General features: G+C 39.5%; 2 protein-coding genes and 1 long non-coding RNA gene across 3 annotated transcripts in view; 2 read left to right on the top strand and 1 right to left on the bottom strand.

Moving 5' to 3' along the window:
• Nucleotides 1–28,322, top strand: part of npr3 (natriuretic peptide receptor 3) — a 36,248-nt gene extending 7,926 nt beyond the window's left edge. Inside the window, exons 2-8 of the mRNA XM_044196682.1 lie at nt 15,755–15,877; nt 16,800–16,975; nt 21,019–21,154; nt 24,931–25,025; nt 25,156–25,273; nt 25,386–25,470; nt 26,246–28,322. Coding sequence (XP_044052617.1) covers nt 15,755–15,877; nt 16,800–16,975; nt 21,019–21,154; nt 24,931–25,025; nt 25,156–25,273; nt 25,386–25,470; nt 26,246–26,357 — 845 coding nt within the window. The 3' untranslated portion in view covers nt 26,358–28,322. The remainder of the gene's footprint in view (nt 1–15,754; nt 15,878–16,799; nt 16,976–21,018; nt 21,155–24,930; nt 25,026–25,155; nt 25,274–25,385; nt 25,471–26,245) is intronic.
• A 13,693-nt stretch (nt 28,323–42,015) lies between these two features.
• On the top strand, nt 42,016–45,572 carry LOC122876313. Its single transcript, XR_006378052.1, has 4 exons — nt 42,016–43,268; nt 43,634–43,832; nt 44,227–44,283; nt 44,500–45,572. It is a non-coding gene; the product is annotated as an uncharacterized LOC122876313 (long non-coding RNA).
• A 22,163-nt stretch (nt 45,573–67,735) lies between these two features.
• On the bottom strand, nt 67,736–70,137 carry LOC122876220. The gene is made up of 3 exons (XM_044196261.1): nt 70,106–70,137; nt 69,952–70,011; nt 67,736–69,337 (listed from the first exon to the last, which is right to left on the bottom strand). The coding sequence occupies exons 1-3, from the start codon at nt 70,135–70,137 to the stop codon at nt 68,638–68,640; spliced, it is 792 nt and encodes a 263-aa protein (XP_044052196.1). The 3' UTR covers nt 67,736–68,637.
• Between the last annotated feature and the right edge of the window lie 1,952 nt (nt 70,138–72,089).

Here is a 72,089-nt window from a genome sequence, read left to right as displayed (position 1 = left end):
GAGCAGAAAAATCTGTAAAACATTTGTTTTGTTGAGAGGTGCCAACTCAAATCCACATTGTTCACTGCAAATTTAAGTGAAAACATTTTAAATATTCTTTTGCTTTAAGCTAATCTAGCTGCCAATGCATTCAGTGATTTTCATATAAGATTTAAGTAAATTAAAATAACTCAGGATGTCCATTACAAGTACTGAAGCTGGGGGCGCACGTGCCCATGGATGAGAACTGGATACAGCGTCAGAGGCCGGGTCCCGTTCATTCATATGAAAGTGGTGCATGAACAAGCCCCCGGGAAGTGTGCCGGGGTTTGAAGCCAATTTGACATAGTGGCCAAACCGTGGAATTACAACTTCCGAGTCCATCACATGATGCACACTGGCCCAAAAATACTTTTCCCCATAGACTTACATTGTGAAAGAAGTGGCTGTAAAACAGTGGATCATTTTTTTAAGCGTCACAACCCCCGCGAAATGACTTGTTTGACTATCAGAATTTGATCCATTCGTTCCGATTGCTGGATGAAATTGGTTCGCAACAGCAGGTACACGCACATGCAGCACTCTGTTGTGCATCAGTGCTGGAGGAGATGTAGCCTACAGCTTAAGGGTGTGTTGCTGAAGTGGTTAATAGAGGCATCAATCCCCTTTTCAAATGTATGAAAATGAAATGTAAGAAATACATTGCACTTTCGGTGTGGTCACAGGTTATATGGCTAGTGGTGATGATGGATCTTTCAAGGAAGCTGAGCAGTTGGAAAATGGGTTACTACTGCTCAGTCTGAGATTTTATTGCCAATGGAGCATCTGTACTCATGCTGCTTCCTATGTATTGTGTTTGAAAATACAGCTATTACCATGTTGGCAGGTTCCTTTCATCTGCGGCTTTATTATTTATGTTCTTTAAATTGATTTGCATTGTGGATTTTTATGTGAATTTATGCCCCTTAAAATTTTTTGGTGAAGCAGACAAGATTTAGCTGTGGCAGCAGTGTAAAGGTTAATGAATAACTGAGTGCCATTTCCAATAACCATAGCAGCACAAATAATTGACATGAAAATCTCTAAATAAATATATAGTATTTACCTTAATATAAAGTGGGAGATGACTGAGCTACAAAAACTGATATAGTGAAGTTTTAAAATGATCCCCGAAAGGCTTTGACTATATATGCCATATTGCAGAAAATTGCGTCATTATTTTCCTATTTTTTTTCTGGGGAAGGGCCTCCTTGCCCCCCCGCTCGAATTGTGCCCCCCCAGAATTCCAGTCCAGCTACCAGACGTCTTAAAATAAAATAACAGGCTGAATTCAGGAATTCTTGTTTAGTGTAGTTAATTCAGTTACAAACAAAGTAATACTCAATACTAAGGGATTAAAGTAAGATTAGTGTAATTTTTGTTTCTAGATAACAATACTTCATACGGGCAAGACCTAAATACTATCTGGCCACCACGCCAACTGACACCCGGTGAGTTGGCGTGGCAATGTCAGTCGGTGGGTCCACCACTTTGGTCCAGATTAAAATATCTCATCTCAACTATTGAATGAACTGCGACAGATTTTGGTACAGATATAGTCATGGGCCCCAGAGGATGAAGCTCCATGACTTCCCTGACGTCTCCTCTAGCACCATCATCAAGTCAAAATGTCTCTTTGTTGTAAACTAAGATGGTGAACATACATCAGACCAGCATCACGTCATCAAGCATGGATAGCTTTAGCTTGAGTGGGAGGCTGCTGGAGTACAGTCATGGCTACAGTATAGCAGCAGCAGTAAACATGACTGTCTCCAACTAAATATCAGCCCATATCATACAGTTGGTTATTAACAGGTTGGTTATTTACAAACAACACTTAGCCTAATGCTACCTGGTAATCAATTGTACCACGGTGTCTATGGCAAAATTAACTGAATTCGTTGTGCATGCGCGAACCCATTGTAATTAAAGTGAATGGTGTGCCGCGACTAAACATACAACAAAACATAACAAGCACCTCAAACATCACTGTAGAAACAAATGCAGCAGGTATATAAGAAATAAGCAATCAGGGATGTGAGATGACGACGCTTCAGCTAGGCACAAGCATATTTTGACATGCTGTAATAGTTTTGGAAATATATCCAGACATATATAGTGGTTGCACTTGCAGATTTGCATATCATAGAAGACTGGACTATTGGCCTTGGCGGAGGTCTGTGCTCTCAGAGTACCCTTCTAGTTATCAATGGAATGCGACATGCAGGGCTGGACTGGGAATGAAAAATGGCCCTGGACTTTTTGACTCAGACCAGCCCACCGAATCCCACCACCCACACAACCTAAGCCACGCTTAAACAAGATTACTGAACAATATCTATAACAATATAACTATATAATATTTAGTAAAATGTTAATGTAATACTTTAATGTTAGTATAGTATGAATACATTAATTATATGTTAGTATATTCATATAATTTCATGTAATAGTATACTATATACCACTAGTATAATATTAATTCCAATTGGACAATACAGCAGTTTAATTTTTGTAGATTTTGTTTCTTCATTAAATCCTTGCGCAAGAAAAAAGGTCTACATTGGTGGTCTCTAATTTGTTAATGTTAAGTACAAACTTGTCAATAATCATAACCATTCATGCATAACAATGAGTTCAATATTTGAAAGTTTGCTGTAGCATGTCAAACTATTTTTAATGTCCAGGCTGTGAGGTTCGCGAAAAGACAGCTCCATGTCCAGAGAGGTGACACTCAGCTCTCACTTACTCTCACTCAGCTGACACTCTGTAACGGATACATGTTGACTGTGTACCCCCACTGACCAAGTGTCAGGGGGTGTGGGGGGTGTGGTCACACCTGGGCTGGGGCTAGCAGTTATGAACAGTACAAAAATGCACAACAATGCAATAAAAATATGGATGACATCATTATGAGTTATGGTTGTGGTTAGCATTATTGTACCTCGGCATAGTTCAAAAAAAGGTTGCATCTACCGTAATCACTGATTTAATACACCACCTGGCGAGCACGCTAAGTGACCCACATCAAACACACCCACGATGTTGCGTCCTTGCGTTGGTCCTTCCTTAATGCTGAAATGCTCTAGCTGTGATTTCAGCATTCACTGAGGAACCTTTACCTTCAGTGAGGCTTTTCTGCTGTTTTTGATTATCCCTGTCATGTTGTGACTGCAGAGTGTCTTTCAGCTGAAAATGTTTTTAAACTCTGAGGAGCGCAGTGGAACACAGAGGTTGAGTGGACTGATTATATTATGCTTTGAGAATGAACGAGCAGAGAAGTTGAACCGAGAGCAGACCGAGGAGCTCTTTGTAGTGCACACAGCTCAAGCAGAGATGAGGAGCGGGCTACAGAGGTCTGGTAAGATCACTCCACACCCCCAGATTTTTTTCATTTTCAAACTTGTAGTCTTCTTCACAGAGCTCCTTCTGGAGTTAAGGCTTTATACAACTTTTCCCCATATGCAGTAGTACTCTCTAAGTACCTGTAAACAGACTTTCATTTATTTAATCATTGGAGTTCCGGCACATGACGTCACAAGGACCCAGATGCCTAGAAAAAAGCAAGACAGTTATAGAAAAGATTTGATTGGCTTCTGTCAGAGTGTACCCACTCAGTGTTTTATCCACACCCTTGACCTTGTAATGGCATATGGCATTGAAACTGAACATTTAATAGTCTTTTTAGAATCCTTTTTTTATCGGACCATTATAATAACTTTTGAACTCCTTTTACTGGACTACACGCCATTAGGCAAAAACTCCTACACTAGATGAATATCTGATAGTGCTGTAGCTAAATTTAAGGAAGTGATTCCATCTGCATTTAATCTAATGTCATGTCTCAATATAACAGGACTCCAATGCTAATTTAAGTCCCTCCCAAATTGATCATCTTGTTGATAGCGCTGCAGGCTCACTGCGAACGGCACTCAACTCTATCGCCCCTCTAAAAAAGAAGATAATAAAACAAAGAAGATTATCTCCATGGTATGAACCCCAAACCCACAAATTAAAGCAAACATTGCGAAAACTTGTCATCTGGCAATTCCCTCTGTAATCCCAGACCAGCCTACTACTCATCATTAATAGAGGACAATAAGAACAATCCCAGGTTTCTTTTCAGCATTGTAGCCAGGCTGACAGAGGGTCACAGCTCTATTAAGCCATGTATTCCTATAGCCCTCAGTAGTAACGACTTTATGAGCTTCTTTAATGATAAAATTTTAATTATTAGAGACAAATTCATCACGGAATATTTAATTGGCATTAAAGGAACTGCACTAAGCTGCTTTCAATCCTATCTATCAGATCGATCTCAGTTTGTACATGTTAACAATGAATCCTCCATGCTAGTCACGGAATTCCGCAATGTTCTGTGCTTGGACCGATTCTCTTCCCTATATATGTATGTATGTGTGTGTGTGTATATATATATATATTTATATATATATATAGGGCCCAAACACCTCCGAAACTCATTATCTAAAGATTTAGGTACTCTAGATGGCATTGCCCTGGCCTCCAGCACCACCGCAAGGAATCTCAGAGTTATTTTTGATCAGGATATGTCCTTTAACTCCCACATAAAAAACCTTGCCTTTATTCACCTACGTAACATTGCAAAAATCAGACACATCCTGTCTCAAAATGACTCAGAAAAACTAGTCCATGCATTTGTTACTTCTAGGCTGGTTTATTGCAATTTCTTATTATCAGGCTGTCCGAATAAGTCCCTTAAGACTCTCTAGTTGATCCAGAATGCTGCGGCACGTGTACCGACAGAATGCAGGGTTAGTTGTGGTTCTTAGTCTCCAAAAGTAGAATGGGAGCCAGAGCCTTAAGCTATTAAGCTCCTCTCCTGTGGAATCAGGTCCTAGTTTGGGTTCGAGAGGCAGACACCATCTCCACATTTAAGAGTAGGCTTAAGACTTTCCTCTTTGATAAAGCTTATAGTTAGGGCTGGCTCAGGTGATTCGTGAACCAGCCCTTAGTTATGCTGCTATAGGCCTAGACTGCCAGGAGACTTCCCATGATGCACCTCTCTCCTCCTCTCCCTATCCATCTGTACGCATTCTTAACCCATTAATGCATCTTACTAACTCGACATCTTCTCTCCCCCGTTTTGTGCTTTTTCGTCTCTCTCGTCTCTCATTCTGTCGCTTTCAGCAGGTATTTCTGCCTCCGGAGCTGTAGAGTCTGGATCTATGATTGCGGGTGACCTACTGCCCCCATGTTCCTGCTCAACACCCGCTATTACAATTATTATTATTAGTGTTATCATTATTAACAATATTATTCCTATCATTATTATTACTATTATTTTATTAATATTACCACTACCATTACATTATTAATATTATAAAATTCTATGTGGAATTTGCATTTTTCTACTGTATTTTCTCTCTCTCTCTCTCTCTCTCTCTCTCTCTCTCTCTCTCTCTCTCTCTCTCTCTCTCTCTCTCTCTCTCTCTCTCTCTCTCTCAACCAGCAGCAGTAGATGGCCACCCACCCTGTCCGGTTCTGCTTGAGGTTTCTGCCTCTTAAAAGGAAGTTTTTCCTTGCCACTTTCGCCAAATGCTCTTGGTGGTAATTGTTGGGTCTCTATAAGTAATATTATAAAGAGTATGGTCTAGACCTGCTCTGTAGGAAAATTGCAATCAATTGTCGCTATATAATAAAATTTAATTGAATTGAAATTGAATTGAATTACCACAGTGATTGCAATTCCCACACTGCTCTGGTGGTTAACCAAGTTTTATGTTGTACAGGGGGGAGATGACTCTTCGCAAGTTTGTCATTAAAGGTTGGGGCTCTTCTGAAACTAACGGTAGGGGCATCTGGAAGAGAACTGTCACTTTAGCTGTAGCCTACTGACTCTTACACCTTTTTTTTTCACGAACTACTTGATTTTAATTGGATGGCCCTGATTCACAACTATTAACTTGATTAGCTTCTACTGATTATATTGATTATCATTATTGAAAAGTGTCAAGGAATAGTTCAACATTTTGGGAAATGTTCTTAGATGATAGAGTTAGATGAGAAGATCATACGGCACATAACCACCCATACATGGACATGCACTGACATTTTTTTAAAAGGGGCACCCCCACACCCACTGTATTGTCCCCATGCCTCCTCTTGATGTTGGCACACTATATATGGAAAATCGTATGCCCAAACACACAAATACACACAGACTCACTTGTGTGCATGAGAATGAAATACTGATTTGATGATACACACAGAATAACAATGCCCACTTCAATTGTTATGTTAAAGATGCACCTCTTGTCCATAAATCCATAACTACTTCCAACAAAATATATGGAGACAAGCATATTTTAATGGAGATAAAGTAGACAAGAACTGGATGTTAGATATTTCAGTAATGATTCACATGTTGGCAGGCTGCTGCTTTGAAACCAGGTTTCCAAATAACTACTTCCCTTTGTTGCCTCCTTTAGCCCTTTCTCCCTCTGTCACTTCTTTGAAGAGTATAATGTGAAACACTCAATATGAACATCATTTAAAAAACTGCCAACTTACTTTCAGGTAAATATCAAATAACATAGCTAGCCCACACTGGAAAGATCTCCACATTAGAAGGAGAACAGTAACAAGAACAGTAAGAAACTAGAAATATTAAATGCATGTTATTGCTGCATCTGCTGCTTCTGCTGTTGCTGCTGCTCACCAGCCCAGCTTCTGAAAAATTCCCAGCAAGAAGTGTTTTGTGATTCACCTCGAGGACAGCAAGTGTCATTACGTATGTGCCTGAGTAGCAGGTGGAATTTGCAATCCACCTGCCAATTTTTGACCAAAACACAACAGTGAAAATGTTGGTGAGACAATTCTGGGAAAAAAAATCATGTATCATCCTGCTGGTTTCAGGTGTATTGACGAATATTTTGGTGATCCAATATTGAGCAAAACCGAGAAAATGTTGCATACAGTACAAATTACAATTCGTATCAGGCTGGGACTCTTGTGAAATTTGGGGCAGATCTGATGATGTGGAGTCGAGGTACAGTTACTTAATTCTGTCTAATGTAATAAAAAAAAAAAAAAAAAATCACACATCATTCTGCTGGTTTCAGGTGTATCCATAAATATTTTGGTGCCGATTTATCCAACACTGAGCAAAACAGAAAATGTGCATACAGTAAAAATTACAGCAAGATATTGAATATCACTCACCGTTTGACTGATCTGAACACAATTTGAAACACTCGATGTCTACCATATAGTGAATGTCTGTGTCAATTTTGGTAGCATTTCAATGAAGACTTGTGGAGATATAGACTATTAACTTTGCTATTGGCTTTGGGAAACAATTGGAGTTTACTGTAGAAATCCAGAAAACTCTCTCTCTCTCCACACACATTGGCGTACGTTCTCCAGTAGTCTTTGACAGCAACAGGCAGAAACACTGTTTGGATGCTCAGTCACCTGATATTATTGTCTTTCCAATGGCATTTTATTTCAGACATGCAAACTCTAGAGTAGAAAAAAAGGTGACAAGATACAAAACTAAAATGAGATTGGAGCGTTTTGAGATTAGAAACGAGAAAACAATGTCTTGGTTTGATAAACAAATAAGTTTGTATTGCATTTAGATTATTTTAATCACAATGTCTAACAACAGGCAAGAAGGGACACAGGATAAGCAGGGACACTGGTGGACAAACACACAGGGAGGAGAGAGAGCACAGAGGCCCAGAAGCAGAGGCAGTCAATCAATCTCACAGCAAACTCTCGCATGCCATGGACAATCATTGTCGTGTAAATTTACTTTAGCCTGAGCAAATAAAGTGCCGCACTGTAGCCTCCAAACATGACAAGAGTAACAATGCATGTTAATGTTTGCTACGAAAATAAAACCTCAAGTTTTGATAGACACATTCGCCAAGGTAGAGGGTGTCTTCAAGCGGATGTTATGTAGCAGATAAGATCAAAGTTCCGACTGGGCCATAGAAATGCGGCAGAAATGGAATACTACACTATTGATCGGACAGTCCAATAAGGTTGATGCTAGCCTGGATTGGCGGGAAGGACGATCTCATAGCAATCTCTTAGCAAAGTGCATAATCACGGCCATTTTCTCCTCACTCACTCAGCAGCCCCCCATTTTTAAAAACTCTTCAGATCTACATGTAGTCTACACGTGAATGACCTGCTTGACACAAAAAAGTTGGCAGGTATGTTATTTTGTGTAATAGCGATAATTTGGTGAAATAAAAGTCAGAATAAGGGTGGCAGCAGCAGCAGCAACAACAATTGTTGTATTATTAATAATTACTATAATCTGATAATATATGTATTAATTTAGTTCAAAGGGTCTCTTCAGCCAATGAGGGCACAGGGCCAGCGACCAAGCCACTTTAGCCACTATGTGTGCACATTGACGTTTTTGTGTTTTCACACAAACAAGAAATAATATGATAATTAGTGAGCTTCAGAATTGCTTTTTTCTTTAATTAGGAGATTCTGACTCCTGAAATTGACGTGATGCAGCTAGAGACAACTTGGTCTTGTTGCACTATAAAAATGTCTTCTTTTGACTGTAGAGTGATGTTAGCTTCCTTTATCTCACAAATGATCTTTTACCGAGTATAGATGCTGGCTTGCAGAGAGCACATTAACCAATAACTTATGGCATTAATGTTAATTATCTGCCACCAGTGATGTCTGTCTCTTAAAAAGGTGAAAGTGATGTTCATTGCTGGCTAAAAGTGAGAGTCCTGAGTATTTTACACATTGCTATATAAAAGACAGTACAGACAAAAGATTAAATAAGAAATTTGTAAGCCTCAGAGTTGAACAAATCCCAATATTTTATAAACCTAGAATTGGATCCAAAACAGAACCAACTATTGCATATTACATAGCCCTAGACAGGCCCTTGTGTTTTTCTAATCACTGAGTGTGTATTTCAGTTCATTACTCCTCTGCACAGTTAAGATAAAATGTCCTTTTTTTCTGTTTAAGCCAACAAGGCAAATGGTAAAATTATTACCCAAACTGTCATCCATGTTGTAAACATCCATCACGGTTTACAGACCCACTTCCTGCTTCAACTTTGATTTACCTTTGTACTTACTGTAGTTGTGTGCACACAGTTTCTGTTTTATAACAAACATTTCAGGTGTGCTAACTTTAAGTTTGACCTCCAAATAAAATGATTTAGATAATCCTGATAAACAGGTTTTTCTGATCGTCCGCTCGTGTTTCTTGACCCATCAGATTTTTGTCACTGCGTTCCCAGATGATCTCAGTAATTAACTTGGGCAATAAAAGGTTATCATAACCTCTAGGAATGATGGTGAAAACTACAAAATAAGACCCAAGTTGTAATATAGCAGAATTATCATTTAAGGCTGAACATCTCTCCTTTCTTTGCAGCAATAAACATCCTCAGCACCGTCTGTTCCTCTCTATGCATCCTCGACCGAAAACACAGGTTGAAAACAGGTTACTGAAGGAGGCTGTTAGTTCATCATCAGCTTCTGTCCAACAGGTCTGGCAAAAGTAGTGCCTGAGGCTGTGCATTTATAATTGCATTACAAGTAGACCTGTGGCTGAGATGAACAACATGATGTAATAGAGAGAATCAGTTTCAGTTAAACTGGACAGTGGTGGGAGAGGAGACAATTATTTGTTATTGAAAAATGCAATTTTTGTGGACAGTCATGTAAATAATGACATTGTTTTTGCCCGTGGAGAGACCAAACCTAATTAATGACTATGGTTGCATTTATTAATGTAACGCAATCACTAAAAACTAAATTAAGACTACCTTAGCTAGACCACATACTGTAAGTAAAACTGTGCATCATTATCAAGTTTTCAGTATGGTAAGAATTCAGCATAAAAATGCTGCTCTATATTCATATTACCACAGGTATCAGTGTGTCATAATGGGGAACGCACTGCTTTAGAGGGAATAGAGGATTTGATGTGAATGACCATAGTTTATTGCAGTCCCTAGCACAGCCACCTTTATCCACTTTATACAAGCAATAATGCACACGGTGATATATAAAATTAGTAGATAAGAAAGAGGTGAAGGATACCTCAGGGTGGATTATCACACTCACACTATCGACACCACAGGCAAAAGTTAATTTATATATATACACACACACACATATGTGTATATATACATATATGTCTGTGTATATATGTGTATATATGTATATATGTACATGTGTGTATTTATGCATATATACATATGTCTGTGTGTATATATATGTATATATGTATGTATATGTATATATGTACTTATATATACATATATACACATATATACACACATATATACACAAATACATATATAAGTACATATATGTATATATGTGTATATGTATGTATAGTATGTATATACATATATGTATGTATATATATGTATTTATATGTATGTATATATGTATAAATGTGTGTGTGTATATATGTATGTATATATATATATATATATATATATGTATATATGTATGTATATATATATATATATATATGTATATATGTATGTATATATATATATATATGTATATATATATATATATATGATGAGGCAGACACTGTAATAATCGTAAGGATGGTAAGCTATATTGATGAATATCATTCATCTTCATATCATTATTGTGTTCTAATTATACAAACCTTCCCTCATCGTTTTCATGCTTTTGTATAATATTGTGCAGTGATGTACGGCTGAGAAGATATTTGAAGTGACACATTTTGAAGCGAAAGCATTACACATTACCTGCCTGTTCCTTCACATTTTAGAATGACACAAACTAACATTTTCAGCTGACACTTCACATAATTTTTACTTGTATCCACTTCTCTTTCAGTCATTTTACCAGTGCCTCGTTCTTTGTTTGTAAAAATCCCCTCCTCAAATTGCTACAGATTTTTGTACTTAACTGCACAATATTACAACATGTAACAACCACTTAGGAGGAAAAATGAAGCACCTCTCCCGTGATTGGTCCATTTCTGATGCTAATCCTCCTGAGACATGCACTCCCATCCTGAGTCTGTATGAAGTCTTTGTGTTTGGAGAGAACTCCCCTTGGACTCCTGCATAGTTGTAAGGCAATGACTTGCTTTTACTGTATGACCACAAATGTCTTTAGTTTCATCCTTAAGGGTCAAAGACAGCAATATGTAATTAAAGACAATACCGTTAATAACAACAAACAGGGAAATCATCAGTCAGCTTATCCAGCAGTCATTAAGTCAGTTTGGTAATCAACAGTATCCCTGTATGTCATGGTTTGGCTCCATCCAACTGAGACAGATTCATTTTAAAAGGAGCTTGCTCCACCGTCTTTTCTTTATCCTGTTCACCTCTCTGACAGACGGATCCAACAACATAAATCCTTGTTTTTGGAGTAATGGCATTACCAATTTGTACAACAGTCTCCTATTTGCATATGCTCTAGCTTTACAAGTTCACGGCCAACACAGGGTACTTGAAATACACTGTCGGCACTCAGTAAGTGCACCATGTGCTGCCCCATTCCTGAGTTAATTTGTAACCAACATCAGTGCCCTAGCAAAAAGGAAATCCAGAAGTTTTGAAATATTGCTGGCTGCAAGCACTGCCCCGTGGAAGGGCTTGCAGAGCCTACACAGGGCCAGTAGTGTGTGTAGAGCCCAGTGTAATTAAAGGGTGCTATAGTGCTGGCAGGACTGAGGTGAAGTTTGTCCCACTGACTCAAGGGATATTTCAGGAGGTGTGTTTAAATGACAGAGTTGTGAGGAATGTTCCAGCAAGACTGAATCTTCCTTATTAACAGGGACGCTGGGGTTACTGTGTTTTCACTTGCAACCCTTGTTTGTGTAGCTACTTGTTGGTTTATTTTTAATCACTGGAACACCAAAAGAAAAAGTTAATATCAGCCCAGTGAAAGAAATGTTTTTGATATTTCCTGGCAACCACTTTGCTCACTACATTACTTTCAATGATTAAATGTTTAAAACAAATATAGCTCCAAATGAGAATAGCTTCTGCACTACTGGATCACTGATAACACAGTTGGCGGTGTATCACTGTTCTGCACACTCTGCCTGAGACCTTTTTGGAAGCACAGAGCTAGATAAAGAGAATGTTCTAACTATGGAGGTATTAGTGCTGTAACTCCTCTTCACTGACTCGCTTCAGTGTTCTTGTCTGCAAAACCCATGAATGTGAGCAGTAGATACTTCAGTAGATTCATTGAACCCTCTAGCCTGTCTAGTTTGTAAATTGTATGTAATCAGAGATGGATTTGGATTAACTCATCTTGCAGACAGATAGCAGCCAGGTTGCATTAAAATGAAATGGAATTGTGTGGAAATTATACACATTGACCCTCTACATAGTTCAGTTTTCAATTCAATTCCATTCAATTCAATTTTATTTATATAGCGCCAGTTCATAACATAAGTTATCTCATTGCACTTTTCCTATAGAGCAGGTCTAGACCTTACTCTTTATAATATTTACAGAGACCTAACAAATCCCACCATGAGCAAGCACTTGGTGACAGTGGCAAGGAAAAACTTCCTTTAAGAGGCAGAAACCTTGGACAGAACCAGACTCAATGGTGCTGCCGTGTTAGGTTTCAACAGGTCATTATGGATAGTGGCCGATTTTCACAAGTCTGTTATAGATCATGTTCTTTTTGGGTGGGGGGGATTTGTCCCCATAACAATTTGCTGTCATCAACTAATTTTGATTGGTATTTGACAGGTGCATGGCGCAAAGTGCAGCTCTGAGTCACCAAAGTGGCAATTTTCTGAGGTGCACTGACACTGTGTCTACACAGGCTGTGTAGTGAGCACATCAGCAGCATCAGCTTCAGTTCTTTATCACGAAGATGCAATCAGGTTGTGGAGTGAAACACGAGCTGTTACACAGCCTGTGTAGACGGCTGTATTGATTAAGTTAAAAGTGTATTTGTTCCATCAGACTTGTGTGAGATGGATGACTGAAAAACATGACTGAAACGCCTCCTGTGTAGACACTGTGTCAGGTTCTTTCCTCACCTGTGCCAGCTGATATGTTGTTGACTTGCCATGCGCCCCCAGTGGGAGGAGAGGCGCAGTAGAGAGTGTAAGATGATGAGTCTGGCCAAAGTGTTGCCTGGAGTGCTGAATTTATATTTACAATACAAGTAGACATGTTTGTCATGACCAACCTGATGTGATAGAGTAACATTCATTGTGGTGTTCTGGGAAATAAGAAATTGTTATTACAAAAAATCCAAATATATTTGGGGATTGTGAACATTATGGTATAATTGTCAGTCTATGCAGAAAATACTGGCGATTATTTTATTTACAATTTGTTAGTAGTTACTGCTGCATGTAAAGCAGCCAACTCTAACAAGATTAAACCTTAAAAAAAAAAAAAAGGTAAATTCAACCTGCAAGCCACTTTTAAATTTTTTCTTTTATTTTATTTATGGAACTTCATTTGTATTTAAATGCAGATGGTTATTGTATAACTCACTGACAGCCAAATAAAATCGCACACTATTAGGCACAGAAAACATGGTGACTGTCGGAAATTCAACATGTCCAGAAACGAATGTAACTTTACTAAGACTTCAATGGCAGTACATTTGAGCTGCTATATGTTCATATGTAAATGTCCTAGATGAAAATATATGTTAAGAAAACCCTCCACTTGGTTCCAAAGCTGTCAGTGCATCATGGCAGTTTGAGCTCTGGATTTAAAGACAATGAAAGTTGCAAATATTATTGGCCATGATTGTCACAGCCTTGTACACCCACCTGATAATGTAGTATTTCCTCTGATCCCACCCAATATCCAAGTGCACCAAATGCCTCTGTAAATGCATATTTTTAAAGGAAATAAATGTAATACTTATTTTTGTCAGTTTTATTTAAATAAGCATTCTAAATTTTCCATATGAACAAATTATGACTTCCTTTGTTTAAGTATGCCTTGTTAAAGGTATAGGAATATGAAATATTTAAGAATATGAATAGGTGTTCAGGTACTGGAAGAACATGATGGTGGTCATAGTACTAACATTTTGCAAACTGTGATTCATTTTCATTCATGTGGAGGCCAATTTTATGAAAGAAGTGAACTGAAGCAAATCTGAAAACAGTGTCTAAAGCCCTTTTCGGACAGAATTAACATTACATGGGGGAATTAAATATTATTGTGCTCCTCTGTAATTTAACTCATCGTTCCAGAAGGCATTTTAACCATTGGGAAGTTACAGCATAAGGTCTGTAATAGGCACGGACATTCAGCAGGACAAAGCCAAAAGAGAAAGACAAAAGCCTCCCCAGGGGGGTGCCGGAGAGTAGCAGGGGAGGCAAAAGTAAGTCAAATGTGAACACACAGACATGAAACACAAATTGATATCATTCAGTGTGGCTTACACTTCCAGAGGAGATCGTTATCTCTGATGTCATAAATCCACTTAGAAATCAGAGAAGAAAGACGCTTCAGAGCTTTAATTAATATTCCTGTTTACTCATTTCAAAATGTGTCCTAAACACACTCAATATTTCTTTAATTAATGACAAAATGAAAACGAAATAAAAAATATATCAAACTATTTCGTAATAAATTACTGACACTGATCCCCAGATGTCAGTACTGAACTGATGAAAATTATGAAAATTATAATAATAACTTTATTTATTGTAGCACCTTTCAAAAACAAAATTGCAAAGTGATTTACAATAAAAACATATAATAAAAGCAAATAAGATCCTGAACTTAAGATATAAACATGATAAAATAATTTAAATAATTGCAACAAATACCACCAGATTAAGAAAAAGCCATACGATAAAAGTGAGTTTTAAGAAGAGATTTAAAGGAGGATTCTGTGTTTGCCTGCCTGAGAGCGCCAGGCAGGGAGTTCCACAGCTGAGGGTCCCGGAGAACAGGGTCCCTTTAGTGACAATTCCAGATTTTGGAACCATAAGTAGGGCCCTGCAGGAGGATCAAGCAGCGATCAGGCTCATTGGGACTTAGCAAATCACAGATAGAGCCTGACTATTCAAGGCTTTAAAAACAAGCAGTAAAATCTTAAAATCAATTCTCAGACGTAACCAGTGAGGAGCAGTAAGGATCGGTGTGATGTGGTTACTTCTCGTAGTATGTGTTAAAAGCTTGGCAGCAGCGTTTTGTATCGAATAGTCTGCAGAGGAAAGGAATGACCTGATCTTGGTTAGCTGTCTCAGTTGTGCAAAGCAGGACTGCACCACTTTAGTCACCTGAGCATCAAAGGACAATTCTGAATCAAAAATGACACCTAGGTTGCATAATTGCATTTTTGGACATCCGATTTATAATCTCGGCGAGGCAGGACATAATACAGGATGCATACGTGGTACCAGGCTTTATCGGGACATACAGTTGGGTATCATCCGCGTAGCCATGGAAATCAATGTCATGACTACGCATGATTTGGCCCGGGGTAGCATGTATGTATATGGTAAACAGGAGGGGACCCACAATAGATCCTTGGGGGACCCCACAAAATAGAGGTGCACAAAAGGTGGAGGCATCTCCAAGCATTACAGAGAAGGACCTGTTCGACAGATAGGAAATTAACCAATCCAGAGCCACATCACTGATGCCAACATAGTTCTTAGGTCATAGATCTGTTCCCTCAATGATCTAATGAACACTGCTACTAAGATCTGGCTAATGATTATAACTGCATTTGTCTCTGTCATTTTCCTGCAGTGGTGATCATGTGCATGGGAGCAGACAAAATACGAGAGATCATGCTGGCTGCACACAGACAACGGTTGACCAACAGCAATTATATGTTCTTTAATGTTGAACTCTTCAATGCCTCTTCTTATGGTAAAGTGAATGTCATTACTTTTAAATTTGTGTGTTTTACAAACTAATGCGATAATGAAAACCCAACTGCATTATTTTACATTTTATGCAGTCTCAGTGTATGAATATGCTTTCTAGTAATCTATAGTGCACTCCTATATATTTGGACAGTGCCACATTTTCTGTTGTTTTGGCTTTGTACTCTGTGAGAATGTGAAAATGACAACCTGTGACTGTGACATCTGGGACATTAGATTTTAAATGAAATAATGACTGTTGAGTGTGAAGTGCTGACTTTCAGCTTTAATTTGAGGGTGTTTACACACGCATATGGGGTAAAACGAATGTTGGAATTGTAGCCCTGTTGTTGTGCTGCTTCTCTGTTAAAAGATATTTTAGAGTTGGTGGAGATTAAACCAGAGCTAAAAGTAGCTCAAACAAGACTCTAAATGACTGATAATGTTGCTCTTCATCTGCTAGATGTGGAAATAAGCAACTGTTTGCTAACATGTCCTGTATTACAATCCAGCGTGAAAGTCAGACATGCTACATATACCCATTGACCTCCCTGACCCACACGTTTACTTTTGGCCTCTTTACATAAATGGCACACTACTTGATGCAATAGGAAACTGGGCAGGGTTCAGAGTTTTTTCTCTTTTAAAACAGCTGCCTCTGGTTTTGTGAAATGTTTTGTTTTCTGTTTTGCCATTTTGTTTATTACTTTTGTTCTTTATTCTTTCCTAAAATATTGTGTTTTTCTCCTGAAGGTAAGGACTACACTGTAGCCAGCTACTTAGATCAGTGATGCCTTACTGTAGATGCACGCAGTTTAGCTTTAGGGATCAGTATTTTAAAAATTTATTTTGATCAAACAATAATGTTTTTAACAATAATGTGTGGAAAATGTACCTTTTTCTGTCCCTCTTAAATTTAATTCTAGGCAATGGCTCGTGGAAGAGAGGAGATAAATATGACAATGATGCGAGGCAAGCCTATGCTTCTCTGAAAACTGTGACACTGCTCAGGACAGTCAAGCCAGAGTTTGAAAACTTCTCCATGGAAATGAACAAGTCCATCAAAAAAGCTGGGTTTCATGACTGCAAAGACTGCGGAAGTGTACGTATGTCTGTCTATCTCACACTCAATTATTTTCTCAGCCTTGAACACATCTTATGGAATCTCTGAAATATTACTGACTGATGTATGATGAATTTGCAGACAGATTTGAGTGTACACTGTCCAATCTGCCCCAAATTTCACATGTTTGATAAGAGTCCTGCCTGGAGACATCTACATGCCAATATTCAGTCATAGTCATAGCACCACCTACTGGCAACAGGAAATGACACGTTTTATACTTTGGCGTACTCCTCTTAGCAGGTTGGCCAGATCCACCTCAAATTTGTCCAGAAAAACTTTAAGATCTTGACGATGCTATATTGTGAAGCTTGTGTGTTTTCTTTGAACGGCGTGTCCATGGTGTGGTATTGAATTTCGATGTATCACCATGACACGTTGTAAGTTGTTGTAACTTGAGTGTACACAGTCAAATCTGTCCCAAACTTCACATGTTTGATAAGAGTCCCAGCCTGACATCTACAGGTCAATGATGAATATTAGTCATTGTGTCACCCACTGGCAACAGGAAGTTAGCCTTCAACGAAGCAGCCCTCGTGGTACGTTTCATCTAGATGTAAGAAATTAGGGTGGTACATGTATTATCCCAAGACATACAAAAAAGCCTCTTGGAGCCATATCCTAATCCCAACAGGAAGTCAGCCATTTTGAATTGAATGTGCAATTTTAGGGCATTTTTCGGCATTTACAGGCTCCGTACTTTAACAAACTCCTCCAAGAGTATTAATTGGATCGAAATTTCAGCAGTGCAATCTTAAGACCTTTGGGACCGAAAGTTTGGTATGTAGCTGTGGTGTGGTGTCAAATTTCCATGTTTTGCCATGAAACAGGAAGTAGTTTGTAACTGGACTGTACATGGTCAAATCTGTCCTAAGCTTCACATGTTGGCCTGACGACATCTACAGACCAATATAGTCATAGTCACAGCGCCAGCTACTGGCAACAGGAAATTACAGTTTCTATACTTTGATGTACACCTCCTAGCAGGTTGGCCAGATTCATCTCAACTTTGGGCAGAAAAGCCTTAAGACCTTGATAATGTGATATTATGAAGCTTGTGAGTTTTTGTCCGTGGCGACGTGGCGTATTTCGATGTTTCAACATGAAAAAAGAAACTGTTAACTCTACTCCACATCGACTAGATTTCACATGCTTGATTAGAGTCCCAGCCCTGAAGACATCCACAGGCCAATATTCAGTCATAGTCATAGCACTACCCACCTGCAGCAGGACATGACACGTTTTATACTTTGATGTACTCCTCCTAGGAGATTAAGCAGATCTGCTTCAGATTTGGGCAGAAAGGCCTTAAGACATTGATGATACTCAGCAGTGAAGATTGTGAGTTTTCATCATTCACCGTTTTTATTCGCCATGAAAAACAAAGCTGTTTTTGAGGAACCAAGGATGCTTGAAATCTCACGAAACTTGGCACATGCGTCAGACACAGTGTATTTTGTTGTTTGATACGGGTCCCTGGCTTGGATGTGGTAAAATGGCTCGATAGCGCCCCCTACAAAATTTCAATGAATTAGCCCTCACGCTACGTTTCACCTACATGTACAAAAATTGGGAGGCAGATGTATCATCTCTAGACTTAAAAAAAAGCCTCTTGGAGCCATATTCTAAACCCAAAAGGAAGTCAGCCATTTTCATTAGGGGGTTGGGGTTCATATAGCATTTTATTGAATCTGCTCATCAAATCTGGTACCAAATCTTTTTAGGTTCAGCTTTCAACATTTGTTACTACATTTATAAATAACTAAAACTCAAAAATCAGTGATCACCTATTGGATGTCTGAGAAGGCAGAAACAGTTTTGAGTATCAGTTATGTTCACAATCTGAAGCTCTAACCTAAAAATGAGATGAGCAGCAGAAGATATAAAATGTTGATTAATGTACCTGATACATCGAAACAACAGCTGTTAAAGATAATTATTTTTCAACAGCTACTTGATCCAAAGGCTGGACGTTCTGAAGAAGAACTAAGTATTAATCTGATTAAGAATTAAGTTGATCATCTTAAAATGCTGATATGATATGCAAAAATAAAAATATAAAATGTAACTGGGAGATTCCAACTCCTAAAATTGACACAATCAACTAGATCGTTTTAATCGAGATGGCTCATCACTGACAACATCACTGTTGGTCTTGTTGGACTACAAAAACACAGTCCACTCACGGCCATAGAGTGCTGCAACAGAGATGCATGATGTTTCTTTTATCTCACTAAGGTTTTTTGTGTTTTGTTGAGTACAGTCACCAGCAGCTAGCAAAAAGCAAGTTTCATTTTGGCCTGTCATCAAATTGTGGAATTAACGTTAATTATCGACAGCTGATATAATCTGCTGCCAGTGATGTTTTTCATTTCAACCAGAGAAAAAAGGCAGCTGCAGCTAAAAACAGGGGTGATCTCATTTTCATCCTGGGAGTTAAACAGTACAAAGTGGCCCACCTAAATTGGGAAAAGGTTGCTGGGAGGGCAATAAAACCCTTAATCTAGAAGCTCCCAACCAACAAAAACACATGACACAATGAAAAAAATCAACTAAAACATTCTAGTTCCTGAAAAAATAACTTTAAATGCTACAAGGACTCTTAACTCACATGGTCTGCAACCTAAAAAAAAATAATCTTGCTAAATATACTTTTATCTGTCTTCGTCCCGGCCTCATCTTATCATCACTCTGCTCTGTGGCTGCAAAAAATAACATTCAAAATATTTAGAAACAGAAATAAAATTAAAGCTTGCAAACTTGACAGTGCATTACAAAAGCACATTGTCGTCTTGTTACGGCGCTATGTGCGTAAGCTCCATGGCTACAGCATAGGCTTCATTGAAGCTGACCTGCCCCTCCTCAAAGATGTAACTACACACTGGGGCTATGGCTGCTACAGCTCCCCTGTGGGGACAGCAAAAACTGTTATTGGTCATGGTGGGCTGCTTGTGTTTTCTCATAGTATTTTTTAAATGTCAGTGGTGATTGTTGATAGTTCCATAGTTTTGCAGGTATTTGTTCATAAACTAGCATGTTGAACATATTTGGCCTGATGACGGTGCTAGAGAAAAAGTCAAGGGGTTATTAGGATTCATCCTCTGGTATCCATAAATGTCTGTGCCAAAAAAATTCAAATCTATCTTGTAGATTTAGAGGTATTGGGTAATTTTTGAAATTTTTGACCTGATGATGGTGCAAGATGAAAAGTCAGGGGATCACCAAAGTCTGTACAAAAATCCATGGCCATCCATCAGGGTTAGGGTTAGGAGCCTGCTATAGTCGGCACTGTGCCTTCTTGTTAGTCTAGTCCAGTCCGTTGTCCAGGTGGACTCCTAGGTACTTGTTGTCCTCACCAACAGTGATGCCTCATAGTGATGCCCAGATCCTGTGGGCATCACTATGTCTGGTTTTCTGAGAATAAAAAGGACATCGTAGAAAAGGTTTCAGTCGTAGTCATCTGGACACTGTTTTCAGAATCAAGACGTTTCGGCTCCCATCCAGAAGTCATTCTCAGTTGTGAAAATAGTTGTGAAAATTTTATTCTGTCCTTTTTATCTTAATAAAAAGGACAGTTATTCCTGAGGTACTTGGTGCATCTCGTCTTACCTCCGCTATTTTGAACTTATGAAGCAATATGTCAGTGACAGAGATACAAGATAATAATCAAATGGAATTGTAGACAATGCGTTGGGGGTCTGCCACGTGGTTACTGGGACATGGTACTATAACTTAAATGGTTCAAAATGGTATCCAAATCTCTGTCCACTGTAGTGGACATCATGCATGAAAGGGTTAAAATATAACAATTTCGTCTGGAAGGGGCTTAGAAAATTAGATGGTCAGGCCTTCCCCCATGGAGCCCCACCGACAATGCCAGGACTACGTTACTGAATTTAAGTTATCAACTATCCAAAGCATACATTGTAAAAATTGTCTTAAGACATTGTGACTGTTGTGCATTATGCAGTATTGTAGCTATTGTACAATCACTTCCTCTTTATGACTATGTTCCATTTCAGGTCAACATGTTTGTTGAGGGATTCCATGATGCCATGTTGCTGTATGCCATCGCCTTGCATGAAGCCATGAAAAATGGATACAGTAAGAAGAACGGAACAGAGATCACGTCACGCATGTGGAACAGAACTTTTGAAGGTAAAACACACTGCTTACACTAAGTCAGTGATTACTGCCACACCACTATGATCAGTGTTACTAGTGTGTGGTGTGGTAAAAATCTAACCCTAACCCTTTTACTTTTTTACAGTTTTTAGTAAACACTGTCACAACTCTTGTCAATCAGATTTATTTGTCTTTCTAATATATGCAATTGTATCAATTACTTCCTAGCTATTTTTTTCTTTAACTTACAACTAAGACTTACAACTATTTCAAATATTCTAAAAATAATATACAGCATTGGCACATTTGCTGTTTCAAGCTCCTATAAAAGCATCATCAGGAGCAGGTAGAGGTGTAAATACCAGGTGTGCCAACTGATTGCCCAGTTGCACCAATTAGGCTGATGTCACAGGCCTAAACTGGCCTATGATCTCAATTACATGATCGCAAAGTTTAATACCTACTCAGATATGAAGCAGAACATGTTATATAAAGAACCATACTGTCATTCAGAGTTATCAGTTAAAAGTTCCTGTTCTAATCAAAAAGTCTCACTACTTGTTTCAAATACATAAATAGCCTACATTACGGTGGCTGAGAGACCTTAACACACTGGGACATAAGAAAACATATGCAAATAGACAAAACACAAGCAAAATGAAGAATGAAAACTGTGGCAAATAAATAATAAATAAAAAATATAGTCGCAAGCGTCAATGGCCGGGGTCCAAGCAGACTGCAAACATTTGGATGCTTGTTTTTTCTTATTTAATTGACAAGAAGCAACTCTTGATTTTCTTTAAAATAATTCATCCTGGTCATCCCTATATGCTGATGCTCTGTTGAGGTATATAAATCTACTTTCAGAAACATTTGATGTAGCTTATGAAGCAGTGAAGAGTGTTTCACATGACTCCATTTGTTGCTATTTTGCTAAAAATTGATTGGCTTGTATAACTGAAACGGATTGGTGTATCGAAATTTCTTTAACAACTTAAGATCAGTGAAGTCTGCAGATGATCCTGACTAAGTTTTGGGACGATTGGCCCAGTGGTTTCTGATGAGATGTCGAAAATAGGATTTTGAAAAAATTGAGGAAAAAAACCCCACAACATTTGACATTTTTAGAGCAGAAGACCAGATGCCGATTACTTGAGAGATTAAAATGATGAAAGCATTTTGACTCTCGGCCATACCATTTTTTGAGATAATTGCGAAAATGTAAACTTTATTATTACAGCGTCACCTCAGTCATTGACTGTCTATGAGCCTGAGTAGTGGATGGAATTTTTAATGTTTCTAGGTCTTACAGTTTTTGCTGCACAAACACTTTCAGCAGAGAAAAATAATAATACATTTTCACGGGGTCACAATAGGCAACCTTTGACTTGAATGGGAAGTCATTGGGGATATGTGGTTTCTACACATCTTCTCAAAAGTTGAGGCATTGATATCACATGTGCAAAACTGGGGTATATTTGTCTGTTTAAACTTAAAACACTTAAAACTGTTGGTGATTAAAATTGAGAAAAAATTCAGAAAAAAAAATCCAACATCATTCTGCTGGTTTCGGGTGTATTGTCATACTTTGGTGAAGTTTGATCAAACTTTTGGTGAAATAGAAAATGTTGTGCATACACTACTAATTACAGTGACACACTGAATGTCACTGCGGACTCATCGTTTGACCGATATGAACACCGTTTGAAATGTGATATCTAGTATCCAAAGTGTCTGTGTCAATGTAGGTAGCATTTGAAAGAAGACTTGTGGAGATATAGATGTTAATAGATTTTGCATATTTTGAAAAATATAGAGTGACAGAATTGACCGTAGGTTGTAGTGAGGCAAACTTTTATCACACATTAGTGGATGTGCAGAAAAGAATTCCGCTCTCTAGGACCTACAGTGAAATTTCAATGATTTTTGGAAGTTTTGACTGCAATATTCATAAATGATGCACTCTGCATCTCGAAAGCAAGTGTTCTGACTTCAGCAATTTCAACAACTAGCTGGAAACTTAAGTGTTCAACCTGAAAGCTCGCTCCCGTAGACACAACATTAAAAATGTGGGGATACCCAAGGGAGAAAAAGAAGAGAAACCCACTAAATTCATCTCCAAATTCATCCCCAAGTTGCTTGGGACAGAGCTCTTCCTAGGGTTGATACTTTGCCGGGGGCCAAAAGCAACCCCTGGAATACGCGACAAAGAGGATGTTCCGGATTATAATAACCAGGTGTTGATGCAATGTTGTGGTTTTTTTCGGGACGTGATGTGGGACTGTGTGATGGAGGAGTCAAGTATAGCCTGTATTACCCGGCGAAGCTATACATCCATCATCCGAACGGAGCATTCACTATCTTCTCAGATCCAAGGGACACCAGCGTATGATACTATGAGAGTTCTCTGTTGAATATAATTTCATAATATCGCAGGTCGTGTAAAATCTTTTACTGTCCTTTTTATATGGGCGTTGTTGCCAAGCATTAACTTGATTTATATTTTTTTCCTTTTGACTCATTCACTGGTGTAATGGAAGTAAGACTCTTTACTCAAGTAATGTAGTTAAGTACAATTTTTATCAGACTGGTGTAATTTTCAGGTTATTTTAATCAAGGTAAACACAGTGGACAGCCATGCATAATGGCACTGCGCTCAGGTGAGGCACTTCTCAAATCAGAGGCTGCAGATTTATCAACAAATCTGACTTGCTGCCTTCAGATGGCTGCAGGAGTTTAATGAATTAAAGGAGAAGTTTTTCATAGTGTAGAGCAGCTGTGAATAAGAAATAATGTAAGAATTACTCTTGTTAATTTACCAAAAAAATGCATACTGACTCACCGATGCTCCTGCTTTAATTACACTAAACGTTAATTTTTGATGTTGATTTAAATGCATTAGAAAAACTGCCTACCAGCACCTTTACAGGTCACTTATTAATAGGGCTTCCTTCGACTAAATATTCTCCTAACGTTCATTATATTAAATTATTTCAAGTTACATTTTTGGGGCATCAGAAAATGATTTGTACTAACTAATACCAAGTAATGGTATCCCATAAAAAATAAAAACTTGTTTTGGGCTCATTCAAATATTTAGTTTGTAGAAGATTGGTTATAATTTGTCAGAGGAATGTTGAAAAAACACAAGTGTAAAAAACATAAATAGAAGGACTTAAAGCTAGGGTAGGTAACGGAGAAACTAGCAAGAGACAGCTAGATTTTGAAAGTATCCGACCGAAATAATCCCACCCCCTCCCTCAGGCCTCCCTCCAAAGCCACTGCCCTGAAACACAACATGCGCAGTGAGTTCATGGCAGAGTCCGCACAGGTAGGCAGACAGATAGGCTGGGCTTTATTACAGGCCTGCGACAGCCACAGATTATTTTTTTTAGAGCATTTGATTTATTGATTGCTTTTGGGATGGAAAGAGAATTTCAACAAATATAGCAAAAAATGCTTCTGAAATACATATTACCTGCCCTAGCTTTAATGGCCAATGAACACAGGATCCAGCTGCATCACACTCTAGCTCAAGCTGCTATTCTAGTCATCCTGTGAGTGTCCACCGGCTCCGTGACTGCAGCGGCTCACACACAACTCTTTTCCCTGCCGCTATCTTAACACGCCGGCTCTATTATTATGCTCTAAAGCATGAAATTCACTGTGAATATATATATATATATATATATATATATATATATATATATATATATATATATATATATATATATATTTTTTTTTTTACTCTCTACTTTCTTGGGAGTGTAGCTAAATGAAGTTCTCATTGTTTTCATGATGGTGGACAGGAATCGCTGGCCAGGTATCGATGGATGTCAATGGTGACAGAAACGGAGATTTCTCTTTGATGGCCATGACCAATGTTGAGGCAGGGACATATGAGGTAAGAAGAAGCAAAATTCCAACATTGTTATGAGCCACCCCCAAGGTGCTAACATCTACCCTATCAGGCAGAAGATGGTAAATGTACTTTTTATTTCAACTAGATGATAATATGGTATGCTAACTTACAGGTGGTGGCCAACTACTTTGGTGTAAATGGAACTTTTCAGCTGCTGCCTGCCTTCAACACTGACCATTTCACTCTGAGAGGAAGATATAAAGCACACACAGAGATACCGGACAAATCATGTAAATGAACACTGCTGTTCTCTGAAACCTGTGACTATGAATTTGTATATAATCTACAGTATCTGTGTATGATGGAGTACATGTTTTTACCAAAAACTGCTCTTACAAACAGGTGGACTAGGAGTATCAGCTTTGACTGGAGTCATAGTGGGAGCTGTTTTGGGAACTGCAATGCTTATAGCATTCTACTTTTTCAGGTAACAAAATGTGATATTTATCTCCTCCTGTATACTAATATTGTCGCATTCAAGTACTGTCTGTCAAATGTTGTTGGCTGGCTCACCCGTCAATTAAACCTGGCCTCCCACTCAAACGCTTTGAGGCTCTTGTATTCCTTACATAATAAATGATGTATCTATTTGAAAATTACTTTTACATTATTTTTGACTGTAAAATTGATGACTTGAATAATATTATTTTACAATTTAGTTCTTTTTACCTAGTTTTGATTGTCTATTCTGTTGGTTTTAATCACCAACCTCAAAGCTGAGAACTGAGGATGCAATGACACTGCAGTCCAGCATTGCAAGGGACACAAGTCAAACAGTCACAATCACACAGGCCGGAAACAGACCTTAAACTGACCCATATTATCTAAACCTCTTATATGGAACTGACAGCAAAAATGAGCACGTCCAAATGTCTGTTAAATATAATTGTGTATTGCATAGAAACAAAAACTGCATTCACACAGCTATGTTTATGTAAGTACAGTACATGTACTGCGGGATTAAAACTAAAAAAAGAGTCTCTTTGTAAAATGTAATGGACTTTTACAACACAGTTTAGATAATCTTTTTCAAGTTTTCTCTACCAAACAAGTAATAAGACTCTGTTCTAGCCGTTGCTTCCCAAACTGTGATTTCAGTGAGTAAGATTTTATGATAACTGAAAGGAATGATGGTGAAAACAAACAGGTTGAAAAACAAGATTTTTCTTTTAACGTGTATCCTTTAATTCATTCCTGTGCAGAAAAAACTACAGGATTACCATTGAGCGTCGCACACATAGTGAAGAGTGCGACACTGGGAAGCACCGTCAATTGCGACAGGACTCCATCAGATCAAACTTCTCAGCAGCATAATTGGCAGCAGCGGCAGTCCTTTCACAGAAAATCACACATCTGAATGTGACCAAAGACTTTGCAATGGTTGTCAATGGAGCCATGCTGTTAAAAATGAGACATTTTGTGTTTGTATCCTTTATGTTTGTATCCTTTTAATGTTTTGACTTATTGTAACTCAGGACAGTTGTAACAGTCACAAAGCACCACTTAGTTGAATTTTCAGTACACAGGTATATGATTGTATTGGTGAATAGAAAGCTTTGGCCATAATATTCTTTCTGGATTTAAAAAAAATGTATTTAATTTGTTCATTTCTTTAAAATATTTAGATGGTGGTTACCATGACTGAATGATTCAGAACAGACAGTGTATCTAACACTACATTGGCATGCACTAGTAGGGTGGGTGAGGTCTACTTTTGCCTTTCAGGTTGACAGGACAAATGGAGGCCCTATGTTTAAGGGTGCTAAACAATAATAGCAGAGCAAAACTTTGAGGAAATGAGACTGAGACTGAAACGGGATATAGGCTAGGTCTATATCTATAGGCTATAAGCTACTGATATTAAGCTACTGATATTGTAAGGTTTTCATCTCACCATAACCTTGCTGAGATCCAGAAGCCTTTATACAAATCTAATTCCTAATCCGTAACTGAGCACAGAAAACACTAAACACACACTAAAATGAGAAACACTGGGTCACATATCATCTTGAAAGTTCATCTCTTCTACGCCTTTAGATTGCCATATTTCCTTTTTAAATTTGTCTATTTAATAAATTCACTTGCACACTGCATAAGTAATTGTGGTACTACTTTCTGATACTAAAAAAAAAAAGCATGATTTTTTTAATGGTTAATAAATTAATTACTAATGCTTTATAGATCAGTAATAAGCCAGTAATAAGAACAACTTGGGTTGGGTCATGGTCGGTTTGGCTGTACATCTAATTGTCTGCCCAATGAATTTAAGGAAAACTATGATTTATTACAACTCAGGTTTTATTTTTCATCTCTTTCCTTTGGTTCAGTCAGTCAGTTATGATCATCTGACCTGTCTGATCTTCTGAGCACTCAACTTTGTTGCCGTGTTAGCAAAACAACTGTTCTGGAATTTTTTCATAAACAATCGAACAAATGGCCAAAGATGCAAAAAAGTAGTAAAAAAAACAACAACAAATGATTAGAAAAAACATTTTTCCTTTTATAGACCTAGCTAAATACATAAAGCAATTTTCCTGCTGGAGGATAAACACAAACATTGTTTTTATTAATGGCTTATCACTGATGCATTCATTATTAAATTATTTTATAAAAAGACATAAGTTCCATATTATAAAGTCCTTATCAGAAAGTGGAACTGAAATCATTATTGTGATATTCATGATAGATAATTATATTTCTGTTTATAAAGGTAGTATGAGATCCTTTCCATAAACAGTAGTGACTGCATGGAGAACAAAATGTGTAGGCCAGGGCATCTCTGCAGCACCACACTACTTACATTATAATGCTGTTTTGTCACACATTTTACCTTTATCAAAAAATACTTCGGTGATTTGGATATTGCACTTGGCCATATTGCGATTTTGATAATGTTTTGATTAATTGTGCAACCCTATTTTTTTAGTTAACTCTGTCATTTGGGTTGCATTACTCATTCAGAATTTAAAGACAAGGTTGTTATAGAAACAAAATAAAGACAGTGTACTTGGTAAAGAACCTTCCTAGCCTGTTGGTTCAGTTTGTGTGTTGGAGAAAATATTCTGAGGTAAAAACATTTCTAGAGCACCACATTATTTTTTTTTATTTAAAGCTCTGTATAGTATTAATATAATGACTTTTGGTATCGAGTAGGGTATAGTGACTTAACGGTGACCGTAATGTATTTAAATTATTATGTTATTTATAAGATCAATATTTTAAAATATTTTTCTCACAGTATTGAATTTATAGTGATTTTATTAAACTTAATCCTATTTGGTTTCTCTTATATTCATTTTGCCATGATATCTTAAATTACACCCACACGCCTGTTGTACACAACAATGAGTTCATGGTATTTTTCTTATATGTCAGTTATGACATTAGTGCAGGGACTGTTTGATTTGTATAATAGCCTGTCAATTGTTTCTCCATTTGTATAGCAGTCGCAATAACATAAAAAAAGAGAAAAAAATTAAACACTCACATATACATGTACACACATGCATACATACCAGCACAAATATGGCTACCCAATTACTGTGTGTACATATATACAAAGAAATAAAGGTGGGTGTGTGGTGGTGGTAGTGGCTGCTTTGTACCTATAAATATGTACACACAGTACAAGTCAAAGAACATGCAGGCATGGGTACCTGCATATACATATATACACACATACTGTATACACACCTGCAGATATTCTATATACTGGGGGTTGGAGGTAGAACAACTGTATGTGCAAAATTTTTTACAGCCACATACATGCAGATATACACACACACGTGTGAGTACATGTGCGAGGTTACATATAATGCTTTGTACAAAATATGACCAGTGTTTTCTTGTTGCACCATTTAATTTAGTTGATCTTTCTAGAATGCAGATGTCATGAAATTTCTATATTTTGAAATTTCTATTCCTTCTGTTCTCAAGTGTGCATTGACGTGATAGTGAGCAGCTGTAACGAAAGTTTCCCCTCGGGGATCAATAAAGTATTTCTGATTCTGATTCTGATATATCCAAGTTTGATCTAATTGTATTTGGCGATAAACCAAGTTTTTAAAAATAACCTTCCCTAAAATTATCGGTCATTGTTGATAGGACAAAGAAAGATTATTACTATAAGAACAAAACAAAATAAAAAAAAACAGCAATATAGACCTGAGAACCTAATAATAAATAATAAAGAATAATTAATTCCCAGAGTTTTTGAATAGTGCTACAAGTCCAAAATATATGCATACAATTACCTGTTTCAGAAAAGGTACATATACTGAATTACATTTATCTTCAACCATTCCTATTCTATACCTGCATACAGGAGTAAAGTATGTCCTCTGAACAAATTTATAATGAATTAGCTGATGGGCTGGATTTTTTGACAAAAAGAGGATGCCAGACCATATTTGACCAAGACCCTGTAATTCCTTTTCCCAGACCAGCGTGATAGGAAGTTTGTTAAGTTTATGTGAGATTAATGTTTTATAGATACAGTCCTTCAATTTTCTAGTAAAAATAATGTTACCAGGGAATGTGCCATCCAATCAGTCTTCATACACCTTGAAAATAGCAACTCCTACATCAGAATGCTGTTTGTTGATTTCAGCTCAGCATTCAACACAATTTGCCCCATGAAATTGATTGGCAAACTTAACACTCTTGGCTTGAGTACTACGCTCTGCAACTCTCTCAAAGGCGCCGGTCCTTCCTGTCGATGCCTCTGCAGTCCCGGCTCCTATGGCTCCTCCTGTCTCCACTGCGTCTCCTTCCTCCTGTGGCCAGCACTGGTCGGGCAGCTTGTCACTCTGCCTGAGCGACAGCGACTGATGACGGCCTTCTGCAGCATCCTAAGGCCTTTTTTACGTAGCAGTCTTCATCGGGCTGAGCCCCCTCACCCCTGTCCAGGCAGCTCACATACATAATCTCCTCATCCTCTCTTCCCCCCACTACAATTAATCATTAACCAGGGAAATCCGCTTCATAAATGCCATCACACGCTGTTTCCCTGGTGCCACAGTCCTCGATATATTGGATACACTCCTGGACCTTCTGCCCTCACTCTGAGCACACTAAAAACGATTTTAACCTCCTTTTTAACATTTTAAAAGGACTGTGGAAAGTCAGTTTTCATTTCTGGCCCCATTCCCATTCCCACTATCTTCAAACAGAGGAACCTTAGAAACAGCTGAAAAACCTAATATATATTTAGACTGCTTTTCTCCTATCGACTTTCTTCAACTAACTTCAACGATTAATTCATCTAAACCATCAACCTTTCTCTTAGACCCCATTCCAATGAGACTGCTTAAAGAAGTTTTACCCTTAGTTAGCATGTCTTTACTGGATATGATCAGTCTGTCTTTATTAACAGGCTATGTCCCACAGTCTTTTAAAATAGCTGGAATTAAACCTCTTCTTAAAAAGCCCACTCTTGATCCAGGGGTTTTGGCTAACTATAGACCTATATCTAACCTTTCATTTCTCTCTAAGATCCTTGAGGAAGCAGTCGCCAATCAGTTGTGTGACTTTCTAGATAACAATAGTTTATTTGAGGATTTTCAGTCAGGATTTAGAGTGCATCATAGCACAGAGACAGCACTGGTGAAAATTACAAATGACCTTTTAATAGCATCAAAAAATGGGCTTGTCTCTGTACTTGTCTTGTTAGATCTTAGTGTTCCTTTTGACACCATTGACCCATCACATCCTATTACAGAGACTGGAACATTTAATTGGCATTAAAGGAACTGCACTAAGCTGGTTTAAATCCTATCTATCAGATCGATTTCAGTTTGTACATGTGAACAGTGAGTCCTCCGTGCACAGCAAAGTTAGTCATGGAGTTCCACAAGGTTCTGTGCCTGGACCGATTCTATTCACCTTATATATGCTTCCTTTAGGCAATATTATTAGGAAACACTCATTCATTGTTATGCGAATGATACCCAATTATATCTTTCGATCAACCAGTTAGCTAAACTCCAAGCGTGCCTTAAGTACCTGGATGACCTGCAATTTTCTGATGTTAAACTCTGAAAAAAAACGAAGTTATTGTACTTGGCCCCAAACACCTATGAGACGCGTTATCTAAAGATATAGTTACCCTAGATGGCATTGCCCTGGCCTCCAGCACCACCGAAAGGAACCTCTGAGTTATCTTTGATCAGCATTTATCCTTTAACTCCTACATTAAACAAACTTCAAGGACTTCTGTCACCTACGTAACCTGACAAAAACCAGGCACATCCTGTCTTGATCGATAGATATAATTGGGTATCATCTGCATAGCAATGAAAGTTTATAGAGTGTGTCCTAATAATACTACCTAGAGGAAGCATATATAAGGTGAATAGAATCGGTCCAAGCACAGAACCTTGTGGAACTCCATGACTAACTTTGGCATGCACGGAGGACTCACTGTTAACATGTACAAACTGAGATCGATCTGATAGATAGGATTAAAACCAGTTTAGTGCACTTCCTTTAATGCCAATTACATGTTCCAGTCTCTGTAATAGGATGTGATGGTCAATGGTGTCGAACGCAGCACTAAGATCTAACTATTGCAATTCCTTATTATCAGGCTGCCCGTGTAAGTCCCTTAAGACTCTCCAGTTGATCCAGAATGCTGTGGCATGTGTACTGACAAGAACTAGGAAAATATATCATTTCTCCAATATTAGCTTCTCTGCACTGGCTCCCTGTAAAATCCAAAATAGAATTTAAAATCCTTCTCCTCATCTACAAAGCTCTTAATGGTCAGGCACCATCATATCTTAAAGACCTCATAATACCTTATTACCCCATTAGAACACTGCACTCCCAGAATACAGGGTTACATGTCCTAGAGTCTCCAAAAGTAGAATAGGAGCCAGAGCCTTCAGTTATCAAGCTCCTCTCCTGTGGAATCAGGTCCCAGTTTGGGTTTGGGAGGCAGACACCATCTCCACATTAAGAGTAGGCTTATGACATTCCTCTCTGAGCTTATAGTTAGGGTTGGCTTGGGTGAGTCCTGAACATCCCTTAGTTATGCTGCTATAGGCCTAGACTGCCGGGAGACTTCCCATGATGCACTGACCTCCTCTCTCCTCCTCTCCCTCTCCATCTGTATGCATTTTTATCCCATTAATGCATGTTACTAACTCGACATCTTCTCTCTCCCGAACTCTAAATAAAACAGTTAGTATGGATCAGCCACAGCAATTTCCTGCTGTTGTTTCCTGCCCACAAAAAAAAAACAAATAAAAAAACCCTGTTGCAGGCCTGAGCGCAGCTTGTGTGTGGCAGCCCAAAGCAGTACCAATGACGTCTTCACTTACACAAGCAAGGCAACAGTGGGTTACTCACCCAAGGTGAACAGTTCAAATCACCTCTTTGCTTTAAAGTCCAACCACAGTCCCAGTGGAGATGAAGAAAATTAACAGCTGGTCTGCCTCACCCAGAGGTGCACCTGTGCTTTTCCGGTTACACGGTGCGCTGTCTGGTGCTCTGTGCGGGCTTCAAAGTCCATACATCACATGTTAGCATGGCATTAGCGAGTAGGCTAACTAATAGCTAAGCAGCAGATAGCCCCAGAAACACAGTACAGTAGACAAACACTTATAGCCATATAACACACTTTTTACAAATGAGTCAGGCTAATACTAGAGTCTCTAAATCTTACTTTTGGCTTACTTTTGTAGCTAGTCGCTACATTAAGAGAAAAACACACACTTGGGGCGGTGATGCAGGCACGCACCTAATTTTTTCCATACTCCGACATGGTCTGCCTGTTAGTCCCGCCCCCTTAACCAATGATAATTTTAGAAACGTGATGTCTCTCTATACAGACTAATCTTAGGCAGATTTAAACTCTCTAACAATTAGCAGGATAATCTGTCACACCTTGTGTTGAGGCAATGTACCTTTCAAACAAACTATGGAAAGGTTACCATCTTAAAGTGACATAGCCAATTATTGTAACAACTGTAGGATTTCTACTGCAATGCAAATTTTAGCTCTGGGGATTTACCCAGGTACATAGCTAATTATTAAAAAGTCGTACTCTCATATCACATTGTCCTTTAAGAAATTTTTCACATTGATGAACAATTACACTGATTAATATTTTGTTATTTCATAATTGCTGAATTATCGCCATTATTTCAATAAATTCAGATCACTTTTACTAATCTTTATTGTTGACATTGTTTTTTTTTAACTTCTATTTGCCTGTTATTCTGATTATTAGTATGATATGAAAAGGTGCCTGAAATTGCAATAGCAGTGTTAGGGGTATTGATTGAAAGCGTGATCGCTGAAACGGAGGATGGCATTTCATGTACATTATATTATACAGGGACATCTCCACAAGTATTAACCAAGGAAAATAAGCCGAATCCATGCTTGACAAATGTTAGTTTTTACAATTCCTTATGACAATGAATCATTTTCCGCCACCCTGGCCTACATTGGCACCTCATAAACCCTTGAATATAACAAGGACTCATTGAAATCGGTTGAGAAATGTAAACGTTATAGTGCTTTCTATCCAGAAAAATGGCAGCTCCCCCATTTACTTGTATTTGTTTACAGGCCAGTCTTGCAGTACTGCTTTTCACAAGTCATCAGAAATACCTGCAAACTCATTTCAATGAGGTGAAGGCATCTTCTGTGGATAATTGCAGTACATCCACACTTTGTTATTGGCTGCATTAGTTTCTGATTTAGACATTTCTGTTTGTGATCTGTATAGTGATTATCAGTGCATGAACACGCTAAAAGACGTGAAAATAGCTCCTCCTAAATGTTTCACACTGGACCTTTAAGTATCCCAAATTAAACCCACCTAGGTGTCAAGCTTTGAAGTGTTGATGCTGAAAATTAAAGAGGCCACTCCAGTGTTATATGTTGGCATCTATCGACCCAAGGAAAATCCAGTGTATTTATCTAAATTTCTGAATTTTTATCATCAGTTATTTTAAAATATGATGAGATGATCCTGGTTGGTGATTTGAACCTACACATAAATAACACCTCAAATTCTACTGCAGTTGAGTTTTTAAATATTACTGAGTCCTTAAATCTGGTTCTCTGACCCAACTCATAGCCGCCATACTTTAGACATGGTGTTTACACTTGGTTTGGAAAGAACGTGTCTGTGTTGGACCTCTTCATTTCTGACCACTCTGGTACAGGCAGCACCAAAGGCATGTAAATGCAACACTCAGTTTCGGGTAGTTACTGAACATACAGCTGATGAATTCTGTTTCCTTTTTAGCAAGGAAAAACACAACTTGACTTTTAACTCAGATATAAACAAGGTGCTATGACAATTCAATCAAATTTGTGATTACACTGGACACTGTCGCCCCACTTACAACCACAACAAAAAATGTTTTCAATTCTTTCCCATGGATCAATGAGGACATTCGAAACCTTTAAAAAGCAGGAGAAAGGAGCGCAAAGGGAGGACAAGAAAACTCCAAGTCCTTTACCTACAAATGAAAGATCAACTGGTCATCTACAATCAAAAAGTAAAATGCAAGAGACCAATATTTGTCTGAGTTAATAACCACCAATCAGGACAATTCCACATTTATATTTGCAACCATTAATCGGCTTGTCATACCTCCCACCTCTAGTCTCTCTGCTTCATCTGCGGCTGACTGAGAGAAGTTTCTCTTCTTTTTTTCTTAACAAAATTAATCAAATTCGAGCAAACATCGCCCCTCCTACTTCTCCCACGATTCTCCCTTGTCCATGTCCTCATGTGCTAGATAGCTTCCAGCCAGTTAATGTGGTTACTATGACTGACACTATGCCCCACATGAAACCCTCATCCAGTCATCTGGATATCATTCCTGCTAAATTGTTCAGAGAAATAACAGGGAAAACAGGCCCTAGTCTGCTCCAGATTTTAAACAGCTCCCTTTGCTTTGGATGTGTCCCAGATTATTTTAAAATAGCCTACATTCAGCCACTGCTAAAAGGGCCTTGCCTTGAGCCATCCGTTTTTAAAAGATTTAGGCCAATCTCAAAATTGCCCTACATTTCCAAAATTCTTGAGAAACTGGTTTTAGAACAACTTCTGGAAGCGCTTAATAACAACAGCTTTTTAGTTTTCTATCTGGATTCCGCAAGCTATATAGCACCGAAACAGCTCTTCCAAGGATTAGAAATGATTAACTTTTGACACCATTGATCATGCTACGCTAATTAATAGACTAGAGGATTGAGTGGGCATTTGTGGAACAGCCTTGGAGTGGTTCTCCTTCTCTCTGTCAAATATAAAATTTGATGTCTCATTTGATTCATTCATATCTTCAACTGCACAGACTACATGTGGAATACTTCAAGGATCAATTCTTGGACCAATTCTGTTCTCTCTGTATATGCTACCACTGGGTCATATTATTTGTCACCATAACATCTCATTTCACTGTTATGCAGATTAGGGCTACGATATTGGAAAAAACTGACATTGCAATTTTTTTTTCTGTGATATATATTGCTATAGGAAAAAATGGACGAATTTTCACTAGATGACTTGAATAGCTATATTTGTGAATAATTAATAATTCTAGAATGATTGGGATGATATTATAGGTGAGTGCATCTGCATAGAAAATAAAAATAACAAAAAAAGCTGAAAAATTACTTTTTACTCTGAAGACTTTTTTATTTGAGTGTAAACCATCCTTTCTTGAACTTTAATGCTATATAATTGGTTTTCAACGCACCAAACACAAAAGAAGGTGAGCGCTGTGACTACTCTTCTGATGTGATTTTGGAGGGGGAAATTAGGAAGTTTAATGCACTGGTTGACTCGCCATGACACACCAAGGGGGCTTGTCTGTGAATGAAGAAGAAGGGTGGTGTCTAGAAGGGATATATCTTTTTACTCCAGGTTAAAACAGATCAGTAAACGTAAAATTAAAATTAAAGGGAGCTTCATTATCACATTAGGGAACAAACATGACAAAATAGGTAATTTAACATTTTATTCCACAATTACAAACCTAACTGTAATCCTCTTACCTTTTTTGCAAATAAGACGGTGTAGTCCCTCATTCGTCCAGGAGTGTTCTATCATAGAAAAGGTTTCAGTCGTAGTCATCTGGACACTGTTTTCAGAATCAAGACGTTTCGGCTTCCATCCGGAAGTCATTCTCAATTGTGAAAAAATGGGACAGGAATTAGAAATTTAAGCTATTCTGTGTTACATAAGCCCTCAGGAAGGAGTCTACCTGAGTATCTGTTGATTAGCTAGTTTCACCTGAAACTGACCTAATTGTTTCCATGATGGCCCAGTAATCAGTAATCAGGGTTTTCTGGCTGCACCTCCCTCATCACTGTTAAGTACCTGATTAGCATATGATTGGCGTGACCAAGGTGCTAATACACTGTGATAGACTTTGGGCAGATTGAATCTCAGACCACCATTTCTGTTTAAAGAGGGGTTTTCTTTATTCACAAAAATAGCTTCCTTGACACCCCGTTCAAACCAACTCTTCTCTCTACTTAGAATCTTCACCTCGCTGTCTTCAAATGTGTGGTTTGTAGCTTTTAGATGCAAATGCATGGCGCTCTGCAATCTTGAGTTAGCGTGTCATCTGTGCTTAAAGAAAACCCCTCTTTGAAAAAAGAAAAGAAAACCCATCTTAACAAAAACAAGAGCGAGAGAGATGCGCCGTCGGCCCACTTTGATTATGCATCAGTGTGGCTGACTGGCCCAGGCGATTGGGCTGCCGGCCCACTGCGGTTGGGCATTACATCTGTCAGCCTCTCTCTCCCAGCCAATTACTTTTGGTCCAGTTCATTCTAACTTTTCCTGGGTCCCGCCCCTTTCCCATCTCTGTGGTGACATTACATGGATAAATAGAGTGGAGCAAGATGGACAAATAAAAAGAGAAAAAAACATAAAGCTGGTGCTGAAAATCTGAGAGAGAAGAGGTTGAAGTCCCTTGAGGCTGATGTGATCAAATGTTTTAAAATAACAAATTATTCATTTGGCGCCATTACCTGTCAGTCATCTCAGCCTAGTGAGCCTGAAGTCACTGGCAGCAGAGGGAAGAGAGAACAAAGAGAGCAGCCCAGTGAGCCCAGCGATACCAGTTCGACTGTTAGTCAAGAATTTGCAGTTGGAGCGGTAAGACAGAAGACTGTCAATAGGGACAATAGGCAAGGATTGGGTTTGGCTAGCTGGCTTAAGCTATATCGGGTGCCTTTTTTTGAAACACGTTCAACTTTTCATAAAGTTGATGCGCTCGTCATTGTCACTTTTCGCGAACCGACAAATCACAGCCTGGACATTTTTGACATGCTACAGCAAACTTTCAAATGTTGAACTCATTGTTATGCATGAATGGTTATGATTATTGACAAGTTTGTACTTAACATTAAGAAATTAGAGACCACCAATGTAGACCATTTTTCTTGCACAAGGATTTAATGAAGGAACAAAATCTACAAATATTAAACTGCTGTATTGTCCAGTTGGAATGAATATTATACTAGTGGTATATAGTATACTATTATATAAAAGTATATGAATATACCATAGACTGTATATAAAGATGGACAATATGTCAGCTCCTAAAAAGTGAAGTCAAAACATCTCAATTTCCCCCTGGTGGCTGGCTGCAGTATAGGTCATAAACCCCGCCCCCTTCATGTTAGTGGATGGGACATGAGCCAAACTAAAAAATCAAAGTACACGTCAAATACATTTTTCCCAAAGATGGTTTTTGTCATTTTAGGTAGTTCTTATCATGCTGATGTTTGTTCAAGTGTTCATTTTCTGATAAGTTTGGTTTTAATTTTGTCATTTAAATTTAATTTGACACGATAAAAAGGGGGTTTCACGTCATGATTGACAGCTGAGGCCAGCTCGCAGTTGAGTTGGCTGGGTGTATGGGCAGGACCTCGATACCGCTACTAAATAATATATATATGCATGTCACTCACTAGCAAACTATGTATTTTGTAAATAGATTTTAAAAAACGGTGTATCCAAGATCCCTTAAATTGGAATAAATTATGTTAAATCAAACAGACTTTTCTTGTAGATTAGTCACGGAAAATGAGAACCGTGCGAGTTTTCCTTTTGTATCAAGCAGCAGAAAAGTTGTAGCATGACATGTTTGAGTTAATTTGTCTTACATCGCACGTCCTGCGATGTGACTATTTACTGCTGAAATGATATATCGTGAAGCCCTAATGCAGATGATACACAGTTATATCTCTCCATCAAACCCTCAACAACCCTGCAGCAAGCTGGCCACACTACAATGTTGCATAGCTGATGTGAGACTGGATGCCACAAAACACTTTGCAGTTAAACTCTGACAAAACAGAAGTGCTTTTTAGCTGCTCGTCCCCTTATCCCAAACATTAAGTGCACTACTAAGAACCTGGGTGTAGTCTTTGACAGTGAGCTAAGCTTTGGACAAAACACAAAAATATCGGTACAATCATGTTTCTACCAACTCAGAAATATTTCCAAAATCAAAGCAATATTATCTTTAGCAATACAGAAAAAATTCTTCATGCTTTTATTTCCTCACACCGGGACTATTGTAACGCCTTGTTTACCTGCCTCAGTGCCCGAGATGTAGCTCAACTCCAGATTGTGCAGAACTCTGCAGCCAGACTTCTGACGAAGACCAAAGGCTCTTCTCACATCACCCCAGTTTTAGCCTCGCTGCACTGGTTACCAGATTCTTTTAGAATCCATTTTAAAATCTTACTCATGACTAAACAAGGATTTACAAGGCCAGGCGCCAGTGTACATCAGTGAACTTTTAACTCCCTACTGTCCAAAAAGGCCTCTCAGGCCTGCTACCTGTTCAAGTGTCCAGGTTAAGATCAAAGGGTGATCGAGCGTTTGCTGTACTGGCTTCTCAGCTTTGGAACAGTCTTCCAGTAGTATTCAATCTGCTGACACTGTTTCTGCTTTTAAATCCTGTCTTAAGACACATTTTTACAGACTGGTCTGAGAACTAGTTCAATATCACGCAAAACCACCAAGGAGTTAGTGACCATATGTTTCAAGGCCATGATTGATGCCTGAAAAAGGTAAATCATTATTTCTAAGTGGAGAAGTAAGGCCATTTTCTATGGCTCTCCAAGGTAACTCAGAGGTTGTGTCATGCCACACTTTAAGAGATCTTAAATGAAAGGCTCAATAATAAAATTTAAATTGAATAAAATTTGGAAAAACAAGGCCTCAACAAGTTGATAGAAAGACAATGTCAGACTCCATAGTTTTCTCTGGGCCCCTGCCAAACCTGACCAGTGATGATGATGTTTAGCCGCATGTCTTCATTCCGCCACAGGATGTCGCGGTGGTGTCCAGCAAACGATGTGGGCTTTGTAGATAATTGGTGGGAAGACCTGGTCTGAGAGAGACGGCATTCATCCCAGTCTGGATGGAGCAGCTCTTATATCTAGAAATCAGAGTTGCAGTCCTACACGCTTCTCTGCGCTTCCAGAGCAGTTACCCACCCAAAACCCCTTAGCCCCCCCGACCAATTAAATTAATAAAATCAAAAGTTAACAGAAGAGGAGTTATACAGAAAAACCCAAACAAAAACGCTGAAATAGCACAACAAATTAGGAGAATTAAATGTGGACTTTTGATGACATCAGATCTCTGTCATCTAAAGCTGTACTAGTGAACGATTTAATATCAGAGTATCATATTGACTTATTTTCTCTTACTGAAACCTGGCTGGGTCATGAAGAATATGTTATCCACTCCACCCAGCCATATTAATACTCACATTCCTCGAGGCACCGGCCGAGGAGGTGGAGTTGCAGCCATCTTCAACTCAAGCCTATTAATCAACTCTAAACCTAAACTAAATTATAACTCATTTGAAAGCCTTGTTCTTAGTCTTTCACACTCAACCTGGAAAACACGACAGCCAATTCTATTTGTTATAGTGTGCCGCGCTCCTTGTCCTTATTCAGAGTTTTTATCAAGTTTAGTCCTTAAAACAGATAAAGTAATTATTGTAGATGATTTCAATATTCATGTGAACGTTGAAAATGATAGCCTTAGTACTGTGTTTATCTCATTATTAGATTCGATTGGCTTTTGTCAGAGTGTACATAAACCCACTCACTGTTTTAACCACACTCTTGACCTTGTTCTGGTATATGGCATTGAAATTGAACATTTAATAGTCTTTCCATAGAATCCTTCATTATCAGACCATTATTTAATAACTTTTAAACTCCTATTACTGTACTACACGCCATTAGGTAAAAACTCCTACTCTAGATGTCTATCTGATAGTGCTTTAGCTAAATTTAAGGAGGCAATCCCATCTGCATTTAATTCAGTGCTATTATTGTAAGGCTTATTGTTGCCACGGCACATGAAGTTTTTGAAGTCAGGTCCGTGTATCATCCGTTTACGTTTATGTTGTGGGTTTCTGACTTCTGCTACTGCTCTACTCGGTGCATGTGCTGAAAGTGGCCGCTGCATGTACCTCGCAAGACCTTGCAGAGTGAAAAAGTGGAATTCTGTCAGTAATTTTAATGATTTGTAAGGAGATTTAGTGTTTATGACAGATATTAACCCAGGGAACGCTATTTATGTGCACTTGGTCACTCCAACATTCATAACAGGCTACAGTCAGTCTGTCATCACAGATGAACCTGGTTGACCTCATGATTAACAGTACTTTTCCAACTTTTTTTTCAAATTCCTTCAAATTTACTGTCTTTCAGTTTCAAAAATGCTTTACAAACGTTTTCTTTGAATCTACGTGCTCCTGCGAGGTAAATGCACGCTGCGGATCAGACTGCACATGAGCAAAGTGGAGAAACATTACGAAACAAAAAAACAGAAAAACAATGAATGGATGATACAAACTGTTGTGTTGTAAAATTGATGAAGATGTTTTCTTAATGTGCGTTTGTTTTGTCTATTTGCATGTTTTCTTAAATTGTAGTGCATTTGCCCTTGTCAGCCACCGTATCACTGACTGCTAATGCACACATAATGATAGATGATAATGTTCAAAAATGCATTTTCTCACAATGTTAAGAAAACCCTTATGACATACACCAAACATTAATCACTTGTTCCAGAGCCCATGGCTGAACTTTCCAATGAATTTACAAATTTTGAATTTGAAATTATTGTTTTTCAGATAAACAGAAAAACAAAACTGGACACAAAGACCTAACCTCCCATACCTAAATGGTATGTAAACAGAAGACAGTAAAAAGAAACACAACCTTCTATCTCATCACAGTGCATGACAAAATCCACACCTGCAAGCATTTAATGGTAACCTATGGAGGTCCCATCTTACATTCAAGTCTTAAAGCTGTGTCTCCTACTATCTCCCCTCTCTCTCTCTCTCTCTCTCTGATTTTTCTTCCTTGGCAAACCATGCTCTCTGTGTGATAGTTGTGTGTTCAGTAAAGAAAACTGTGTGAAGAGAACCAAAAGTAGTTTAGTGAATGCAGTTGAAACAGTGATCACTCATTTGCAGTTTTAGACTGCAGTTTGCAGCAGTCTATCTGAGCAGTGGATAATTGTAAAATGGCCTCTGTTGTGGTTCTCTGTTGGAGACCATCAGTGCATTTACGTGCACTTAAATAACCTGGTTACAGCCAGCTTTCTCCAGTAAGCTGATTTCTTAAATGTCAGATAAACAAGAAATCTCTTTTTCATAATCGGGGTACAGTAATAAAGAAACCTGATTTCCCCAGGTAGATTTCTCCTGGAGATCTGATTGATCTCTGATTTCTTGGTCATGTATACAAGTGGGTTTCTAATTGACTTTTTACAAGTATGCATGTACAAAGACTGAAGACTGGGAAAGTAACAGTGGAGCGGGAGGATGAAAGAAGAGATCATTACACAGAGCGATGCACCTTCTTATTGACTTCCAGTCAATATGGCATGTGAGGTAGGAGCTGCACGTGCCTTTTAGCACCTTGGGCTAGCGTGTCAGTGTCTCAGCCACTTTGGCCTGCTCATTCATTCTCAAAGCATGAAATAACCAGTCCACTCAGCCTCTCAAACATTTTGAGCTGAATGCAGTCACAACTGTGACAGAGATTATTGTCAAAAACAGCTGAAAGGCCTCACACACCTCAGTGGAAGTAAAAGTTTACAGTGAAAGTGAATGCAGAAGTCACCACTGGAGGATCCACCATGAGCATTTTTAGGATTTAGCATTTTAGCCAGACCCAGCACGCACCTGTTGGTCATGCAACATCGTGGGTGTGTTTGATTTGGGTCACTTAGTGCTCATCAGGGGGTGGTCGCACATGGGAGAAGTTTGCCCTCAGGACTTTCTGCCAGAAAGACTTTCTGCCCGACACATACTTTTTTTAACAATGTTGAGGTACAATAATGCTAACCTTAACCCATAATGATGTAATTCTTTATTATATTGCATTGTTGTACCTTTCACAAACTGTTAAGCCCAGCCCGCTTGCGACTGCACATCTGACCCATCCTGACCCTTGGCCAGTGAGTGCAAACATTCAACATGCATCTTTTCCACAGTGTCAGCTGAGTGCAGAGTCTCACTTGCCTAATATCAGACAGATTGTCAACTCATTACACTCCATTTGCAGTCAACTTGGTGGAGTGGGTGGATTCAAAGGTCTGGACCAAGGCAGGAGTGTCACGGCTCCTTTCTTGTTCCATTATCACACGGTTTATCATGACATTTCATGTGACTTTTGTTTTAGGGAGGTGGGGAGGGGTAGCAGCAGAATAGTTCTATAAAACCTTGTTAAAGAGATAAATAAGATGAGTGCTGATACCTGGAGTAGGTTTAAATTTTTATGGTCTCCTTGTCCTGCTCAGCTTTGCCGTATTTAAAAGACCTACAGAAAATTAAATTTTCCTTCCTTTAATGCTCCAGGATTCTCCTACACTCCTGCTTCTGTTTGTTATGCATTGATTCACTTTCAACCTATAACCCATTTCAAACCATTTCTGCACTGATCTAGCTTGTTGCCTCCCTAATTTCTGTGTTGTTTTTCACCCATCAGTTATGTAGTTTTGTTACAAGGGTAAAGGTTATTATGTATGTATGCATTTAAAAACTTAAAAACATACCTTCAGTGTTTTGGAGAGAACAGAGAAGATTTGCAGGGAAACAGCAAAAACAACTCATTACACAACAGCTGGGCTCAGGAGCTGACAGGAACAGGAGCAAGGCGTCTATCAGTATCCGTGGTGATGGATGTTTCCTGTGAGCGGTGAATATATCCCACACTTTACTTGTTTATTTATACCCACCCCTCCAGGATACTTTTCCCTGAGCCATAAGACAATCAATATTGATGAATCATTGTAGTTGTGGCATTGGGTGTAAGAATGAGTTTTTATTTATAGGACTTTATTGACAATCCTAGTTTTGATAAGGTTGATTTATGCCACAAGGATGAATTATTGTGTATTGCATCACACTTTAACATTTCTGTATAAAAGTATGGTGTTAAAAAATTAATCAAAAATAAGGCATTGGAAAAACTAATTGAGTTAAAGGTCCTTGTAGTCCCTGTTAACCCTGCCCATTCTAGGGCTGAGATTTCTCTTGACAATGTTCCTTTTGTTGGACCAGGTGCTTCCTCTGTTCTAGATAACGAGGAGGAACAAGCCGCACTGGCAACACAGCAGGGGACATTGTCGAATGTGAGGCTCCTCCCGCAACTTTGCCTCGTTTTGAGCATTTCGCCGCAGAGTTCCGTGGATCCAGTGTGGATGCCAAGCTAAAAGTTTGCCTCGCCCGCCTTCAGCTAGAGACAGAGGAAAAGCAGATGGTGCGTAAAATAGATTATGACCTCCTAAATCAGGTTACGGCTTGTAATATGGTGTGCTTAATGAGTTCATTTTACGTGCCTATGGGCTTGTGCCAAAGGCCGACAGGCAAAAATCCTGGATCCATAAATAGTCCAGTGGTCAAACCTTGGTTGAATTTGCACAAGAAAAACGAGTTCTCTTTGACAAATGGTGTGCCGCTAATGAGGTCAAGGAAAGTTTTGAATCCCTTCATCAGTTAATGCTATTGGAAGATTTTAAGAGTGCTTTACCAGAGAAGATGGTGATGTTCTTAAATGAACAAAATGTGACTACACTGTCTAAAGAAACTGTCTTGGCCGATGAATTTGTTCTAACTCATAAAAATGTGTTTGTGTCTTCCTTCTGCCCATTCAGAGTTTCAGTATCACCATGAGACATTATCCTGGCCACCCTCACTTCCACATGGGGATCGTAAGTGCTTCTACGTTAACAAGAAGGGTCACATTATTGCTGATTGTCTTTCTCTGAAGTGTAAACAGCAGTTTCTGCCTAGCTTACCACATCACAAAATGAAGACCATGATTTTGATCCCTTTTTCAAACCCTTAATTCAGAGGGCTTTGTTTCACTAACTGGGGATCCAAAAGATCAGCAGCCAGTGAAGATACTGACTATTTTCTGGTTACAGAGCAGTTTCCTGATGCTGTTATGACTACATCCAAAAGTCAGCCTGAGGTCCAACCAGCTGTCATCTCTCTCCAGTCCAGAGGTTGTAAAACTGCCAGCCACCCTGGAAGAATTCATCGCAGCACAACAAGGTGATATCAGCCTTTCAAAATATCACTCCTGTGTTCTTAGCCAGGAAGAAGAAAATGGCCTACGTTTTTGATGATAGCTTGTTGATGCGTTACTGGACTAGTGAAGTCTCAGAGGATGTGGACTGGAGTGTGACTTACCAGGCTATCATTCTCAGGTGCTGTCCTTAGTTCATGACCACACATGGTCAGGACACATGGGGGTCACAAAAACCTATGACAAGTCCTCAAACATTTCTTTTGGCCAGGACTGTTGTTGTTCATCATTTTCGAACCTGCCATGTGTGTCAAGTTGCAGGCAAACCTAATCAAGTGGTTCTCCCTGCTCTTCTTTGCCCCATTCCAGTAATGGGTGAGGCATTTGAAAGAGTAATTGTTGACTGTGTGGGACTGTTGCCAAAGACTAAAGCTGGGAATCAGTGAAACCAATTACGCTATCCAAACCCGTGACCACAGGCGACGCACCAGAGTGTCATGTCAACATGATGTAGTTGTATCGCTCCCGAGAAGATTGAAACAGGTCATCCACAACCCATGATGTGAAGACTGCTGTCTCACCTATGGCTTCCCTTTCAAAAGTGAGCTCTCCTGATGATGGTGGTGGTGATGATGATGAGTTGGTGATGCGTAATGCTACACCACAGAGGGCAAGGCTAAGTAATACTGAGGTATTGTCCAGTTTGCCCCACTACTTGTCTCATCTCCCAGCATGATGACTTTAAGAAACACATGTGACTTCCCGTGGCATTCCCTTCCAAACTTCTGTCATAACTCATGACATTATTCTGACTAACCCTATACCAATCAAGCAGCATGCCTATTGGGTTAATCCAGTTAAGAGGGAAGTCATGAAGAAAGAGGTTGACTATCTTGTGCAAACATCGTAGAAAAGGTTTTAATCATAGTCATCTGGACACTGTTTTCAGAATCAAGACGTTTCGGCTCCCATCCGGAAGTCATTCTCAATTGTGAAAAATGGTCTGAGAACACAAAAATTTAAGCTACTCTGTGTTACTTAAGCCCTGCCCTCAGGAAGGAGTTGATTTGCTAATCAGGTACTTAACAGTGATGAGGGAGGTGCAGCCAGAAAACAATAGGCCTGATTACTGATTACTGGGCCATCATGGAAACAAAAGAAGCTCCGTTTCAGGTGAAAATAGGCAGGGTAAACAGCAGAAACTCAGGAAGATTCCTGAGTGGTTTGAGTCACATGTGTCTTGAAATGTATTTCCAATCACTCCACTGCTCAAGTTTCCATCTCATTCATGATGTTGGTCATCAAATGTTGATTTGCGCTGTTTGGGTTTAAGAGCCACTACCTGTTCAAACAGCAGCCATCCACATTGTTTTTTACAGTATTGTTTTTTTCCTAATGAAGACTGCATGTATAGTTATTTATGAGCTTAATATCCAGTTGCATTTCTTTATGTACCCCAGGCTTCAAGAATGTAACAGGACTGGATCAACTAGGACTGCTGCCTGCCTCAGGTATCATGGAATGACCAGATCACATAGCACTAATAGAATCAAAGTGAATTTATGGTGATTTATGATTAATCTAAAGTTTCTCTATGAGCAGTGTTGGTCATTCATTTGCTGAGCACACATGGTGTTTAGATTTTGCAGGGGAAGATAAAACTGTGTTGACATTGTGCAGTTGCATGTGAGGCTGGAAAACAGTGGCATCCAGGCGGGATGTTTGGAGTGATGCCTGAAGTTTGATTGGTATCAATGTTGTAAACATCACAGAGGGAGCCACTCAGCGTTAGCCTCAACAAAGAAAGCTCATTTCCCCATTACCCTATCAGAAAGTCTATGATGTTGATTTGGACATTATCCATCTGGTCATCATCTGTTGACTTGGATGACGTCAAAAACCTTTTATCAGATAGAATTCTCACACTCTACATGGCCAAGTTGACAATTTGCAATGGAATGCATTCCGTCTCAGGTTTGGAAGAAATGGCTTCCTTCCTTCTTTACTTTATACTTCCCGTCTCATTAGTCTCGTACATGCCTTCTGGTTGTTTTACTTTCCTTCTGCATACCATGCTGTTTTTTCATGTCTTTGAGTTAACCAAATCAATCATATGTTTTTACTTAATTTTGGCAAAAAATAATTTGTCTTTCACAAAATAATCAGTAAACTACTGGGATTTCAAATGAATGTTTCTGATACAGTAAATGAAAGGAACCCTGCTGAATTTAGCTGTTTCTATTCCATGACAACATTAAAATTAAAAACATTTAAAGTTTTAAGACTTTAGAAAATTACAGTGTAAACTGGGAAGAATTACATTGTCCATTGCAGGCCATAATCTAAAGCATTACCAAAATAGCATTCAGTTTTGCACACTCATACTTTACACACTTTTATACAGTTACAAAGACATGTGCAGTGGGTGGGTCAGACAACAGTTTATCCATCTGCCTAGTACAACTATAGCTTGGGTTGTCAGATACATTGAGTGAGCACATGTTTTGGTTTTCGTATCTGTACAGGTACAATGGTACCAAACCTGGCAACCTCACTGTGACAGCAATACTTTACGAAGCTATTTAGCTCTAGCTCTTAACTTTCACGATACCACAAACTTTTTCATTTTTACATTTCTATTTGTGTACAGATTAAACAAACAAGATATATGTTCATTAGTGAGCACTCAACTTTGGACAGAGTCAGGCTAGCTGTTTCCCCCTGCTTCCAGTCTTTATAATAAGCTAGGCTTACCATGTCCTGACTCAAGCTTTGTACTTAACACAACATGAGGCTCCTACAAGGTTTGTTTATATGCATCACAGTCAGCACCAATGCATTAATTACTGTGTGTGTGTGTGTGTGTGTGTGTGTGTGTGTGTGTGTGTGTGTGTGTGTGTGTGTGTGTGTGTGTGTGTCCTTGAATTAATGTGGAACATGACTTGGATTCGAGTTGGACTCAAGTCAGGAATCTGATGACTGTAGACTACACAAATAAATAAAAAGACCTTACATTTTTGACTTCACCTGGACTTGACAAGTGTTGTAATTTGGAATGACTTGTTGGGTCTCTGTAAATAATATTATAAAGAGTATGGTCCAGATTTGCTCAATAGGAAAAGTGCAATGACATAACGTCTGTCATAAATTGGCGCTATATAAATAAAATTGAATTGAATTGATATCCAAACCCAAAATGAAAAATTTTTTTTTTTTTTATAGTGTACAGAGAATCAACTTAATTTTCTGACAAAACATATAGTTGGACTCAATGTGACAGCAGCCAAGCACATTGCATGAGTAGGAGGTAAAAGTGTGTTTGTCAGTGCTGACCAGAAGACAGAAAACAGACATACCTCAGGAATGACACAGCTGATCAATTTATCAAGTTTGGTTGTTTTTGTGGATGAAAGCATTTTTGTAGCGAGTGACATCATTTTAAGTGGATCTAAAGTCTTGGGACAGCTGTAATAAAATGAATCAAGCGCAAGTGTCAAAATCCACCTAGATCTCCCAGTAAAGATGAACACTGTCTGGGATGGAACTTGAGAGTGAGTAATGTCATTAATTTGTGTAATTTCTTAAATTTGACAAATACAGTGTTTATGTAGGTCTGCCATGCAGCTATGAAGTGAGTCAATGAGCACATGGTGTCCATAGCAAGTAACACACCAGAGGTGGCTAACTGAGCCTTGTGTGAATGCCAGATCAGATGAGAGACTGAACAAGGTGAGATTGATCACTGTGCCTTTTTTCCTGTTGTTGTACATCGTTTTATGAAAGCTGCCTCTGGCTGATCTGTGCCTGTTGCCAGTCACTCAGCTGTGATTGTAGCTTTTGGCTGTTTGGCAACTGCTTGTTAGTTATTCAATAATAATTTCAATAATAAAACAATAATGAGAAACTATCTAAATGTCTCAAGCACCACTGAAGCATTTGAATTTAAATCTGTAAAAGCATATAGACCATATAATAAAATTTTAAAGGGACTTGAACACAGAAACACAGTGAGTACTTTTACATGCACATTAATAATCTGGTTTTGATCATATTCAGGATATGGCATTTACATGAGAAGCATGGTTATTCATATGCCTGAATACATGATCATAACAGTATCCAGGTGTCTGACCATTGCCTGCAGGTGTGTCTTGATTCCTGAACATCTCAGCCCTTGATTTCTGTACCGACTGAGTTGAACTCTGGCTGTCTAAATTCTGCTGCATTTACCCCTGTGCGGAATTTAACTTCTTCATGTAATAACTAGTAATAGAAAACAATAGCAATAATACAATTTATGATCTGCATTGCACAAGTCAGACATTCCTTTTATTTCAGTAATCATCGTTACTTCACTTACCATAATAATTTCTGTTTAACTGACTAACTACTACACAACTTGAGTTTATGACACACCTGCAAGCATGGTAGAGAATGATCAGAGACCTGGATGAGATGTTTACAGGCTACAGTATCATGGTTTCTATTGCAGTACTACATCTAGCATGTGCAGGTTTCTCAAAAATGGCTTAAGGGTTTATCCAGGTTTCTGAAAACAGAAAAACATTATCAGAAAATAACTGTGAAAAGACTGGAATGAAATGAGCAACAAGTTCCATTTGTCAGCAGTAAAGGGCGTTTACTATTTGACACATCCTATTGGCTTGAGTTTTTGAGTGACATATTATCTGTCCAAAAGGAATTCAGAAAAAAAAGAGCTGTGGTCTGCAGCAGTGGCCAACACTGCTCTAACCTATCTAGGAGAACAAGGATGTATCTGGCCTACAGTGAACTTACATAGCCACACTACATGGTAGCCAGTTAACTTTGTATATTGTGGAAAGCTACAGGTCCATCAGTCACAAATATTCATGTTGACTTACTATAACAGTGGATTAGTAAATAATATATTTTAGTGTTCTTGGCGTACCTTCTTATGGACTTTGCATTAATGTTAGAAGAAATGAGCAGCGTGGAACTTGTTGCTGGTGGGGCTGTTGATATTGAGAGATGTTGTTGAGACCACACATTTCCCCCATTGTTTTCCTTAATCCCCTTTCACGTGAGAGTTTTTCCAAACTGTTCTAATGCATTATGCTACAGTTAGAAAACAGTACATCTTGAGTAGATTTAGCTCCATGTTGGATTAAATAAAATTTTCCGGTTGTGAGCTGCCACCATTGCTCCAGTGTTGTAGAGCTGATACCGTCGTGAAATCGGTGAATCGGGATGATAAAGTTATCACAATTCATCCTGTGGGAAACATGAATGTCTGTCCCAAATTGTGTGGCAGCCCACCCAATAGTTGTGAAGATATTTCACTCAAAAGAAGAAACATCAACCTGCTGGTGCTGGAGGAAAAGTCAGGGGCTCATCATCCAGGAACTAGGAATGTCTACCAAATTTTCCATCAAGCAGATTTAGATATGTCAATGGATAAGTGAAACATTGACCTGCTGTTTATCCAATCATTTTCAATATATTTCACTCAAACCAAAACTGTCAACCTCATAGTGGCACTAGAGGAGAAGTCATTGGGAATCATCCTCTGGTGACCTTAAATATTTTTGCCAAATTTAATGGCCACCTATCTTGTACTTTTAATGGTATTTCACTCAAAACCAAACCTTCAACCTTATTGCGCTAGAGGAAAAGTCAGTGGATTACCAATGTCAGTAGGCTTCATCATCTGGGGATAGTGAATGTCAATATAAAATTTTCTGACCTTCTATCCAATAGTTTTCAAAATATTCCAATCTGGACCAAAGTGACAGACCAATGGACAGACAGATGGACAGACAGAAAGATGAAAGGACAGATGCCATCCGTAGAGTTCTGCAAATTGCGTGGCTAACAATTCTGGCATGCAATGTCCTACATCAGCAAAATGAGACAGTTAATAATAATACTCTGGGAAACCTACTACTCTGTAATATTATTTATAATAAATGGCCTGAGTCAAGATGTTTTAGACATACAATACTTACTTATAGACTGTCAGAATGTGGCTTTTTCTGATACCACATCCCATTGCACCCTGTGCCAGATCATCCTGTCAACATGTTACAGTTAACACTCATCCAGAGGGAGTAGAAAGTTCTGTTGAACTGACAAAAAATTTGTCAGATGAGGGTCATATGAGGCAGTTATTTTGTGTCAGGTGTACTCATAACTTTTCATGTTATTGTACTTTACTTCACTAAATGTTTTCTGTGCAAGCCGTTTCCAATAAACTTTAAAGTTGAGTGAACAAATTGGCATTTACAATGTATTAAGGTTCTGTTTTTTTCCTCTACATGTTTTGGTGGAAAACTGAACACATACCAAAAAAGAAGATATATCTGAGTCAAATTTTTATGAATTATCTTTAACATTAGCACACATTTTATTGAAAAAAAAAATCATAGCAGATCACATAATCATTCAAATCATCTGCAAATGTTTCACAGTGTGTTTCTCTACAGTGATTGTTGCCAGAGATACACAGCATCAATAATCGATTCATCTTCAGTTTCTCAAATGTCAGCTAGTCTCTGTTCAGTGTTGGACTTGGTAGTAAGTCAGTTATATATCTACTTGTTTAAAACGCCACCCCTTTTTATTGATAGGCCATCCTCAGTCACACCTTGTAAAAAAAGACAAATTAAATGCACCTACCAAAATCCCTTCAAATATCCATGAGGACCTATCGCTGTATGTCACATTTCTCTGCATGTAAACACAAACACCTATTGTACTTACAGAGCCCTCCACAGTACACAACCAGCATGAGGTTACTTTTTCACAATGGAAAGAAAATGGGAACAAAAAACCAACTGGAATACAAACATCCCCAGTCATCTTTAGCAGACCAGGTATTGTCTGTCTCTGGATCTTCCCTGTCTGCCTTAGGCCTATAGCGTATCTCATCCTTAGCTTCACCTTCCAAATGATCAGACATGACATAAGCCTGGTCAAGGGGCACCAATTTCCTGAACCTAATCCTAGCCTGGACCTTTTCCACACACACACACACACACACACACGTACACACACACCAGGCTCTCTGAAGAAGAGTATGATGAGATGGGGGAGGCTGTGGGAGCAGCAGACATAGAAGCAGGGTTGTAAGGGCCAGCTTGGTTCTCTGATTGTCCTTGTAGAAGCTATTCCTTTTTGGCCTGAAGCTGTCGCACAAGCTCCTCCAACTCAGCAGCCATGGCAGACACTAGGAATGAGACTCTTATATCAGGCTAGATCCATGTACAGGGGAAGGTACTCCCACCTCTCCAGTCCCAACAAACTTGTTGCCTTTAAAGGAATGCAATACAATACAAAAGATATAATCCACACCTCTGTTAACATATCCTGATTTTGTGACCAAGCAGAAGGCTCATCAAGACCAGGTAAGTTTACAAATAAAGACAGATGTGGATTGTTATATGGGATGGGCAGTTTTATTACAGTGCAATGCTAAAATACCCAATTCTTGAAAACAATACATTAATTGCTTTAGTTAAAAATCATACAAATGAAAATTAATAGATAAATATAGGCACTAAGTTTATACCAAAAAATATAAATGCTCATAACAAGTTAATAAACATTTTTCAGCAGAAAGGGAGGCTGAAACACCACCACATTCTTGTGCACAAACACCCTAAAACACACACAAAGCAAACCAGAAGGGGGTGATTGTGCATTCTACTGCCACCATATGTAGGGAGAGGGAAGGCCACACTCATCCAGCAGGCACTCAGCAAGATCGACCGCCAGTTTACTATAAAAAAAATTGTAAGCCAGTATTCATATTGCTAATCAATATAATAAAAGATCAATCAAGAAATTAAAGGCCAGCTAAATATTCAATATAAAATAAACAAATAATGTTACATGGAAGTAAGGCTACAGGAAAGTAGCAGCGGTCAGGTCCCACAATATGAGTAGAGGTAAAGTTATTAGTCCACATACATTCATGGTTGATCTACAGGCATTTAAATGATTTACGTCATTGAAGTTAGTAATGTTTAAGGGCTATACACTCAGAAAACACAAGACGAGATATTAAAAAACAAAAAAAGTGAGGGAAATAGTCATTTTAAAACAAGATACAATACCTTCACAAGTCATGTGTCATATCTGAATTATCAAGACTGCTTATGACCTATACTACACACAAACATTTAAAAACAAACTATAAAATAATTCTCTAAACTTAAAATAAGACCACAACATGCCTCTCTATGGCCACTCATCTGCCCAACAACACCCGAGATGACTACCTGTGCATGTGCTCTCTTCCCTATTCTTTGTCTGCACTAGTTAGGAGAGTGTTTGCAGGTGAGGTCCACAAGACCAGTGAGGGAGAAAGGCTTAGTGTCAATAAGGAGCGTTGCTTTCAAGAGCCATCAGTGTGTAATAATAAGAAGGGCTGTGAGAACTTGCACTGCCGATTACCAGTCCAGGGGCCTCATTTATAAACGTTGCATGGCACAAAAGAAGGTGTATGCAACTTTCTATGCAAACTTTGGGATTTATAAAAAACAAACCAACAAACAACAGGAGAATGTGCCCACCTCCACGGTAACTCTGACCCATGCGTATGCACATAAACTGGAGAAATGAGCAGATGGATGAAACGATTGTGTAAAATATATCTAAATATTACCTCTGACATATTATAAATCTTTTTTACAGTTTAATCAGGAATCATATTTCATTGGATCTGTAATTATTAAACAATATTTGCATGTTATGAAATGTATTCTCATAAATAATAAGGTGAACAGTAGGACAAATTACGGTTAAACAAACGCTGTTTTCACTCGGGCAGATACGAGTGCATAGTTCCATATAGTGTTAGCATATGTTCATTGCGCAGAACTGTCAATGAGATAATGGCCCTTTTGATGTCAATTACAATCAGGCTAATTCCAACACCTTAAGGTGTTACGCAATTGGGTAGCTTTTCAGATACAATCAAATGGATGGGTATAAAAAGGCATGCAGTTATGATGCGTAATGACGAACAATGGCTGCTTTGGCACTGTTGGAAGATTTGGCGAATGGAAGACTTCGGAGAGAGCAAATTTTTAGGGACCAACAAGATTGTCTGGCCAATGATGATGAATGAGCCGATTCGATTTTCAAGAACTGTTCTCTTGTTGTTTAACTTCCTGTCTTTGTTTGCTTTCCCTCCAGTTTAGATTGTTGGCCCCTCCTTGATTAATTGCACCTGTGTCTCATTGTCTCCCCTACCTAAGTGTATTTAGTCCAGGTTTTTTCTTTTGTTCAGTGTCAGTTTATCATTTGCATTTGCATGTGGTTTCCCTTCTGTTCAGTTTGGACTTTTCTTCTGTTCCTTGTTGACCTTGCATAGATTTTTGGATTTTGTACCTTGCCTGCTTCTTGTCGGATTTGTTTGCCTGTCTTGGACTGCCTTCCCGTTTTGGACCTCTGCCTGCCTGACTATTCATGTAAGCCTTCCCTTGTAATATATTTACTGAACTGCCTCTGCTCTCCCTCGAAATCTGCGTTTGGGTCCCATTCCCTTGTGTTCCCTGGTTCCCTCCGTGACACTCTTACGACACTGACAACCCTCAGATTTCTGGCAACTGGCACTTTTCAAAGGGAACTGGCTGACAGGTCAGGGATCTCTCAGCCAACTTTTAGCCGTGCCCAGGAACTGCCAATCCAATCCCAGTCCATATGGTCAGTCTCCTGGGGGAATGCACCAAGTGTGGTATAAAGGGAGGGTGTTGCGATGTGTTTTGGAAGACAATGCTGACTTTAAGCAGTTTTGATAAAATTTACTCTTAACATGTTAAGAGTAAATTAGAAATGTAGAAATGTGTCTTCACTCTTAACTTATAATATTTATCTATTGGGTAAGAGATAAATCATTGATATAAGTTAATTGATTTACTAATTATCTGGAGTCAGAGGAGCTACTGTATATAAAAGCAGGAGTTGGAGATTCTTCCTAGAGTCCAGACCATGCTGGACACAGTCATTTTCCACTGCCAAGGGTCCAAATTTAGAGGGGCATAGATGGTGGATAATTTTTGTTTTGTTTGTTGTTTTTTTTTCATCTTTCTGTTTTGGTGAGTTGCAGATTTTACACCTGCTTTCCCTACATGTTAAACTCTAGAGTTTCGTCTGCCGCAGGGGTCAGTCTGCAATGATAAACCAGGTGCAGCTGCTATTTGTATCAATTTCCATTCTCACCTTCTATATTTTGCATGAATTGTCATCATTGTTTGAAATCAGGCCGATGATGGTAGTGTAATCCGGAAACTTCACAAGAGAGTTCTCTCCACGTTGGGAGTTGCAGTCATGGATGTACAACGAGAACAAGAGGGGGATGAGCACACAGCAGTTGGAGCTCCGGTGTTCAGCACTAAAGTGGAGGAGGTGTGACTGACAATCTGAACTGTCTGGGGTCTGTTTGTGAGGGATTCCAAAATCCAGTTGCACAGTGTAGTACTCAAGCCCAGAGTGCTATGTTTTCCAATCAGTTTTATGGGGGTGATTGTGTTGAATGCTGAGCTGAAATCAACAGCATACTGATGTTGGTGTTGTTCTCAAGGTGTGTGAAGACTGAGATGGCATCCTCTGTGGATCTGTTGGCTCTGAATGCAAATTGGTGATGGTCCAGGTTGGCTGGGACGTTGTCTTTGATGTGCTGGAGAACCAGTTTCTCAAATCACTTTATAAGAATAGAGGTAAGAGCCACAGGGCAGTAGTCGTTTATTCTAGACACTGCAGACTTTTTAGGTACAGGGACGATGATGGCTGTCTTGAAGCAGATAGCAACAATCTCCTGTGACAGTGATATGTTAAAAATGTCAGTAATTGACTAGCTAGTTCAGACCACGGGGAAATGTGGTCTGATTGTCCAAAGTGGGGGCAGGGGAGGGTTTTGTAGCTGCCAGGTCTGTTTGATTAAATCGGCACCTACAATAAAAATACCTTCTGGTTGTTTTGTCATGTGACTGCTGATGACAGATGCTGATGCAATTTGTTGAATTTGCATCTGGGGGAATGTAAACAGCAGCAACAGAACACTCTGGGCAGATAATATGTGCGACATCTTGGGGAAAATTCAACATCTGGGGAACACTGTCCATCAACTTTGCCTATGTTTGAGAACCAAACATCATTGATGTAAACAGAGTCCACCTCCCCTCGTCTTACCGGAGTCTTGTGTTCTATCAATGCGGAACACGTTCCTCCCAATGAGTGCAATAGCTTGATCCAGGATGTTGTGGTGGAGCCAGGTCTCTGTAAAGATGTAGGCACAACAGTCTTGGATTTCCCTTTGTTGAGTCTTAGCCTGAGTCCCTCTTCATCCATTTTACAATCCTGCGGCCGGACATTAGCCAGGAGTAGACTGGGTAGTGCAGTAGCCTTACGTCCAATCTAGGTTAGCTTAGCTCTTATCCTGGTTCTCTTCCACCTCTTCCTAGGGCGGTCACACCACTTGTGGTGGTGTTTGGTCTGGCTGGAGGGTCAGAACATATTGTGGGCAGTGATAGTCTCAAGGTCCACTGCACTTAATCTACTCCCTGCGTTTCCTTTTCTGATGTTGAGTGTTTTTTCTGTCATAGGTAATATGTGATTCAGTAATTAAGGAGAAAAAATTGCAAATAAAAACAAATGTAGCATCATTTGAGGGAGCTACTGGCCGCTGCATCTACACGTGCCGCCATCTTGGTGTTTCAAACCTCCAAACAAACTACTAAAACTGAACCTCAGAATTTCTGCTGGTTGCGTTACTAAGTAACATGTAGCTACGCAGTATCATATCAAATTATTGATTGGTTGATTGAGGTTGCATAATAAGTTGGTTTTGTTTAATCAATGTGATTTTAATTTAAATACATCTGTATCTAGATGGTCCAGCGGTTAGTTAACCCTAGAAATAACTGTTTGCAGTATGATTTGTGGATTTGGATATCACCTCAGTAATAAATGGTAAATGGACTGTACTTGTACAGGGCCTTTCTAGTCTTCTGACCACTCAAGTCGCTTCCCACACTACATATCACATTCACCCCATTCACACACATTCATACACTGATGGCAGATGCTAACTGCTTATCAGTCCAAGGAAACTAACTAATCATTCACAGAACAATTAGGGGGTCACTGTCTGTTCACTGTCTTGCCCAAGGACACTTCGACATATGGCCGTATCGAACCGCTGACCTTCCAATTGATGGATGACCCGCTCTACCACTAAGCCACAGCAACATCAAAGTCAGATGAAGTGAAATGTTTACTGCGTTAATCTTGGAGTGTATCAAGGATAAAACGCTCCCTCATGTTCTCCAAATCTGAACATCAACACAACAGCGCTGGCTGCTCATTTCCCTGCACTTAACATCTCATGGGAGGGGTGAGGAAAGGGAAAACAAATAATGTTCTGAGGCCTTATCAGTGATTGCCTGGCTTAAGCAGGCAGTAAATAGGCAGAGTGTGACACTAAAAACACTCCTGAGCGCAAAGAGCTGTAGTCAATCAATCAGTGGTACACAAACTTTCTTAGCCTTTCCTTTTTCATTTATCCATGCTGTTTTCAATTAAACAAAAAATAAAAACCTTACTAAATAACATTATAATAAACAAATGGACCCCATGTTAACTCTACATGGGCTGCAGTTTGAATGCATGCCCTGTGCACACTGATACTTTGTACAAACAAACTCAATCCATTGGTTTGTGCCAGAAGTTCCATTCATTTCCTGCAAAATACTGCACTCCCCACCTGCTGTATCAATTGCAATGTCATTCTAGAGGAGCATGTGGTGAATTTATTCTAAGCATGCATCAAATTTAATGGGCTCTCTTAATGGGCAGGATGCAGACACAAATGCATGTGGTCATGAGTGGCACATTTTTGCAATTTTGGTAATTACCAGCATCGGGGCCATCCAGCTGCAGCCAGACTGTTGCTCAGAGTTGCTCGGGCAATATGGAAAAGACAATATACCCTCAAAATTGAATGACAAAGTCCAATGAACATATTCAATATGCAACATGTCAGTCCTTATTTATCCAACAGAAAAATATATAAATTGAAGAGTCCTTATATTTGCTAGTGTTTAGAAAAACACACAAGGTCAGTTGCCATTAAATCCTGGTGTATTGTCAGAAGATTTTATTAATTAATGCCAGTTAGTTGATCTGAGCAGGTGGTAACACAATTTAACATAATCCACCAGAAACATGGAGTGTTGCTGCCTCCACAATCTGAAAGTATGTATCAGTGTTTTCTTCTTCTTCTTCTTACTATTATTTTATGTAATAATTTTTTGTAATAAAGTATTTCTGATTTTGATGTTTGATTTATTTCCTCTGCCCATTTGCACCCCCAAGCTTTTGCCTGCAATGCCTAGCAGCAGCTCTGAGCATGTATTTGATTTCAGGTCAGGTCTTTTACCTATTAACGGGTAGGGTAGGGTCCGGAATAGATTTAGAGCTAACAGTGGGTAACAGATTGGTTCATGTGGAGCTTTGCATGTGCAGAGTGGACAGGGGTATGCAAACTGGACCTCTGCAGGACTGTGGTTGAGAGATAAAAAAACATCCTCTAATGTTTTAACTCGTTTTAAAATATATTCATGTTATATTTGTTCAGGATGAACAGTTTTGTAGTGTTAGATGTTAGGCTGTAGGCACAGTGGATAGGCTTCCATGTGCTGCCACTACCACAAATATTTTGAGATGTGATTGCAGGTGGCAAAATGGAAAAATCAATGTAATAATCCAAAACAAAATACATTATTGAGCAGGTTTAAACACAAGCGCCATTTTGTTCAAAAATGAGCACCAACATTGCACTGCACTGCCTAATTAGCATCTCCTCCCACCTCGGCGCAAACAAGCTAATTTGGAGCTATGGAATTAATGGAGCCAGGAATTACTAACCCCTGAGGAAAGTTGCATTGCAATTGCAAGACTGTGCTTGGCCTACCGCTGCCTTTGCACTGGACCTCAATGCGTATACCACTGTCGGCTTTTGGGCCAGCAAATGGAAGTATAACATATCAAATTTGATTGTGAAATATTATATCTTGGGCATCATGATGGAGGCGCGTGTAGATGTGGTGACCAGTACCGAAGCACGTATTACCTATGACAGAAAAACACTCATCAGACAGCAATGTGTTATTTGGAGAAAAGATGGTGGTATTACATCCTTTATAACAGATTGTAATGCCCATCTTTATGCGGATGATACAGTTCTGTATTGTTTTAGAAATACTGTTCTCACCCACTAAGATACTACAACAAGCCTTTGACAAATTGCAAGATGCATTTCTTTATTTAAAATTAGTCCTAAATGCAAGCAAAACTAAATATATGCTATTTTCTAAAGCCAGAGATATTATGGACAATGTGCAGTCATAGTGGAAATATGCAAAACAGAGTATTGAGAGGGTTTAAGAGTACAAAGATCTTGGTATCTGACTGGATCAAAAAGTTACATTTAAATTTTACATTGACACACTTGTCAGCAAACTAAGACCAAAAATTGGATATTTGTATAGAAACAGAGCTAATTTTCCAATGTTCAGTAGGAAGCAGATAATTGAGGCTGTCTTTTTATCTGCTTTGGACTATGGTGATGTTATCTATAGACACGCCTCTGCCTCCACTCTTAAACACCTAGATTCAGTTTATCACACTGCCCTAAGTGATATTACCGGTGACAGTTATTCTACTCATCATTGCATCTTGTATGAAAAGGTTGGGTGGGCATCTCTAACAGTACGTGACAGGCATTGGTTTCTATTTATTTATAAAGCCCTTAATGGCAACTTGCCACAACATATCACTTCCTTATTAAACTGGTCCCACAGTCATTATTTGACTCGATCTAGTGATTGGTTGATGCTCGATGTCCTGCATGCACAACACTAAATTTGGGAAAACTGCTTTTAGTTTTTATGCTGCACACACTTTTTACACACATTTTACAACACACACTAAAACTCAACACATTGTACCTAAAGGTCAATTTAAAACCATGATTACAAACTACTCCGCACTTGAATGTAATTGTTTTTAACTGTTTTGTTGCTGTCTGTTTGTTTTCTCATTAATTATTTTTTGTGTTTATTTATTCAGTTTTGTACTCTCTGCATCACTGAAAATGAGGGCATGCCCTCAGTGATTCCTCAAGATTTAAGGTTGAATGAATGAATGACTGAACATCAATGATGTTTGGTGCTCAAACATAGGCAAAGTTGATGGACATTGTTCCCCAGATGTTGAATTTTTTGTTAAGATGTCGACCATATTATCTGCCCAGCAAGTTCACCAGTGTTTCTGTTGCTGTTGTTTACAAATGCAAATTAAAAAATTGCACTATAGGAACTGTATGAGGTCATCAGCAGTCACATGACAAAACAACCGGATGGTATTTTTATTGTAGCTGGCAATTTTAATCAAACAGACCTCAGAACTATTTTACCTAAATTCCACCAGCATGTCCACACACCCACCAGGAGAAACAATACCCTGGACCATGTTTACACAAACATGCCTGGCAGCTACAAAACCCTCCCCTGTCCCCACTTTGGACAATCAGACCACATTTCCCCATGGTCTGAACCAGCTAGTCATTCTCATTACTGACATTTTTAACATATCACTGTCAAAGGAGAGTGTTCCCACCTGCATCAAGGCAGCCACCATTGTCCCTGTACCTAAAAAGTCTGCAGTGTCTAGACTACAGTACATGACTACCACCCTGTGCCTCTCACCTCCATTCTTATGAAGTGCTTTGAGAAACTGGTTCTACAGCACATAAAAAACAACACCCCAGCAAGCCTGGACCCCAGTTTGCATTCAGAGCCAATAGATCCACTGAAGATGCCATCTCCACTGCCCCCCAGTCAGTCTTCACACACCTTGAAAATAGCAACTCCTACATCAGAATTTTGTTTGTTGATTTCAGCTCAGCATTCAACACAATCTCACCCATAAAACTGATTGGCAAACTGAATACTATACTCTGCAACTGGATATTTTACTTTCTCCCAAACAGACCACCCTCAGTCTGGATTGACAGTCACAGCTCCTCCACTCTACTGCTCAACACCGGAGTCCCCCGGGGCTGTGTGCTCCGCCCACTCCTGTTCCCACTGTACACCCATGACTGCAATCCCATGGAGAACATGGAGAGAACTCTGTTGTGAAGTTTGCGGACAACACTGCCATCATCGGCCGGATTTCAAACTATGAGGTATATTGCAAGAAAATCTTCCAAAGGAATCTTGCAGGGGGGTGCACAGAGAACAACCTACTGCTCACTGTCAGCAGAACCAAGGAGCTGATTGTTGATTTTAGGAAAAAGGAGGCAAAGACACACACCCCTGTCTACATCAGTGGAGCTGTGGTGGGGCAGGTGAACAGTTTTAGGTTTCTGGGAATCAGCATCACAGGGAACCTGTCATGGACATCACACATCTCCACCCTGGCAAAGAAAGCTCAGAAACAGCTGTATTTCTTAAGAAAACTTAAAGAGCAACTTGCAGGTTCAATTTTTCACTAAATCTATACTTTACCTTTCCTGAAAATGACCATTTCAAAAGTTAATGCAGGATTTAATATATTTTACAAGACATACTGTAAGTGCAGATATTCAGAGGAAATAGTTCATTTTGCAGTCAGTTCAGTTGAGCTCTCAGTCAGTTGAAGTTCTGAAATGATAGACTTTTAGAGTATAGGGCTTATACACCTGGGAGGTTGAACATTTGCGGGTAAGATGGCGCCAGTGTATGCGGTGAATCGTCTGCCTTGTCTGCTCAACGTATTGTTTGCTGCTGCTTTGTTTTTCTGTGTGTGTCGTTGAGATGTATCTGCTTTACTTTTTTATGATTGCCAAGGACTTCAACATTCAAGCTTCTGAAGAATTGTTGTCAAAGCATGACTTGGGAGACCAAACTACAAGTTTTCCTCCCTTATCTGACATACCTACAGGCCTGCGCCACCTACCCTGTGCCTTTCCCCATATGAAAAGTCTTAGAACACGGGGAAAGCTGGGAGGTGTACTGGTAAGACTTAAGGCTTACCTGACATCCCTTCTGTGGGGCTGATCCTCACCTCTCTTGCGGTGGATCATCATCCTGTTGTCCAGCGTTCACTGGATTTTAGAGGTTGGTGGATCCGACCTGTTGTTCCTGTTCCTGGTTTGACTGCTGTTCCTGACCCTGACCCTGGCAGATATGGGTCTGCAGAAGCGACATAGACCACGGGAACCTTCTCCTGCTGGGTTGTGCTTCATCATCGGCCAGCAAAGATCTTATTCTTTGTATGGCTCTGATTAATGCTAGGTTGCTAGCAAACAAGACTTTCCTGCTTAATGACTTCTTAACCTCTCGCAAGTTGAATTTTATGTTTCTGACGGAAACTTGGCTTCATGCTGGTGAGTTTACACCTTTCTCTGAACTTCTTCCTGAGTAGGCATTTCTCAGCTCCCCTTGGACCACCGGCAAGGGTGGATGGCTACCGTCTATATTCAAATCCACCTTCCACTGCCGACAGACTGCATCTGATCGCTACAGTTCCTTGCTCTAGGGTTACAACTTGTGTTCCTGCTCCTGCATGCGATTAACTCTCTAACTACGTCGCAGTTTTCTATTGCATTTAAAGATTCTATGCTTTTTTCCCTGGATGGCTGCTGTGATCTCAGTGTTGAGGAACTTACTTAAACGCTTAAAGCCACTTTCAGAGCCGTGGCTGAATGATACTACCCGCTCTCTCAGACATGCATGTAGACGAACTGAAAGGAAGTGGAAGAAGGATAAGCTCCAGGTTGCCTCAGGAATCTTATGGGACTGTACCAAATTACCAGAGCTGTTAAAGCTGCAAAAACACTATTTATATCTAATCTTGTATCTAATAACAGTCATAGGCCTGAGGTTCTTTTCAATACTTTTAATTCTCTTATAAATCCGTATGACACAGCTTGTATTGTGCCAACACCTACACTCTTTGAAAATGTTGTTGCTGTCCCCAGCTGTCTTCAATCAGTTTGAACCTGTTTCACTCTCCTTACTATCAGAGATAGTTCATAATATGCAGCTTACAAATTGTCCCTTAGACATTATTCCCTCTCGTCTACCGAAAGATGTTTTTAGTATGGTTGGGTCTAGCATTCTCGTTCTGATAAATACCTCTTATTTCAGGAAGAGGATCAGGAGGCCGCTGTGGCTCAGCTGCGTCAGGTGACTGCTGCGGCTCAGCAGCGTCAGGTGATCGCTGCAGCACAAAAAGTTCAGGGAGATCAGAATACTGCTGCAACTCAGGTGATTCAGGAGTGTACTGCAGCTCAGGGAGATTGGGTGACTGCTGCAGCTCAGAAAGTCCAGGAGATTCAGGAGTGTGTTGCAGCACCTCAGGGGATTCAGGAGTGTGCTGCGGCACAGAGAGTTTAGAAGACAGCCACAGCTCAGTAGATTGCTGCAGTTCATGAACAGGATACAGCTGTAGCTCAGTAACAGGTGGTTGCCACAGCTCAACAGGAACAGGAGACAGACACAGCTCAGGAAGTTCAGGAGGTTGCTGCCCAACCGGAACTGGAGATGGTTGCGGCCCAACTGGAACTGGAGGAGGTTGCCGCCCACCCAGAGTAGGAACTGAAGGAGGTTGCGGCCCAACCGGCGCAGGAACTGGTGCTGCCATTTGCAATTTGGTTTTATCGACTATTTTAATCTGTTCTGGAAACACTCTCCTGTTTTTAAACACGATGGACTCAGGCACACAAATGCTAGTGGCAAATGTGGGTTATTCCATCCTCCACAGTTCCTCCATGTGCGGACAGTCCCATCACTAATTGACATCCTCAGGGTCCAAGTGCTTTCAGTTTTGGTTCCACTGCAAACTTGACCTATCGAGCTTTTAATCTATTATCAAGACCCATGGTCCAGCTTCACAGCATGACTCCTCTCAACCTTGGGAGCCTTTAAAAGCACCTGTTTCTTATTAATTACCCACTCCAATAAATCTTTTATTTACCAGGATTTTATCATTTCTAACAAATTTTACTTTTTTTATGATATCAGAAACCTGGCTTAATGCTGGTGACTCTATCCCCCTGATAGAATCCTCACCTCCCAATTTCCGGCCCAGTCGGGTGGACTTTCATTTGTTTATATTAACAAATTAAATTGCTTGCTCATCTCCTTGGGTGACGTCTCATCATTTGAGTCATTGTGTTTCTCTATTAGAGGGAACATTAAAACTCTGTGCATTTTAATCTACAGACTCCCAAAATCTGTGTCTAGCTTTCTGGAACAGTTCTATGAACTCCTCTCTATTGTAATGCCAAACTATGATAGAGTTCTGATTGTGGGAGATTTTAATATACATGTTTGCTGTCCTTATAATCCTTTAGCCATAGAGTTTTTAAACATTGTGAAGTCTTTTAATTTAAGTAGAATTGTCACAGGGCCTACTCACATCAAGGGCCACACCCTTGATTTTGTCCTTTCACATGGTGTTTCAATAGACAATATACTATGCAAATATGTATGTACTTGGCCCCAAACAATTCAATTCAATTTTATTTATATAGCGCCAATTCATAACAGAAGTTATCTCATTGTGCTTTTCCTATAGAGCAGGTCTAGAACGTACTCTTTATAAAACACCTCCGAGACACATTGTCTGAAGATATAGTTACTCTAGATGGCATTGCCCTGACCTCCAGAACCACCGTAAGGAACCCCTGAGTTATCTTTGATCAGGATTTATCCTTTAACTCCAACATGAAACAAACTTCACCTACGCAACATTGCAAAAATCAGGCACATCCTGTCTCAAAATGATGCTGAAAAACTAGTCCATGCATTTGTTACTTCTATGTTGTACTATTGCAATTCCTTATTATCAGGCTGCCCCAATAAGTCCCTTAAGACTCTCCAGTTGATCCAAAATGCTGCGACAAGACAAGAACTAGGAAAAGAGATCATATTTATTAGCTTCTCTGCACTGGCTCCCTGTAAAATCCAGAATAGAATTTAAAATCCTTCTCCTCACCTACAAAGCTCTTAATGGTCAGGCACCATCATATCTTAAAGATCTCATAATACCTTATTACCCCACTAGAACACTGTGCTCCCAGAATGCAGGGTTACTTGTGGTTCCTAGAGTCTCCAAAAGTAGATTGGGAGCCAGAGCTTTCAGTTATCAAGCTCCTCTTCCGTGGTATCAGATCCCAGTTTGGGTTTGGGAGGCAGACACCAACTCCACATTCAAGAGTAGGCTTAATACTTTCCACTTTGATAAAGCTTATAGTTAGGGCTGGCTTGGGTGAGCCCTGGACCATCCCATAGTTATGCTGCTATAGGCCTAGACTACCGGGAGACTTCCCATAATGCACCTCTTTCCTCTCTCCTCCTCTCCCTCTCTATCTGTATGCATTTTTATCCCATTACTGCATGTTACTAACTCGGCATCTTCTCTCTCCTGTAGTTTTGTGCTTTCTCTTCTCTCTCCTCTCTCCTTCTGTCGCTTTCAGCTTTCACTATATTGGCTCTGTTACTAATACTGTCATTATTATTCCTATAGCTGTCATTCCTATTATTATTAATTTATTAATATTAATGTTATCACTACAATTACATTATTACTATTTTAAAAATTCTAGGTGGTATTTGCATTGTGCCTAAATTGAATTGAATAATGTGTGTGCATAATGTTGACATCTGTGGTCCAAAATAATCTGTCCAAACCTTGTATGTGCTTGCATTTTTAATATTTCCTCTGCATTCAGTTTCACAGATGCTCTCCTGTCTCCTGACATTTTTAAGGTTTCTGTGAGTAATTTCAATACAGCAGTTAAAAATGCCAGAGCACAGTATTTTTCGAAGAAATGTGAAGAATTAACTTTTTTTCTCAACAAAGCCTCTAGCATCCGAATGCACATTCCCCCTTCTGCGACAAGGTGATGTGACATGAGTGTTGACATGAGATAACTGTTAACTGATAAGTGCTATTGCTATATATTATTTCATTCTTTGCCGATCTTTTTGTGGTGCTAGCTTGAAGCGCAGTTACTGCAAAAAGGTGAGCTTATATCGTAGCTAAACAGTTAGCATTAAAGTTACTAATTAGCATGTTTTTACGTGTTTGCTTTGAGGTTTTCAGTGATGTTAGGTTGATGTTATTACAAAAATATTAACTAGCTTTTGTTGTGACATTCAGCCTGACATGTTTAGTATCTTTGGAAACCTTGGGATCTTGACTAGAATGTAATACATGCATTTGATCCCACATGAGGAACCTTGGGGTAAGTTAGACGTTTAATTGGGGTGCTCCTCTACTAGCACACCTGTCACCTATGTAAGCTAGAAGCTTACAATGACATTTATATTAATGCAAAAGATGAGCACTGCCAAATTATTAGCAACACCTTAGCTTTCTTAGCTATATGGTGATATCAGGGCTGTGGTGGCTCTGTTGTATATTTAAAGTGAGCAATGACGCAGGCTAACACAAACAAACAAGGGTGTTTTTACAGAGAAATGGGTTTCACAACCCACGTGCAAACCAGTGTGTTGGCCAGATTGCCTCTGTATGAATGTACTTAAAAAGAGTGATTCTTACATTGAAGAGATTGTCAAAGGCTTATACCACCCCTCTCAAACTAAATTCCTACTAGTTGGGCTTGGGGTCCACATTAACACAGCTAATGTATGGTTAATATAGTCTCCCTCAGCACTTATTTTCTCATAATATTTTCATCTGTAACAACACTGTTTTCACAGAGATTGCCTAGCCCTGTTATGAATTGTTTCTTCAGTGTAGCCTATGTTGGATTTTTAAATGTAGGTCATCTTGTTTACCTAAATATTGTGAACATGTCCAAGTTTGAGGCTTCTGGTGTGGAAAAGGTCATTTTGTCATTTGACCGCTATAAGTCCAGCTTAGAGGTCCATGAACTGAGCAGCAAAGGAGCCACTGACTTCTTGACTGAACACACACAGTGAACAACTTTGCACTGCATTTCAAAGATGATGTTGGTTATTTGAAAATCCACACAAATGGACTCAGGCCCATAATAGTGCAAAGACACATAATAAAGTTTTATTAAATGAATATTTGTTGTCTGTTGTTACATTTGCTGACAGCTCCTCAGCCGCAACACCCAGTAGCAAATATCAATATCAGCTCTGTAGAGCTTGGCAGATAGTGAAATTATAATTGTTACTGCCCTGTGAAATATTCAAACTGCAGTGCTCAGTGGGGCTTAATGTGGGGTGTTTGGCTGTTTGGATTCCTTGTGCCTTAATCATTACTTGTGCCAAATATCAGAGTCTGAAAATTATTGAGTTAAATGAATATCAGAAATCCAAATGGCTGACCTTAACCCAGATTAATTCAATAATATACATGCAATATTAGTATTAAGGATAACACTCATGATGTATATAAAAACTATGCATTATGAGGCTTGTGTGTCTCAGTTAATTGTTTTTCATGTAGTCACTAGAATGGATATGACATTTTAAACAAATACACCTTCACATACAATAAACATTTTTACCAAAAACAGTATGTCAGGAACCCTTCTTTGACCTGCATGTATCTTCTGATACAGCGTCAGTAAGATTCAGTTAAATTTCAATTCAATTTTATTTATATAGCGCCAGTTCATAACAGAAGTTATCTCATTGCACTTTTCCTATAGAGCAGGTCTAGACCGTACTCTTTACAATATTATTTACAGAGACCCAACAAATCCCACCATGAGCAAGCATGCTCTGAGATGGTGGGTGTCAGTTGGTGAATGGAAGTGCAATACCCCAATTTTCATTTGGCAACAGTTGTAACTGAAAAAGTTGTCTTTGAGACATTGCTTTGAATATGGTGATGATTTTTGTTTTTACTTTGAAAGATCAAGGCAGTTTGTGCTGTGTCTGCTGCATCCATTTTGATGACAAGAAGAAGAACACTACAAAGAAGTGCCTTTCATGATGCCAATCATGGTCACACACTGCATGTAGTTTTAAAAGCAACGTGTGTCTTCACTGTCAGTGTCAAAACACCCTGCAAACACCCTGAAACATGCATCAATGTTAGGAAAAATGTAACATTTACTGCATTGCAGGGTTTATATTTAAAGTTGTTTTTACTGTCAACTGTGAGAAGATTTCAGTTCACCTTAATTAAGAAGTCTATCTGATTTATCATGAATTGGGAGTTATTAAAATGTATGAAATAAGCACCAGGACCAGTGTTTATTGGGGTGAAGTAGCTTAGGCAGGTACAGGCAGACAGGCCGGTAGGCAACAGGCAACAAACAGGTAACAGGCAGGTAGGCAGATACAGGTCCAGGTAATAGAAAATGGATAACCGGATGGTAGAGGTAGAAACCAAGAAAAGAGTTCAACAAGGCTAAACAAATCAGACAGAGAGCACACAAAATGTAAAGTCCAAAATCCAGACACGGCCCAAGGGAGACAAAGAATCCATACAAACAAACTCATGGTAAGAAATGCTGGGAACAGGGCACGGCAGCAAGGTACAACGAAAAATGCACATAATGGCGACACACACACACATGACAGGAACACAATGATTCGACAATGAACAAAGGACAAGACCCGGACTAAATGCACTAAGGAAGGTGAGACAACGAGATACAGGTGCAAACAATCAAGGAGGGGCCAACAATCAAAACTGGAGGGAAAGCAAACAAACACAGGTCTGCGTCGAAGACCAAAAACACCTGGAGGCCTGGCAGCATGCCGGCGACACAGGCAGAAGGTCACTGGAGGCTGGCGGCAAAGACAGAACCCTTCTGGAGGCCAGTGGGGAAGATGAAACCCATTTGGAGGCCGGCAGCGAACATGAGACCCTTCTGGAGGCCAGCGGCAAGGGCGGAGGCCGGAGAACCAGATCAGGGCCCGGTGACGGGACAGCAGGACAGGAAGCCTGCCACTCTGGCAGAGAAGGGTGGGCAGAGAAGGGCAGAGAATGCTTCTGCTGCTGTGACCCAGTAGAGAATTCAGTGGAGTGCTGCAATCCAGCAGACGGTTCAGTGGCATGCTGCGATCCAGTGGTGTCTAGAGATGGCTGCTGCTGCGATCCAGTGGCGACAAGGGATTGGTGCTGCTACGATCCAACCAGGAAAGGAGGTGGTTGCGATCCAGTGGAGGCAAGGGGTTGGTGCTCCTGCGATCCAGCCAGGAAAGGAGGCGACTGCAATCCAGCGGCGACAAGGGGTTGGTGCTGCTGCGATCCAGCCAGGAAATGAGGCGACTGCAATCCAGCGCGACAAGGGGTTGGTGCTGCTGCGATCCAGCGGTGGCAAGGGATTGGTGCTGCTGCAATCCAGCTGGGAAAGGAGGCGACTGCGATCCAGCAGGGAGTCCAGGGGGCTGCTGCTGCAATGCAGCAGAGAGTCCTGGGACAGGGGGCTGCTGTGATCCAGCAGGGAGTCCGGGAACTGGGGACTGCTACGATCCAGCAGAGAGTCCTGGGACAGGGGGCTGCTGCGATCCAGCAGGGAGTCCGGGAACTGGGGATTGCTCTGATCCAGCAGGGATTCTGGGAACTGGGGACTGCTGCAATCCAGCAGGGAGTGATGGCCGCCGTGGTACAGGAACTGTACGCAGGAACTGTAGGCCGCTGGGGCACTGGGGTGCTGGGCAGTGGAGCAGGCGAGCAGCTGGGCAGCGGTGCAGGCGAGCAGCTGGGCAGTGGTGCAGGCGAGCAGCTGGGCGTCACGCTTCCTCCTGGGGGATTTCCCAGAAGACTGTGGACTTTTTAATTCTTACAGCACAATCGTCAAGTCCCTGCCACTGGTGTTTTCCAAAGTAGGCCATCTAATGAGGACGTCCCCTACCTGTCTAATCAATGCAATTCTTAATGTGTTTTGTCATCAGTTATTTTGCTAATATTTGTCAAACACTGAAGACGACTCTGTGCTCTCTACTCGGCAGGACACAACCTCTCAGCTGAGCGCGCACACACATATTCATATAGAGCATGCGGGGACAGGACTGATAAAGAAAGATAAGCTTGTTTCTCTATCATCATGCTCACATTGCACATTGTCCATACAGTAAAGGCCAAGATGATTCTTGACATGGTTAACTAAGAAGTTGTTATTTTTATAAAAAAAGATCAATAATCATTTTGCATGCAACTGTATAATCCTAGCTGTTTCCATAAAGGTACTTTTAGTTGTGATAATTACTGATGTAGCACAATCAAGGAAGAAGGTGTGTAATCATATGCAGTTGTTCATTTTCACATACATATGGACTCTAGTCAGTCTTCCACGAAAGTAACTGAAATGTTCGCTTCACAGACAGGACTTCAAACTGACCTCTGCAAACTGACTTACCTCTGCAAGTGTGAGGTTGTTTCTCCAGTGCAGGTTGTTGCAAAAACCCTCAACAGAAACCTGACACTCCAATGACAGACAAACAAAAAGCTTTAGCAGAGGGATGGAAAAGGCTGTCTGGGGCTTGTCGGCTGCTGCTGGCCACAGCCCATACCTTAGCAGAGTGCAGGCTTCTGGTTCACACATTTTGACACACACTACGATGCAGAGCCGTCCTGCCAATTAAAAAAAAGGGAAATAAAATAAAAACAGAACCAAAGACTACTTTAAAGACTATCATATCAACACAGGCAAAATTACTTGAGTGCTTGCTATGTCTGTATGGAGGAGTGCATACTATTGTTCTTACATTCCACTTATCAGGAAGGTGGAGTCCTCTTCAGACAAGCCTCACAAAAGACTGCAGTGGTGCTGCACTCCAAGCACCTATAATCAGCATGTTCTAGACCAGTGGTTGTCAACCTTTTAGACTTGCGAACCCCAAGAATAATCAGGTTGGTGGTCTCTCTTCTTTGCCTTACTGTACACAGTCTCAGAACATGAACTACAGCTGAGTACCACATCATCAGGTTCAGCCTGTTGAGGTGTAATAGATGTGGAAGAGTCCAAAGGGCCTGTCTGTCTGGAGGTGGGCTGGGGAATGCCTTGACTAAGGTAAGATACCTTTCCACGGCCAGTGATACACCTCCCGAGTCCTCACCGCCTTTATCTTAACGCTCCTGAAGCTTAACTGATTTTTCCATATCTAAAATCTAAATATTTGGCAATTACTAGATAAGGCATTGTTCAACATAGACATAGTGCATGGTAAGTAATAAAACTGACTTACCACAGAAGTCCTGGGACTGACAGGAAAACAACTGGGAATTGGCGCTGTAAAGGAAGATGAAAAAAGTCAGGTAAAGATATTATGCAGACAGACAGACAGACTAACCTGCAGCTTTGGGTTTTATTTTTCAAGTTCAAGATTGAGGACAGCAAAGAATGTTTGTTAGCCATTGCTCACAAAAATACAACAGAGCCACCACAGCCCTGATATCACCATATAGCTTAACAAGCTATGGTATTTCTAATAATTTGGCAGTGTTCATCTTTTGCATTAATGTAAATGTAATTGTAAGCTTCTAGCTTACACTCACAAGTGACAGGTGTGCTAGTAGAGGAGCAGCCTGATTAAATTTCTAACTTCTAACTTACCTTATGGTTCCTCATGTGGGTTCATATTCAGCCAGGCTTTGTTCAAACCCACAGAACATTACATTCTAGTCAAGATCCCAAGGTTTCCAAAGATACCAAACATGTCAGGCTGAATGTCACAACAAAAGCTAGTTAATATTTTTGAAATAACATTCACCTAACATCACTGAAAACCTCAAAGCAAACATGTAAAAACATGCTAATTAGTAACTTTAATGCTAACCGCTTAGCTACAATACAAGTTCACCTTTTTGCAGTAACTGCGCTTCAAGCTAGTACCACAAAAAGATCGGTAAAGAATGTAATAATACCTAGCAATTGCAAAACGGTTATCTCATGTCAACACTCATGTCACGTCACCTTAAAACAATTTCTGAAAGCTGTGATATTTGTACACAGATTGGTGAGACTGGGTTGGCTCTCGACATCCTGCCTGTGAGATTTCTAAAAGAAGTATATTGATCTGTCAGTCCCTATATTCTCACTATAATTGCTTGCTTATTTTAAGAATGAAATAGTTCAACTCCTGAAAAAACCCTATTTAGACCCTAACTCCATGGATAACTTCAGACCAATTTCCAAACTGCCTGTTCTTTCTAAGATTCTAGAAAAAGTTGTTGCTGAGCAACTGATCACTTTTTTATACAGAAACGGACTCTTATAGACATTTCAGTCTGGAATTAGGGCAAACCACAGTACAGAGACTGCATTCCTAAAAGTGATGAAGGAGCTGCTAGTTGCTACTGATGCTGGAAAATCTGAAGTTTTAGTTCTCTTAGACTTATTAGAAGTGCAGCACTTGATACTTGACCATTCTATTTTATTGGAACGTCTCAAACACTGGGTTGGCATCTCTGGTTCTGTTTTAAAGTGGTTTTACTCCTACTTATTAGATAGATCTTTTAGTGTAGCCACTGGCAACTCACAGTGATCCTCTGTGA

This window comes from Siniperca chuatsi, linkage group LG5 (assembly GCF_020085105.1).
Source record: "Siniperca chuatsi isolate FFG_IHB_CAS linkage group LG5, ASM2008510v1, whole genome shotgun sequence".
In the NCBI taxonomy this organism is placed as follows: Eukaryota; Metazoa; Chordata; class Actinopteri; order Centrarchiformes; family Sinipercidae; genus Siniperca; species Siniperca chuatsi.
Note: the sequence above shows the minus strand (reverse complement) of the source record. Positions and strands in the feature narration are given on the sequence as shown.

Bases quoted from the DNA above. Each gene is read 5' to 3' on its own strand.
- LOC122876220 (XM_044196261.1), bottom strand. From the start codon at position 70,137: ATGTGTGAACCAGAAGCCTGCACTCTGCTAAG. The intron at 70,012-70,105 runs GTATGGGCTGTG...TTGGAGTGTCAG, and splicing joins GAAGCCTGCACTCTGCTAAG to GTTTCTGTTGAGGGTTTTTG. The intron at 69,338-69,951 runs GTAAGTCAGTTT...GAAATCCCCCAG, and splicing joins ACAACCTCACACTTGCAGAG to GAGGAAGCGTGACGCCCAGC.